The sequence below is a fragment of the Athene noctua genome, chromosome Z (assembly GCF_965140245.1).
Source record: "Athene noctua chromosome Z, bAthNoc1.hap1.1, whole genome shotgun sequence".
Lineage (NCBI taxonomy): Eukaryota > Metazoa > Chordata > Aves > Strigiformes > Strigidae > Athene > Athene noctua.
In genome coordinates, this window is record NC_134077.1 from 86,289,057 (window position 1) to 86,361,145 (window position 72,089).

General features: G+C 40.2%; 1 protein-coding gene and 2 non-coding genes across 4 annotated transcripts; all 3 read left to right on the forward strand.

Annotated features, from left to right (window-relative positions):
* The first annotated feature begins 41,265 nt into the window (after window positions 1-41,265).
* Window positions 41,266-44,943, forward strand: COX7C (cytochrome c oxidase subunit 7C). Of its 2 annotated transcripts, none has more exons than XM_074932547.1 (3): window positions 41,266-41,463; window positions 42,551-42,693; window positions 42,876-43,634. In XM_074932547.1, exons 1-2 carry the CDS (start codon window positions 41,389-41,391, stop codon window positions 42,665-42,667), a joined length of 192 nt encoding a protein of 63 aa, XP_074788648.1. In that variant the 5' UTR covers window positions 41,266-41,388; the 3' UTR covers window positions 42,668-42,693; window positions 42,876-43,634. The 2 variants fall into 2 exon arrangements, with proteins under 2 accessions (XP_074788648.1, XP_074788646.1); XM_074932545.1 differs by lacking the exon at window positions 42,876-43,634 and adding an exon at window positions 44,849-44,943 and having other exon boundaries at window positions 41,269-41,463.
* On the forward strand, window positions 42,080-42,142 carry LOC141974041 (small nucleolar RNA Z39). The gene has a single exon (XR_012635663.1). It is a non-coding gene; the product is annotated as a small nucleolar RNA Z39 (small nucleolar RNA).
* Window positions 44,060-44,121, forward strand: LOC141974040 (small nucleolar RNA Z39). Its single transcript, XR_012635662.1, has one exon. It is a non-coding gene; the product is annotated as a small nucleolar RNA Z39 (small nucleolar RNA).
* Window positions 44,944-72,089: the final 27,146 nt, after the last annotated feature.

Consider the following 72,089-nt stretch of genomic DNA (forward strand, 5'->3'; position numbering starts at 1 on the left):
ACACAACTACAAACCTTTCCCTGAAAACACATACAAATCCTTATATTTTCTCCTCGGACTTCTCAACTTTCTGAGCAAAAATTATCTTACAGAGGCTCAGAACAAGATTAAGCTGCTGAATGAGAACTGATGAACTCCATGAAGGCACAGGTTGATATTTGCTTCCTTAAGAAGTAGCAGAGATTAAAAAAAGGATATGATGGGTTACTACTTCAAGTCTCAACTAACACTTGCTTCTACACATCTCAAACTCATTGTAGAACTAGATGCACCAATCAGCCAGCTATGCATTCAATAAATACCCATTAGGAAGTTTTCCTGGACAGGTGAAAATGGCAGAAGCCCTCTTTTGAACGGATCTTGATCAAATTTCTTCTGTCAGAAGTTTAAATCAGAAGTTTAAGTTACTGGCTGTCCCTGAATAGATCAGCTGAGTTCCAGAGGTTATGAAATATTCAGTAGACAAATGTTTTGCCCCTGGAGTAGATTAGTAGCATATATTTCCTATTTGTTGTAGAAGTAGTTTGATATAATCCTCTCATTAATTTACTACACATGTAAATGTGGAGCTATGGAAATTGTGTGCAATGAAAAATCATGCTCTTGTACTTTGAGGGAAGGCTCTGCCCTCCGAAACATTGAGATGTTCTCAGAAGCACAGAACCTGATCTCCCAGTGCTTTCCATAAGCCTTAGCAACACTCAGCACCTTGCAAGAAGCAGCTGTAACTCCCTCCAAAATCTGCTACCAAGCTTCAGGTCTTTCAGACTTTTCCCACTTCAAAAGGGATCGTCCGCCTTACTGATAGACTTAGTTTCCTACGAATCAATGAAGTGTTCAACTCTAGGCCCACTTGCAAAGATACAGATCATTTTGGAGGCAAGTGACTTTGGTGAGTGTTTCCTAGTGAAGCCAACAGGTTATCAAAAAGCATTTCACAGATGATAGACAAAGGCCAAACAAAGTATAAAGAAAAGTTATTCTATGAGTTAGAGGCACTGTGAGCCATTTTGAAAGCAGGAGTCAGTCACCAAGAATAATATTGCTGGGAAAGTCTGTATAGAGGACGGTCAGAAAAACAAACCAAAAAACATTTTAAAAACCCTTTTCTGTGCTCATTCTTAGTGACTCTTATATGGATTTATCTTGGCAAAAATTCTCCAAACCGAAACACTGGAGGTGCTACAATTTAAGCTCAAGGATATATTTGTTAGTAAATACGCAAGGCTGGTAGTATCAAGAGTTGATCTGCCAGTATGATTTCTTCAGAAACTGAGTAAGTAATCTCCTCCTGTTCCAAACCTGGAGAAATCCAAACCCAAGTCAGCTCCCATGCAAGATCAGCTAAAGAGGTCAAAACTGAAGGAAGCAAAACTGAAGGAAGCACACCTTCTCTCTACTCGGCTCAGACCTTCTCAGGATCAAGCACAATAGCAATGCACTCACCAAGCACTTTAAGTGGGTTTTGTATCAATCCACAAAACATCACTGGATTAAATTTGGACTTCAGCATCTTAACGGCAGCTTAAACAGACCCAGTATGGTTCTAGCAAGGGAGAGGATGAACATAAGCCCTAAGAACACAATTACCCCTACAGAAGCTACAAAAATCTGAGCAAATATTTGACAGTCTCACAGCATAAGGAGAAGGTACAACAGAATAGTATGGACTCTGGAAGAAGACAACTAACAACCCCCCGTTGCAAAAATGATTACACAAACAAGAGGAGGGAGGCTGGAAACAACATCTAAAACATATCTGAAAAAAATAAAAAAAAAAAAAAGAAAGTTTGTTTGACGATGAAGACTGCTCTTTTTCCCCTAAGAATTTTGTGTTCCTTACTCAAGGAAAGGATTTTTTAATTTGAATAAAGAACTGAATATTTTCATTTTCTCAGTCCCAAGGTACTAGCTGCCACCATTGTGACGAAGTTCCTTTCAGTACTGTGGCCTCCCTTACTAAATAGTGAAGTGAAATCCTACTTCAGTAACATAACAACTCTCCTGAAAGGCATAGTGCTTAATCAGAGGTGTATTTATCAGAGCACAGACTCGATGTGCTCTTTGCTCCAAGCACTGAGTCATTCATTTTCACTTTTTCTTCAAAAAACAAAAGAACACAGTTCAGTGGAATACTCATCACAGATGATCTAAACGTGATGTTTCTAAATTACGTACACCCATTTTTCTTGCTGATCCTATTCTTTAATAACCATACGGTTATACATTGAACATATAAACTGTCCATCACATTAAAAAAAAAAACCTCCAACACACATATAGCAACGAAATTAAAGTTATTTTATGATAGATTAAGTGCTATACTTCTTATCATGTCTTGTTAAAGCATTAATCATCTGAATAGCTGATTCAAAGGAAATCAAATTAAAATTACCCCATGGCACTCAGATGATTTAACCTCAGGACTCTGGAACGGTATTTTACATTCCGGATTTTGTACACAACAAGACCCCAAATGCATATATTTTAACAGTCCCTTTCCAATTCCTTTTGTTGCATGGAAAGACATCTGTTCTGCCAAAAAAATGGGAATTTAACCATGCCCCTTCCAAGAAAACTGCAGAAAGGCTAGGAAATTACCTTTCACAAGCTTCAGAGCTTCAGATTAAAAACTACCATATGACAGCTACAGGAAACATCTCTGTTTTCACCTTCCATAAGAACAACCTAAATTTGATCTCTCCTGCCATCATCAGGCAAACCTACAATAGGAACAGCATGCAGTGCTACAAAGAAATGTGGTGCTTCACTCTCTCGGCTTAGGTTATTTCACTTACACCACGAAAAAAATAAAAGAATGCAAGTAAAATTAAAAGTCAAAGACCAGTAACTGCCAAAATCCATACACTTATCAACCTCAGTTCATTACGAGGTCAGCTAATTAGAAATGTTTCATGGAGACATCAGTAGTTTTTAGCCTGATCTCTTTGCAGGGTTTTTTTTGCCAATTTGGCTAGCGGTTTGAAAATATAATCAACTGGCTAAACAGGATTTCAGCTAAGATATATGCTTTAATTATAGGAACTTCAAACAAGTTGCCAACCTGGCTCATATGACAAAAATCCTTTCCAAATTGAATTAGAAGATTATGCCATCACCTCATTAGTACTACAGTTAAAATGCATCACTTGGGTCAAAAGAAGCGAATGTATTGAAAGACTTCCACAAAAACCCAAAGAAAAACATTTTCATTAATGTAATGAATATCTCAAGACTTCTAGCAAATTGTCTGATACACAAAGGTGGTAAATAGCAAAATGTTGGCAAGAGAATAATCCTAGGAGAAATTTTTTTCTTTGCTCTTACTGATTCATTCTTTTTATTTTTTTTCCCCTAACAATAGCTGAGATGCTTATTTTAAGTAGTCTTCCAGGAGAAAAAAAAAAACCAACCTCCTTCTTTATTTAATTCTTTCTCGTTAAGATTTTCAAAATTGCTTCATGATTCTGAATGCATACATTTTTTGTCTACTTTGAAAGACATTAAGGGAACAAGATAAGACAATTATGTTTGGGTATTCAAGAAACATAAAGGTATAAAATGATCAGTTTACATATTGTGAGCCTAAAATTACTTAAAATTGATTTCAACTCCCAAATGACTGATGGTCCACAGAAAGCAGTTTGAAATTTTGAGAACAGTTCTGAAGAAATAAAAGCAGAAGTCTAAAACTGATATAGAGAAAAAAAAAAAAAAAAGAAAAAATCAGCAAGGTTTTAAAAAGTTATTTCAGACTTTGCAGTCAATCTCAGGAACACTGATGCATCGGTGGTTCAAACTCTGATATTTCCTACAAGCTAATGTAAAGAAGTACCATTTTCTAAAGTGTAATTGCTTAAAGCATTTCTAAAAGAGTAATAGAAGATTTTCAGGTTATCTATCAAAGAAAATCTAGTGAGAAATAAAATGTACTTGGATGAAAATGAGGAGATTCTGTCACATTAGGCACCACTGCCCTCTTCAGTCAGGCAGACATCCATTTCCTATACTTTGTTTAGAGAACTTTGCCTGATGATTTCCCACAAAAATACTGACAAAGACGACCTTTATTTTTACTTTAGGCAACGTTTTTCTCATAATAGCAAGATGTGATGCAGCATTTCATTCATAAACCAAAAAATAAATATTTTGCTGTAATGTTTGATTTGACACACGGTTTAGAGGCATGTACACTATGAAGACAAGATAAATTTGTTTCATTCATATCTGGATTTGAGAAACATGCTTCTTTTTTGTGGAAGGACTGCATGGCAAAGAAAACAAGTCACTCGCGGTTTTCATCCACTTCATAGCTGATAGGGTTACTATAGAATCACATACCTTGAAAGCAAGACTTTAATAAACTTGTAACAACTGGTTAATGAAGATGAAATCTTACATAAATAAAATATTTTTTTTAGTCAGCACATCTTTCATGATGTTCCGTAACTAGTATGCAGTAATTCATGACTAACACTGGGACTTCAGGTGAAAATACATGCTTTGCAAGCAAAATCTCACACCTGAGATTTGAGAGTTTCCAGGTACACCAGGATAAATAGGCAGCACTGAAAATCCAAATAGTCCAAATAGAGTCTAGATGTCAGAAGACTCTTAATTCAGTCCTTCTTTTTCTCACATCACTTAAGAATCAAATCTTGATTTAAGATACAGTCAATTTTTCAATATAACGCAGCATGAGAGTAAACCTTCCTTTTTTTCCCAACAGAAAGAAAAGCCGTTTTACTTTTCTGAGCTTCAATTTCTTTTCAATAAAATGGGAATATGCTGTATTAATTATCATCATTTCATCACTCATTTTTCATCTCTTCACTTTCAGAGATGGAAAAAATTCAGCTATTATCTGGAAGCATGTCACACTATGAAGGAAATTCTACCTCAGATTCTGACCAACATTGAAACAAATCATTAGAGCAAAAATAAAATTACACAGCAGCTTATCTCCAAGAGCCAGCAGAACATGAAATCCAACAAAACACTCCTTCTCATGCAGATCTAATTCCCCAACTCTCCTTCTGCAGTAAGCTATCCAGATAGACACATCATTGTGCTTGGCACAAAAGTCAATAGACTCTAGTTATATCAGATTCTATTTCAGAGTGCAGGAATTACAGAAGCAGCACACTTAACTGCACCAGGCTTCAGAAAGCACAGTATTCATCCTTATATGCTTAAAGTTGCACATGGGAGAATAAAGGCTTCAAATCAGCTCATTACAGCCCATTATAGTAAGTTACAACCTCTGCAGGCAAACTGTGGAGAGTTCTTGCAGTTTCCTTCCAAAAATCGCAATCACATTTTCACTGGCGTCAGGTGGCTTCTCTGATTTGCAGACAAAGGTGCAGACATATTAAAGCTGTTCAGCTGCCCTCATTCTAAAGCACATTTTTCTTAATTCAACTACTTAACCTTAAAAAGTTGGCTTGGACCTAGAAGAAATACAGAGGTGTTTTCTGTTGTGCTAACTGCAAATGTTACTAACTCTCTCACAGCAGATTACAACCCAGGTGCCTCAGGAGGTCTGTACAATGATCATTCATTGAGACAAGCTCAAACAAGCCAGCTCAGATTCAGTAGCACAAACTCAGAAGCCCAGTCCTGCAGGATGCAACTACCCCAACGGGAAGCCCTTCAGGTACCTCCCAGCTCTGGTAAGGCTTTTAGCTTTTGAGCCACGCTGAGTGAACACAGCAAACCCAAGCGGACAGACCTTACCTATGCATGTGGCGTGATGCTCTCAAGCCCAAAAGTCATTCAGACCCTAGGGGAAACAATGCATAGATGTACTGGCTGCTTCCAGAATTGCAGATACGGTATTATTTGTAGTACCTGGGATCAAAAATGAACTGTGATGTAGCCTACTGAGGCAGCTGAAGTGTGAATGCCAGTGAAGGGAACTGGCGATCATTCCTCAACCTTTTCCACTTGCGGTCAGACGCACAAAAAGTTCAGTTACAGTCTGGTGCAAACAATGAAAAAACACAAGCAGACTATGAACCTTTAACCCTTTTGGTCCTGTGTGCCTCTCTTTTTTCACTATGGCATCTGTTTGGCAGCTTTCGTTTACATGCTTACTTCATTAAGATGCACTGCAGGCACATTTTTTCCATCTGTCAGGAATATTAGGCAACAAGCCAGCAGTTAATTAATGTTACGATAACTCCCATGTGAGACAAATACTTTTTCTTTTGGTTTCATCACAGCTGCATCTGTATTTAATAGATTTTAAAATTGCATCTCTAATTCATTTATCTCCCTTTCTCCCCTTCTTTCTGATGACTTATTCCACAGTTCTGACTACTCACTGAACACATTTCTCTATTCTTACTCTCACCATTTTTTATATGTAAAATATGGGTAGGACAAGGAAAAAGATCAATTAGGATATGATTCTAAGAGAGCCAACATAGCATTAACTCGAGATGGTAAAAATGTTATTCTTTCATGGTTAACTGAATATCCATTTGCGATTTCTGTGACCAGGAGAAAGGTAACAGCTTCGGAAAATAAAGCACATTTAACCTATGGATCTAGAGTTACCATTTTAAATTGTAAAAAGATGGTATGTACATTTGCACTCCTCTTGTACATACCTCTCTACACCCTAAACCAAGCCTTCCATCTATTTTGAGTACTTGTCAACAGTAAAGTTTGGATGGGCTTTTGCATATTACAGACAGCTTTCTAAATAAATTTAAAAAAAAAAAAAAAAGTCAAAAAAATTCTGAACTAATAATACCTGTATCCCTTTTTTCTTTGTGGTCCATCACACTATACCCACCAGTAAAAATACTCAATAAACACATTTCCAGAAAAAAATTTCCAAACAACTTTACAGCCCTGAAACCATACATAAGTCTGAAGCTTCAGAATTCTGTAATTCTCTTTTGAAAAAAGAGAACACAAGAAGGCCTTTTTTCCCCATTATTCTGTCTCTAATAACATTTTAGAAACCAGCAATAAAGTCAGAACTGCTTCAAGTCATTCACTGAGAATCTGAAAGAGGGCTAAGTGAATTGTGTTCTTAATGATCACGTTTTACCTAGATCAATAAAGTTGATCTAGTTTGAATTTCAAACAAGAGCTTCTCTGTAGTTCAGTTTCCTCTTTTTCACTGAAACTAAATGCACAGAAGATACTGCTCATATTTACTTGGCTGTGCACAGGGCTGTGTAAGACCTCAGGCAATGCCTGGTAGGATTAGACCAATAGATAATACAGAACCCATTTCTTCTGTCTTTAACAGCAGCAAAAGATGTCATTTAGGGAGCCAACACAAGCCTAGGCCACAATTTGTAGCTACTCCCCAGAAGAAACCCACTCCACTTCATGGAAATCCACTGCTCTTGTGCTAAAAAAATTATGTGCCCTCGTTCTTTAGGCTGCAAAGTTAATTTTACAGCAGTCTGGTTTTCTCACTGTGGCAAGTGAGGAAGCATCCCTCTCCATAGCATTACTGCCAGCGCATCTGACTGCATCCTGCACCTAACTCCGCATTTGCTTCTCTCTCACTCCCTCTGCATGAGCTGACAGATAATCTTCATCGTTACTTACCACCCCTCCAACTGCTGCGATCGCCTCAGAGCTGCAGAGATTTCTTCCTGAGCCACACAGGAGGAGCTTGGCAGAGAGCAGGAGGAACACAGGCACCAAGACCAGAGCTAGCCCGGAGGGTGCTGGGTCTCCATGCTCTGTGCATGGCACGTGGCGGCAGAAACTGCCCTGTGGACCAGAAAGAATCCACAGCTACTTCCCGCTCAGCTTCTTCTCACTCCCACCTGTTGTTAGGAGTTTGCCATCCCTCTCAGACTGGAACTTCACAAAGCTAGTCTTGCAAAAAATTAGCAGGAAAGGGAAGGCAAGAGCTATTAAAAGTTTTCACTATTTGCAAATTGCCTTAGTAGTAGACATTTCATCATTGCTAAGCAGAATTACAAAACTGGTGTTTTTAACAAACCTGTTTGATTTTAGCTTCAGATTTTCAAAGTGGTTGGGTGCATGAATGATTTAAACGCGTGCCTAAAAGGATTATCAGACATATCTATATAGTGTTTGAAATTATCAGGAAAGAAACTTTAGATGCTTTTTTGAAAGCCTATTCTCATCCTTTATCTCATAAATATCTTTTTGGTCAGTATTACAGATTTGTATTCTCATTTAAAGTCTCATTCACTCGGTGATCAGTAACTGTTTTTTCTCGCACTGAAATGAACAGCAAGTTTCTTCCTGTATTAAAAGCGCACACAAATAGGTGACACATTCCCATACCAACACAGCTACACACCTGTGACCAGGAATGCCAACAACTTTCCCTCATTAATTGGAGATGAGGGTATGTACACACACACTTCATGAAAAAAATCCTTTTTATTGAACCTTTCCTTGTATTTTCCCTTTGATTATATTTTCCTTTCAAAATCAGTATCACAACAAAGACCACAGTTCCTGTTTATATTATTCCTTGAGACTAGGGTGCGTGTATCAGGTGCCTGTGAGAATCCGTTTTTGAAAAACCAGAAGCAGTGTCAGAAATGCCACTTTTTTTAAGTAGCCACCAATTGACTGATGCTACTGGATTTTGAAAGCACTACACAGCGAACCACAGATATCTACAGCACTAACAACATGGGTGGAAGCACTTAGAAGATAAGAGGGAAGTACTTGTGATAGACTAGGGAGCATTAATGCTGTTTAAATGACATGACAATCCTGCAATACAACTTTTGACCCTGTATGCTTTCTGCAAACTGGACAGAAGCAGCACAGGTTAACATCAGCTCTTAAAAAATGCTGCCTGTAGAATTCTGACCGTATCACACACCTGAAGAAAAATCTTTAACAACAAATACCACTGGGCAATTTCAACTAGAAAATCAACTCATAGTGATGACTCAAACTCAACAGTTACTTTTCAGTTCACCTTCCTCTTTCCTGCTGGCAGCATCAGAACTAGCTTTGCTAGTATACAAAGAACTTCCTTTAAGAAGAAAAAAAAAAAATTAGAGACACACCTCTGTGTCCTCAGAACTAATAAATGTGAAGATGGGAAATATTACTGTGAAGAGCAAGACTTTTGTTCAGGAGGGAAACTATATGAAATGCGAAAACTTGGTAACAGTTGTGTCAGGAAATTCTTCCTGGCACACACGTAGAACAAAGGCAGCATTTTGTGACTGGATCAGCTAGTCCAGGATTGTCTGCAAGGAGAGACAAAGTCAGTGGTTGAAAATTTGGCTCCTCAGAGGGTTCATGCACTCTTTCATTGAGAAAAAAAAAATAATAAACTAAATGTGAAACTAAATGTTGGCAGGACTGGATTAAAAGAGAGGCTTATAGATGTCCGATACTGTCATCTGGCACTCCTCCCAACACAATATAAAGGTAAATATAAAACCACTTGGAGCCTGCATGAGTGCAAAATAGCGCAGTTCCATCTTGCACCTGTCCTGAAATGTTTCTGAGGCAGCAGTAGCAAAGCCCTGCACCTCTGCCAGAGGCTGTTACTGAAACAGATCTATTAGTACAACTATGTGTGCTGGGTCTGCGTCTGTCTGTGGTGGGGTTTTCGGTAGCAGGGGAGGGGGCTGCAACGGTGTCCCCTGGGAGAAGGTTCTCGAAGCTCCCCCGGCTCCGAGTCGGAGCCGCCTCTGGCCGAGGCCGAGCCCATTGGTGATGGCGGCTGCGCCGCTGTGATAACGTGTTTAAGAAGGGGGACCTGGGAGGAGTTGGAGCTGTGAGGAGGAGCTGCGAGGAGATCGTCTGTGCCAACACCGAGGCCAGTGGAAGGAGGAGGAAGGGGGGAGCTGTGCTGGAGCAGAGAGCCCCTGTACCCCGTGGTGAGAGGGCAGGGCCCCCCCTGCCCCCATGGGGGGCACCGGTGGGGCAGATGCCGCCCTGCAGCCCCTGGAGGAGCCCACAGCGGAGCAGGCGGCTGCGCCCGAAGGAGGCCGGGACTCTGAGGGGAGAAGCAGCCCCCGCTGTTGTAGTTCTGTGACGGAGAGCTGCAACATGGGGGGGGGACCCACGCCAGAGCAGCTCGGGGAGAGCTGCAGCCTGGGGGAAGGACTCCGCTCGGAGAAGGGTCATGGAGAACTGTCTGCTGAGAGAGGGGAACCACGCTGGAGCGGGGCAGAATGTGAGGAGTCCTCCCCCTCCCTGAGGAGGAAGAAGCAGCAGGACTGACCATAACCCCCATACCCTGCCCCTGCAGCACTGTGGGGAGGAGGAGGTAGAGAGATCAGGGCCAAGCTGAGCCTAGGAAGAAGGGAGGGGTGGGGGGAAGGTGTTTTTAAGATGTTGTAATGCTTCTCACTGCCCCACTCTGTCCATTAAGTGTTGTTGTTGTTGTTAGTGTTTGAATTAAACTGATGTTCTTTTTCTTTCCCTGGTGAGTCTGTCTTTTGCCCAAGACCATAATGGGTCAATCATCCCTCTCTGTCCTTATCTCAGTTCCCAAGTCTTTAGCTTTATTTTCTCCTTCCCATTCCTGTGGGAGAAGGAGTGAGTGGTGCTCAGTTGCTCTCTGGGCTCAAACCACAACACTATCTAAGTCTGAAAATGCAAGAAGACTTCAACCTCCTTCACCTTCACAGCCTACCTTACATCCAGTCATAATAATGGGTCTTAAAATCAGGAGATACTGCCACTAATGGGCAGGGATATTCCGTATTACGACATAGATCAGAACCATGCTCTTTTTGAAAGGGATGCACAAGGACACCAAAAGGGACACTTTTGACAGGGACAGTTTAAGTAATAGCCATGTCTGGTACAAATGTCAGGCATCACACAAATTAGTTAAAATTACTGTTAAATGTGAAAGTTTTACTTACTTTACAGGCAAATCTCTCAACACTGGAAGGTTTAAGAGCACAAGGCTTGCCTCAAATTATGAATATGATCCACTGTCTTCATAAAGTGGCTGCAAATAATTGATCATGTACAAGCAGACCACCTGTACATCACATAAAGAGCTGAGCTACTCAGAGCATGAGTCGGGGCCTTTTTCTGGGATTTCTGCACATCTGTCTTCTCAGAAACCCAAAAGCAGAAGGGATAGACAGCAATGTGCAAAGCAGCAGAATTACAGACTGCTGCTTTTTTATTCCACAGCAGAAATAGGTAGAACTATAAAGTCTATTTAGCATTTCTGGCATCATCAGTAAGAACAGCAAATGAATTAATGCTCCAAAAGAAGACTGCATGTAGCTGGGCCACAGCCACTGACTGCTGGTGTAGAAAGAATTGACCTCTAAATTTGTGAACATCTACAGCAGACCTTAAATTAACATAGCTAGCTTTTAAAGGAACTGGTTTATATTCATCAGTGTACACTTCCAACATGCTTACAAAAGACATTGTCCTTGTTCCCTAATGAAAGTACCGACAGTTTGACTCTCCATCATTTTACAGTCATAAACAGAAAACAACATTACATGCATGCCTACAGTTGGTACAGACATTTCCAAGGTATTTTTAAACTACCTAAATTTGGTACAGCTGGCAGAGAAGCGTTGACACAAGGAACAGCAGTTGAGCCCACTGCCCACTGCCCAAGTGTGTACAAATTCTTGGGTATGTTTTGTCTACCGTTGCAGGGAAAGGGTCAAGGCTGCTGCTGTTACCAGATTTATACTCAACTTAGCAAGCTGCAAAGATGTGAATAAAATTTGTGTAGACTGAAGTATAAACTTATCTTCACTGAACACTGGGTGCAAGGCAAGGACTGAATCCACTGCACATTAAAACATTAAAACTAGAGGTCTCGTATACAGAGTCTCACAAAGCTGGTTTTCATGCAACTCGCATGTCAGCAGATATTCGTTCTGGCAGAAAGATCATTGCAATGGTCTGCTGTTAACAGTCCATTACAAATCTCAAAAATCATCAAGACAGCCATCAATACAACCTGTAGAGACCCATTCTTTTTGCATGAGGACTGTTACAATTCTACTCCCGTAATGTAATCTTTCAGATGCAAATCTGTTTTTCCAGTGCTACAAGGTCATTTCCTCTGAAAATGGACTGATTGTGCTATATACAGAGTTTAGGAATCATAAACACTTATCAGGATTATGGAGATAGTATTTCCTAATCATTTGGGTGTAGTTTCCTTATAAAAAGAGTAATTGGCAATTATTCCAAACTGGTACTTTGGCTCTGTAGTGACTAATGATATTCTTTTTTTAAAAAATAATAGTCCAGTGTGTTGCAGGAGGTTTATTACAGAGAAAAACAAGACAAAAATTGCTCATTTTCAAATAAAATTCTCCCAGACTTTCATATGTTGATCTTTTTAAACCAGAAAAATATTTATCTGCTTTAAGTGTTAGCACACAAATAATTCTAGACCAATAGTTGTACTTCTCTCTGAAAAAGGAATTAAACGCCGAGTTGTGTTTTCCAAAAAATACACTGATTTTATTCCCAAAGCTAACTTGTGTCCTCATCAAAACAACTTTCATCACTGAAAACCATTTACATCATAGGGACAAATAGGAGCTCTTGGAAGCATGGACTTTTAAATATGAGTGTGTCTGAAGTTGTGTTCTTTTGAAACAGATCTGTTGCTGAAGCATAATGAATCATCATAGTCTTTGGGAGCCTCAAGACATCACAAGGTAACTGAAATAACTCACAGGGCAAATAAATAAATCTGGAAGTTTCCTTTTGCACTGTGGTAAAATGACACGTATTGTTATGTAGAATCAATAAGCGTAAAACCCCAAAATAAGAAGGCATCTTAAGATCCAGAACTGAACAGCTCAATCCTGCATAAATCTGACACCATGTGTCAGATATGTGGAAATAAAAAAGCTAACTCCAAATGAGAGGAAGGCTTACGACCTCAAACGCTACACCAGGCTAACACAAATTAGTATATTCATACAGCTCTGCTTGGTGCCATGTACACAGAGCAACTTGGCTGAGGCTCACTAAGAACAGCTGAAAACACTCCACTACAGAACTCAAACCCGATGAAAATTTGTCTTTACTAGTGAAGATCTCAATTAGCTAATGGGCATTTTCCAGTAAGCTAGTTGTGATTGTTTGTATTCTTCCATTTGCTCTTCTCTCAAATAAATACTGTGCTTGGCGAAAGCATACTGCTCCGTGGTCAGCTCTACCACTGCTCTTGAGGGAACACAGACCTGCAAGAGGTGAGGTAAGGTCGTATTTGCTCCAGTAATCACAGCAAACTGAAAAGGATCCAGAGCTTTATATCCCATCAGGAGGGACGAAAGAATGAGTCACTACTCCACAAATCACAGAATCATGGAAAGAGTTTTAGGTCACCTAAAGCATCTCCTTGCCCAAGAGCAGGGACAGTAACATGCATTCTCATACAAAACTTATTGAAACCCTTCTTAAAATCTTCTACACTTGCCATGACTGGAGGCCTGCAACTAGATGGCACCCTGGATGGTTTATCTTCAGAGATCTTAATTCCAAAAGAGTGACAAAACAAAAGATAATGAAAGAAAGCTTGCAGAAAAAAAAAAAAAAAAAATCACTGCAAAGGAATGAAGCCAGCACAATTTTAAGTTTCTTGGTTTTATTTTTTTAAATACTTCCTAGCTTTGATTTTTCTCTTATGTTTGTTCTTTGGAGGCCCTGAGCTGGGACAATACTAGTCAAACTACGGCAATCGTGCTGCAAAGAACTGAAAAGTATTCAGATGACCTATATTTAATGATTGATTGGGTGTTTTAGGAATCTTAAGTCTATAAAGTTAGCTCCTTGCTTAAATACTCCAAACCAAACTGTCTGTTTACACCAACTCTATGTGGAGCTCCACATTTTTTCAGTTGTTGTCTTACTTGTGGTGCAACATCTGTCTGCTTTTAATACTCAGACTCTCCATTTAAAACAGCGGCCATCCCTGAAAACCGAAATTTGTGTTCACCTTCCCTCATCCATTGCTGCCCCAAGATCATCCTCAATAGCGTGCCAGCATGGAATAGAATCAGTCTCTACTTTTAGTCCTATGTATGCCTGTCTTCAGCAGAACTGAAGGAGAAAGAAAACAAATGCCTACAGAGAAATGGATCGGTGTAGATGTAGGTGCTCTGTGCATATGAGTGTGAAGAATAAGGAAACTAGATTATTACATTTAGGACAAGGATGAGCTGTCCTTGTTTCAGGTGGACAAAGAACACTTATTTGAAAAGAAACTAAAGGGGATGGGGTGTGTGTGTCTGTCCGTGTGTGTAATCTCTCCACACAATTGCAATTGTCCTACTTGTGATATTCCCCCTCTCTGAGAATCACTGCCATAACAGTGACAAGTTTCTATGACTCAGTGCATGACTTACATTTATGCCCTCTCTGTAAAACAACATTCACTTATTTCCCAGCAAACACATTTAGGCTCCATAAAATGTGCATACATTTCTTCCTTTAGGGGGGAGAGATAAAATATCTAGACTGGTTTCTAAATCCATTGCTTTTTCTTCATCCCTCCTTTTCTCCCAGTGCAGGTAACAAAATAATCATTCTTTGCCGTGTCTCACCCAATAAAACGCTAAATAAAATCAAAAATCCAACCTGCTTATATCATGAAACAAAATATAATGCAGATCTAATGCACACAGCTAATCTTGCCTAAGTAATGTTGCTCAAGCGGATAACACCAGCCACACGAGAGAAACACATTTCCAAGATACTGCTGAAGCTATTTATCACTATCACTTCCTCAGGCATCTAGGTAAACAAGCACACATAGAACCACACCTTTAGAAGGATCAGAAATTAAACTGATGAAAAATCCTACTGACTCACTGGCTGCCTGTCCTACTGACAGTGAAACAAAGATTTCACGTCACAGCTTTACCCCCAGCAAAATATGAAATACGTTTATAAGGTTAGTTTGCTTTACTTAAATTTCTTTGGCAACTAGCAGTATGCCAGTACCATTATGCTCGCCCAGTGGAACCTACTAGTAGAAATAAAGACAAAAAAATCACCACCCAGACAGACTGCAATTAACATTGGAATTCCAGCATCTCTAGAACAAGGTCCTACACAATATATTTCTAGACCTTAAGTGGTGTAAATTCTAAACTTCAGCCTTTGAAAGAAAAAGAAGTGGATGTATGCCTATATTACGCATAAAATTACATCAAAATGTATCTCTTGAAAAGAAACGAACACTATTCTGAAAATACAAGTTTATCTAAGACATGTATGTTTATTTTATTAGCTGGAGGTCATCTCACAAATCAAATGTTTTGGGTAAGAGACCTTGCCAGTACTGGCAAAATTCTCATCAGTTCAAAAGGATCCAGGACTTGTATCTTTTTTTTCAGTCTGTTTTTCTCGTGCAATTGCTGCTAAATTTACTTTACAAGGCAGTCACTTGCAATCAACATTCACCCCCTAATCTGGAAAAATTCCCTTGGTCTTAGTAAATTCTTTTGGAGGTTCAGATTCCTGAACTAAGGAATCCCCAGAATTTCACCCAACATACCATGAATGAATTACCCAAATGCCGTTGAACCTTTTGCTGACTATTTGACAGGATTTCCTCACTTCAAAAAAAGAGGAAAAAAAAAAGCTTTAGTGCAGTTAAGGAGCAGACACCCTCCAAGAAGCTCATTCAGACAGAAGACATGGCAGACTACACCAGAGTATACCAGATCTCACTCCCAGCCCATGCACTCAGACTCTCTTCCTACAGAAACCAGGGTATGGAGGAAAGGGAGGAGAGATGCATACATGGAGCTCTTCTCCCAACATGCGAGCAGGTCAGCTTCTGTCATATGGGCAAGCAAAAAGCACTATTTGCTGTAGTATAAGAAGTCACAGTTTTCACTGGGACCAGAATTGCAAACTTCAGGTGCTCCCTTTGTTCCTGCCTGACACGTGTAATTTTCCCCCCGCCTTGTCCTAGAAGTGTGAACAATACAGACTCATTTATCAATCACATTAACCACTTAGTCGACTTCTCCTTTGTAGCCACTTCTTAAGAAAATGGCGACAGCTATATTAAGAAATATTGTACACAAGTTCAAAATACAGCATAAAGACTGTGAGCAAGAGTCTCAGCTGGCGTAACAGACTGCTCAACTGTCAGTGCACTGATCTACAGCATTTAAGACTCAAACCATAGCCACTGTCATCAAAATGGTAGTCATACTGCTTCCCAACATGCAAACCGACAATACAGCTGAGTCTTTACTTTTGTAAATAAACCAGTGAAATCCTTAGTACATCTTTCATTACTTCAGTCCATCTTATGCACATGCATAATTTTAAGGTGTTGATGACTATGAACAATTTCATACTTAATGCCACATGCAAGAATGTCAGCAGCACACACTCTTGAGAAAGAAAACATCCAAAAGGATATGATGAAACATGAGAATACTTCCTCATGCCAGTAATTTTTGTCGCATCTTTAAAAACAGGTTATTTGTGTGATGGAGCAATTACACTTACATAAAAATGGGTTTGATGTCTTCCCTTTAGCCCAAGGAACCAGTTTTTCTGTTATTTTATCTTTTTTCTGCATCTTGTCTTCTTCAAGAAAAGCTGACTCCTTTTTAATGCTGTGCCTGATCTCATTTTCTATTCCTCTGTTTATTTTTTAAGTCATTCGAACTTCATTTCCAGAAGCAAAAAGCCAGCTGAATGCTTATTACTGATGTTATGCTAAGACGCCAAAGCTAGTCTATAAAAACAAAGACTTAAACATAGCCCTGATGTTGAAAATATTTAAACCATAATAAGAGCTTTAAAAATGTGTAAAGCAAAAACGGAGCATCACACCGATAAATTAGCAAAAAGGACCCATTGAAGTTATAAAATTGCAAAACACAATTTGTTTAACACAAAATCAGTAAAACCAGCTGGAGATGTTATTTACAAGCTCCTTCGGTGTCCAACATCTTTCTTTCAAATCTAGTTTTGCTGAAACTAAACCTACATGAAAAAAAAAAAAAAAAAAGGTAAAACTAAGGGTAATAGTTATTTGTTATCTTTTTGTTCTGTCCTTGCCATTAATTGAATTTCCTCTGGGTAAGGAAAACAGGCTGGAAATATCAATTCAGTCACACTTAATTTTGTTGAGAACTGTGAAATGTAAATGCAAAACAAACATTAAAAAAAATGAAGCTACAAAGAAGGATTTGGGCATTTAAGGTCAGTTGGTGATAATATCCTCTCTCTTGCCTTTAACATTAATTTCCTCTCTGTTACAAGAATTTTATTTGTATTTGATCTTACTCTCTGACAGTTCTTTGCCTTCCCCTCCCTCCTTATATAAAATCTGAGATAATTAAAAGAGGTTAAAATGACAAAGAAATAATTTATTCAAAGTTTATTTTGTACCTGGTGGGACAACATTCAGAACCATGAATATTTTTCTCCCCTACATGTCTATTTCTGTACGTTGCTCACTCAGTCAATCTGATCCATCTCCTAGTCTTACAGAAACTCGTATCTGTTTTTAAACCTTGATTAACCCCCAAACAACTAACCCTGAAAGCACCTGTTAATTCAAGGTCAAAAATATTGGAACCATAAACCCATGGTATTCTGATCTCAAATGAAACTAGAAAAGGACAAGTGTGCAGATACATAACAACAAATCATTAGAGTCTCTTAAGTAATATATTTATAGTTTTATAGTAATGCTATGGAATATTTTACAATTAATTAAATTCACATAATTTACTGTGTCTTGTCACTGGGTACCACTGGAAAGAGCCTGGCTCTGTTCTCCTTGCACCCTTGCTTCAGGTATTCATGCATGTTCATGAGTCTCCCCCTGAGCCTTCTCATCTCCAGCCTAAGCAGTCCCAGCTTTCTCAGCCTTTCCTCACAGGAATGATGCTCCAGTCCCTTCATCATCATCATGGCCCTTTGTTGGACTCTGCAGCATGTCCACATCTCTCCTGTACTGAGGATATGTACACGCGCATCATTTTTAGCACCGGGGGAAGTCTCACATTATTTCAAGCTGACTTTAAGAACATAATTACCCCATCCCCTGTTATTTTGCACAAAGTGACTAATTTTTAAAACACCCATTTTTAGAAACACTTACAACGTATAAATGATTTATCAGATTTACTTCAGAACTCCTGAAAATAATTCAGTAGTCAAGGAAGAAAGGATTTGGATTAAATTATTCTTTATAACTCACACATAATATGAATAAATCTATAAAAAGTACAAAATTTAACAACTTTATTTACAGTGCTGCTTTCTCTGCATGTTCAGAGTGATTAAAGAAATTAACAACCGATGTCCATCCAGATGGTAAAATGCATCTCATGCTGACCGAGGTACATCTCGCTTTGTACGTAAAAGAGCATCCACACATGAGCTTCCTGGCACTGAGCTGTGAGAAAGAATCACCATCTACACCTAAACAGACTCTCAGGTTGGTCTTCCTTATTCTGACAGCCATGCTAAAGATGCAGACTTACTCAGATTTACAGATTTAAGCTGAATACAGCCTTAAATACTGCTGCTGATTGCATATTGCCTGAGCAAAACTCCATGACAGCATGGCAGTAAGCTACACTTAATGACTCTTTTCAGAAAGGTTTTGCAAATGAAGCTACTACACATCCCCTATTTCCTGTCTGCTGTACATCTGGGATTCTAGCTAAAAAGTCCAGTAAGCATCATATTCTTCTCATCACCCCAGAAGAGCAAGAACGTCGCTTCCTACCCTGAAGCTGTCTGCTCTTTCAGCATGCCATGGCAGAAACAATCTTCTGGTCTCAAGCCTACTCATGCCAGTTTCAGAAAGGAGGCTCCTGCCAATGGCTGAAGCAAGTGAATACCAGTGAACTGGTGTAACTGGACTAAGTTGTTGATATGACTAGGAAATCTGGCAGTTGTGTGGCTCAGTCAAGCATGCACTGAAGATACTCACATTTAGACCAGGAGTGTAATGAACATGGCTCAAAGCCAGCCTGCCATTCAGTTGTCTCTAACACAGGAAGATTCTCTCTTTTGTCCCGCAATGTAAATGTGTTTCTGGGATGCTTATTATCATTTGCAAACAACTGCAAGAAAAGTTGTAGACACAGCAGTGGTGTATAAATAGGTATCAAAATGAGAAGGAACTGTAAAGTCTAATTAAATTGTACAAAAGCCACTTCAAAATCCCAGTGTGGCACATGCAACATAAATTTAGAAGTTCCTTGTGATTATGGTGGCACATGCTCATGAGGCAACTTCCAAAACAGCTTACATGCCAGACTGTTTGCAAGAAGAGCAGCTGAAGAATTCAGGCTTCCATTCTTTCTTAGAAAAAGTAATGTCATTTTTCAAGTGAAATTGAGGAAGTGCCCATTTGCTACCATTTTATTATCAATTACGTTTCAGTGGACATGCAGTGGCACCCAGCTGTGAAAGCATATTTCTGAAGAGTATCATCAAGTTCAGAAGCTTTACTTGGGTCTACATTAAAGGAATTTGTACACATTTATCAGTATATTCATATTATAAAGACATTATTTGTAACAAAAACATCCACTTTATTTTCTAACATAGAAGCATGCTTTCTGAACACGTGAAGAAAAGAACAGCTGAAGTATACAACTACACTATTCCCATGGCTGCAGTCAGAGGCTTAGAGAAATTCTATCACTTTCATGCTTACACTGGCATGATTACAGATACATATTACATGTTTTATCATGTGTGTCTGGCTGGCTTAACCCACAGTGTCATCGTTCATTTTTTTCCTCCCATGGAATCAAGGTGAACTAGTTTACTACTTTTCATACTTTTGTCTAACTGAGAATAAAATGATCAAAGAACATTTTGGATGTGTGTGGGGAAACCACATGATGTACTACAGATGGTTGCTTTTTTGAACTGCCTAATTTCAGCAAAAAGATTATGACACTGGCAGACAATTTAACTCGTATAGATTTATACTGGAGATACACAGCTCTTCTGTATCTTCTAAAGGTACCAATTTATTTAATTATAAAGTGCCGGCTTATAAACCACAATCAAGAAGGTGTTTTCCGCACTGAACTTCAGTTTATATGTGGCATCCTGCCATTTATATATGGCAGTACGTAAAAGCACTTAATTTTGAGAGCATTTTTATTCTAGTACAGAATATTTATCAGAGACTTGATACAAAATTACAAAACATAAGACTTATAGTGCTTTACTTCCTGCTGATTATAAAAGATTATCATGTATTCAGGTCTTAGAGTAGTCAGGACAGGCTACCTAAATGAGAATGAAAACCAAAGTGATATTTGCCAAGTACCATATGACGTACATATATATATGTGTATATACATGAAAATTTAACAGAAAGATAAGTATCAGTGGGAAGGAAGAGCACAAACAAATTATTTAATTTAAACCCTTAAAGGGAACTTCTAGCTAACTGTCACTGATAAATCCTGCCCCACTAATCAGTAGATTTTTTTCTCACTGATTTCACTACAGTCAAGTTTTCACTTCTGAACTGAAATACTGTGAACTCCTTCTCATATTCTGTCTCTCTGACTTCCCCTCAAAAGAAAAAATCCCTACATATATGATACCTGCCAAAATGGCTGCAGATTAGATGTCCTGAGGAACACATGGAAATATCATTAAAAATTAAATCAGATTTAGGAATATGCTTTTTACAAAAAGTTCCAGTTACTTAAAAGACTAATCTTTCTATTTTACCATATATAAACTTATGAGACAGGCTTCTTTGGTTCCAAGGTTAATTGGATGTGCACAGAGGAACCTCCCAACACTCTCAGAAACAACAGAAAGAGAGTATCTTGCTTCTTTCAAACTGATCTGTATTCAGAAATAAAGAGGAGGAAACAATACACAGTAATTTATTTTTATGAATGTCAGAAATGACAGTGCACTTTAATTTTGTATCCAGCTCAAATTATATCTGAGCCAAATATTTCATTTTAACGGTCCTGTTAAATCTTTTCAAAGGCCTTGTTTTATGTGTTCATGAAATAACTCACTATTTTTTAGCTTTCAGGAATGGTAATTGCTGTAAATCTTGTAAATTAGCATGAGTAGTACCAGCAAGACACTCTGTTAAAATTCATCTACATTGTTGTTGGAATATTTATTAGGTACTAAAATATTTAAAGGAAACCTACAACTACTACAATTCAAATTACATTTCATCTAAGAAAGACTTTTCTATAGCACTTAGTATTATTGTTTTGTCACTGTATAAGAAAGCATCTAATCCAACTCCTAATCTTGAGCAGAAAAATTTCTTTTCATTAGATGGCTGAATGAAATCATTGTATTAACGGGATATTCCCTATTGTGTTTTATCAGTTTGCACAAGTAAATTGCACTGCTCATTGTAGTAATTGACATTTTCAACATTTGCACATACAATAGAAATGTTAGAACCATTTATAAACTAGTTAGCTCTTGATGGATTAGTGACCTTCAGAGGTCCTTTAGTATGGGTTTTTTTCTGGCTGTTGCTGTAGCAGCTGGAGAGATTACTTCCCCCATTTTCTCATTACAATCACCTACTTTCTAGTGTCCCTTTTGTGTCAGCATCTCTTAACTTGTTCCAGTTCAACTGAGTTAGCTGACACCTATTATTTAAATTTTTAACATTCACCTCACTCATTCCTCACCTCCCCCTTTGCCTCTCTTAAAACTCATTTGTATTCTCTGCTCTAGCAGATGGTCACAGGTGTCAAGGCTTTCTGCTTGTACTGCAGCATCAGCTCTGGCTCAGCACCATGGCAATGCAACAGCTTCTCAGGCTGAGTGAGCATCCGGAATACACAAAGCTCTATTTGCCATTCATTCGCACTTGGTATCTGTTATAAACTCCTCCTCTAAGTAATTCAGCCTAACACAAGGGATTCTGACAAGTTTCTTGTAGAAGAGACCATACACCAATTCCTTCCTATATTAGAAGACATTACTATATAAAGACCAACCTCACACTCTGGATTCTTCTTCCTCTTAAGACAAAGTGAGTTGAGAAAAGAGCTTCACATACAGAGCCCTCCTGTTTGTTTTTCAAACACATATATACCCTATGAAAGGGAAAAAACTAACAGAATTTGGCTAAATGCAAATAAAATCACTAACATAATACATATTAATCTGTGGGTTTTACCCTGTTCCTATTAGCAGCTGGTTTAGGCGCAAAACCCACAGATAACAGTGCTGACTAAAGATAACCCAAGTAACAACCATTAATTTTTAGTATGGGTAGCATTCCAAACTCATCTCCCCAGAGACAGATGAAATGAACTCCTCACATCTCTTCAGTGGTAAGATAAAAGCACTCTGCAGAGAGAAAACAATCACTGCATTGCCCATCTTATTGGGAGGAAGGAAAAAATACATACTTTTTTTTTAAAAGACAGCATATGCTCTCTATTTGTGGCTGATTATCCTAACTCCAAGTCAAATATTAAGATGAAAATGGGAATACTGGAAGGCTCTGAAAAATCCTTCTGAATTTCTCTTCCATTATTAAGTCATTGGTATGAGACCTTTCAAGTAAACATGCACTGCTTCTCACATTTATTAGTAATTTTTTTCTACCTACAGTGAGTGCAGGTCAGTTTTTTTGTATCTTCCTTTCTTGAATAAAACTGTCAAAGAAAAAAACAAGGCAAGAGACAAGCTTCCCATCTTACAAGATCTAGAACCTCTCTCTGAGTTTGCTATCAAGTATTCTGTGAATTTTCCCAATCAATGTACTGCACTGGTTTTCCTCCCATTTTGTATTGGGGTTCTATACTTCTATCTTTCTTCAAACAATTCTTTTATTGAATGGAGGTCTAGAGTAACTTTTTTTTTTTCCCCCTCAACTTTTAATGTACAATTCTAGATATTAGATTTCCTCCACTTTTATCTAACATCCACAGGAACAGGAGGAAGATTCACTGTCTTACTTTTAGGACTCTTCCTGCTACTAGGAAATCTCATTTCTCTGGAGAAGTAGACAATATTCTGTCCCTGTTTTTAAATGGAAAAAAATATGTATACAGTTTAGCCCCAAAACTGAAATTTTAGTTATTTATTTTTACCTTTCCAGGCTTACCTTCGAGTCTCTCACCTACTGTATAAAATGTTTCTCTTTAAACTATTGGCACCATTCTTAAAGTTTTGGTGTTTAAAATAAAATAAATAAAACAAACAAAAAACAAACAAACAAAAAAAACCCACAACCAAACAACCAACAAACAAACCCTAAGAGTCTTAATGTTGCAAGACAGGGAAGTACAGCTGTCAAAATATTCTGCCATAAGCTGCTACTCTCAGTGTACCTCTGAGGTTATAACCACAAGGATCTTTCTCCATGTATTTCTGTAAGCACTACTGATCCGGGTGGAAGGAAGTCTTTTATCTTCTGGCTGACATGGCTGTAAAGCACAGACATTTTTACAGACCTTAAAAATAAGTAATCTTGAATTAAAATGGAACTAAGCCAAACAAAATTGAGCTCCTGTCATGTAACATTCGTTCTTCGTTTCTTCCCTAGAAAGGTAAAGAGAGGGCACAAAGTCCTCATTTTGAAATTCTTTGCTATCTAGAATACTGATGCACAACTTCATTTCAAACCCCAAAAAAACCCACCTTACAAGTAGGAAAGTATTACTGAGATACTTCAAACATTTTCCCAGGAAATTTCTCTAGCTCCAGTTTCAGCAAAGGAACAGTCTCTAATAAAAAAGATTCTGGCAGGAAATATCCAAGTTGCTTTCCTGGCTGGTTATGTTTTTTATAGCCATAGCCAATCATATATTTATGTACACAGACACCATTTTACTTCATGTAATTTATAATTCATTCACACATACACATACTTCTTCTGTCTCCTCACACTGCCTGATCTACTTTTTGGATTTATCTGTAACATTCCGACATCCCTAACCATTCCAGACAGATGTGGACAACCACTCTACCAGCACAAAACTAAGGCTGAAGCCAAGTGAGATCAGCTCGACACCTGTAACAGGGAATCAGGAAACCAAACCATTTGTCTTGCTACAGCATAATAACGTACTCTGTGGAGGGGATGCAGATCACCAACCTATACAAAAATCCAAGAATTTGGAACAAACTCACAGAAAGAGCAGTAACAAAACTGCAATGACAGCCACACAGTCTACCAAGCAGTGACCACCTGGTAAAGCTTCCTCACATACTGTGAGTTTGGAAAAAAAGTTTACAGGTTACTCCTCGTATGGTCAGACTTACTCCAATACATTAGTCTGTGCAGTTCTGGGGCTAAAACAAAGTTGAATCTCAGAGATTGTCACCTAGCTACCAAGAAGAATCTATAGAGTCCTGGACTGACATATCAAGTTTCAGAACAATTCTGGTACTACTGAAATCAATGTAAAATTGTTATTTTGAAAGTTTGTGGTATTTTTAAATTTTAAGATTACTTCCATAATCTCTCTACTGCATTGCATAAAGACTCTACACTTCCCAGTGCAGAGTGTGATGTTCTTCATCACCTTTTACTGTAGCACAAAGTTCAGAAAAAAACCTCTAAAACCAAAATTGTGTTAAGAAAAAAAAAGCTATTTATTTGTTATGTATTGCTTCATCCATTTTGTGTGCCACTGTAGTGACAACCAAAGTCCTACACAGCAGAAATTGTAATAACTTGTTTTGCTGATTAGGGATACCAATTAAACTCAGACACCAGAGTGAAAAGAGTAGGAGTATTTTACTGGGGATAACTAAATAATATTACAGAATAATACAGAAAACATACAGTTAGAAAAGACAGAATAGTGCATTTAAACAAATAGGAAGATACAGGGTAATACATCAAATCGTTACTACCTGAGAGAGAGCGAACAGTGATTAAGAAAGATCCATCACCACTTGGGTATGTTACCACCACCCAGCCCCGCAGTGGCTGGGCAGCCCCGGTTACAGCGAGGGTTTGGAGAGCCTGTCCCGGCGAGTGGGAAATTCTACACGGTGTGTCCACCTCATAGGTGAGGCTGCCAAAGTTGCTGTGAGCGGGTCCAGCCTTATATCCCCAAAAATCATCAAGCCAGAAGAGCTGGCACCTTTGTCTTAAGCAGAAATACCTGGTTTCAATCTCACATTAGCTTCCCCCCCAGAGCCTGGCCAGGGCTCAAAGAAGAAGCCAAAGGAGTTTCTCTGCTTATCTGATGGGATTATGCACAAGGTCTCACATCAGGTCTTGGGGACAGACACCTGCCTGCCTCCAATGACTCTGTTGTTCTACACATACAAAGGAAGGGGAAGATACATTGCAGATAGCTACATCCTCCATGCATATTTCATTAAGGATTACATTCCGGTTTAACAGTTTCGGTTCAGGGCCTGTTGCTCAGGCTTCAACACTTCCACCTTTTACATCAGGATAGGTGGTTTATTAAAACTAAGTATAATACTTGTTAGCATAATGGTTATCAGTTATGAAATATACAGGATTCATCTATAGGTCAACTCTGGCTTGGGCCTGTTGTCCAAGCCTTAGCACTTCATAACTAGTCTCATGTCAACCACTGTCACACATGGCCTTCATCATAAAGCACCTGCACCTTTGGAAGTCCTGATGGTAAGGTGCATACATTACATAACCAGCACTGCTACCAGAGTACCATGATCATCAAAACCATGTTAAGAGCTCTTGCACCATACCAAACAGCATGTACAGGTTCTCTGTTTACAGGCACACACATAAAGGATTGACTTGTCCTGCTCCTCTAGAATGAGATCCAGTGACTATAAACAAGAACAATTCATTATCTTCTGATATACTATCATTTACGTCTCCTCAGTTAAATTAAGAAGGTTAAAAAATGTCTGTAGGCAAACAGAAACCTAGCCAGAAACCACAACATATTGCTTAGAAAAACTGTCATGGGATTTTTTTTTTTAATTTACAATTTATCTGAAAAAGAGAATCATTAGAATACGTTGCTGAGGGCAGTTTTTACTCAGGGGAAGGAATAATACATAGCAGAAATGACACAGAAAGGCACTAAACATCAGCAGAACACTATCTGTGCCTGTTTTCTGTAGCAGCCCTGTGGCCAAGCCCTGAATAATCTCTGCGCCACTCAGTCTGAGACTTACCAAGACTTACTCCAAAAATCATACAGCTACAGGCACAAGACTAAGAAAAACAATAGCTCATTTGTCTTGTTGATCAAAGAGTATAAATCTGTACAGACAGCAGCTGCTGCTGACCCCTTCAAATCTAAATTCCAGATTTAAATTCAGAACCAGACTTTGTCTTATGAACTCATCTTTCTTTGCTTGCCGTAAATTCAAGCATAAACTGAAAATTCCTCCATATTTGTGCTTTATGTGGAATGAAGATGTCCCATAAGGCTGAGGCTGCTATGGGACTCCTGAGCAAAGGTCTTAAAACTTCTTTTAAAGCACAGGGCTATGTAATCTTTGGTGATCAGCTGACTTGAACCCAGGCCTAGGCACAGTTGTATAATCTTGGCTCAAGCATCTGAAAAAAAATGCTAAAATGTCAGAAAATGCTATGAGAAAGTCCATAAACTAAAGCCATGAAAAATGAGGAAAGCAGAATTGCAGAGAACAGTAGCATTGTTAAGAACAGTTAGCAGACCAAGATTTCAAAAGAACAAAGACTTGCACAAAAATATTCTGTCAAAAAAAAACACCAAACCCTACAAACTATCATAAGTATACATTATCATTATCACATGTATCACCAACACAAGTATGCCTCCACACAACATCCAGGACATCAGCTTACTGTTTAAATGCTTTACTAAAAGGAGTGACAGATGTGAAAAAATATTTATGCTCTCAGTGAACATATTAGTCTCAGTAGGAAGCAAAAGCATAAACACCACATAAACCACAGTAAATAAAAACCGAAAGTGTTTATTATAGTCACTTCTAATTCCAGGAGATTTAATAGATATCTCCTTATAACACTGACATGCCCTTTAGAGACTGTGATGACAGAACGATTCGTTACTATCTTTCTTTTGTTTAGACACCAAATCAGATGCAGCAGGTGCAGACATGGGCTCACCTGTAAGGCCAACCCCAGTTTGGGAAGCACTCCAGCATTTATTTGAGTACCATGCAGTACCATGCATTTGTACACCAAAGAGCTTTGCTAGACCCAAACTTGAATGGTAGCACTGAATGCAGGCTGATGGTGATCATCTCATAGATACGCACCATCCAATCCCCTATAATTTCTTTCACAAGTCCCCTTCTCATCTATCTTATTCCAAATATCCTTCCTTGATATATTTGCCTCCAGCCCAAACCCACTGCTTCCTTCCTCCATTCTCCCCAAAACTCACTGTCCATAGATCAAGTACTCAAGAGAGGAAACCCAGTACTGCAGTTTTAGGCACCCCTGAAAAACACCAAAAGATGAAATGGCCCCTCTGCCAAAGAGGCTCTGGACTGGGGAAAAAGAATAAACACCAGAACATCTTTTCACTCTGCTCATATGACTTGCAAGTAGTTATCCCAGGAAAGAAACCCCAGAATCCCTAGCAAGAACTGGGATGAAATTGTGGCACACAGCCTCAGTTTCAAGAGACAAGAATTTCCCACATTCTTATTCTACCTGTGAAATTCTCACACTTTAGACATAATCTAGCAGAAAGTGGTATTGGTGATAAAAATGTTTTGTACGAGAAGCTGATGTATGACATTATGCACGTAAATAAAAAAAATAAGCTTCTAATAGAAACTTTGAATCTCTGCCCCATATTCCTATAAACTGACACATCTAGCCCTGAATTCTCACCCACAGAATTGCAGTTTCAAGCCCGTTTCTGCCCATGCATCATATTTATCTGAAAAGCTGAACTGCAGTATTCAAGCAAGACTCAGCAATAGCTACTCAGCCATGTGCTTGCCCTAGCAAAGCAAAAGTTAACAAAACATCCACTGCAAAAAATTCATGTCTTGGCTGCCTAGGCCCTGCTCCCCACTCTGAGGAACCTGAAGAGAACCTCTTTAGCTGGATTTAACTGTGCTATGTCCTACCAGCACATCAGGAAACATGTGAGTATAATGGACCATCAATCTGCTCAGCAATTTTAAGTAAGAATGAAACATTCAGAATCTTACATTCTGATCAAGACAGGCAATAAATAATCTTCGGTTCAACCTGCATACGTATAGGAAAATGAGGCTTTTCTGTTTCAGATTTCCAGTATTTCAGTCTGGTTATTTTCACAGAAAAAAACCACTTGCTCTACAGTAATGTGACACCCTTGAGCTGGATTAAATATGCTGTCTTCTTGCAAAGTTAGCCATTTTTACACTTCAATAGTCAAAGCAAAAATTGGCAGTATCATGCAACTCTAGTCAGGAGTCAAGTTTCCAACTGTGAAATGAAATTCCATGAAGCAATTGAGTATGTGCAGTAGAAAAAAAAAAAATCCACTGCTATCTCCATGTCTAGTTGGTAATGATTCCCTTATATAAAAGGTATTGAATTGCCATTTACAAAATGAACTATTTTAAAGGAGAGAGCTGGGCCCCAGTGACAAGCTGCTGAAGCTATCAAATTCTTCAGAGAAGCTTTATACACATCTTTTCAAAACACAGAATAAGACAAAGATGAGACATGGAAAAAAAAAAAAAAGATACCTTTTGAGCAATAGAAATTGTTCATGGTATTTGATAAATACATCAAGCATTTGATAAAGTTTGGAGCCACAGAGGATTAAAAATGACAGTAAAGTGCACTCAAGATGAGTTCCAGAGTGTATTTCTTCACACACTTAAGAGGATTTTTTTAATCTCAGGAACAAATATTAAGCTGATAAAAAAGATTTTAAAAAAATGTTTGAGTAAAGCTCTGAATAAGGATTTTGGAGTTTGAAGTTCTACACAGACTGGCACTGGATGCATCCTGAGTGCCATTAGTATTTCTACACAGTCATGAAAGCTCAGGTTTCAGTTTCTACTTGCACCCAAATTCATACTTTGCCTGTGTGCTGGTTCACAGACTTGACTGTGAGAACTAACTGGCTTCCAATTCAGGGAAGGTAAGGTGGAGAGAGACTTGCTGGCTAGAACCATTACCCTGCTCCTACCCTCAGCCAAGCCAGATTGATCAAAGGAAAGCAAAACACTTCATGTCCTCGTTGTCTTTTCCTGATGGACTTGCACCCTGTCTCATTGTGAAGCTGCTCCATCTTTCCCAGATTTAGCATTGTTACTTAAACCTACAGTCTCAGGTGTGCAGTAGTCTTTTCACTTCTGGGGAGCATTCCTGGACCCTCTGAAGATGACTTGAGAGGAGCCAAACAGAGTGCAGAGAGACAAATTCAAGTATTCCAAGGTAAAGAGGACAAATTTACATTTTCATAACACAAGGTAGCTATTTCAAGACTTTGTCCTGCAGCCCCCAACTACTGGAACCTTGCCATTTAAACCTAACACAGCATGCAGATCTCCTATTGTGCCTTAGAGTGAACAAAGCAAACAATATCTTCTAATAAAAAGACATCTTGTTTTAGGGGAAAGAGGAGAACATGTTCACATTTCAGAGCGGGAATCTGCAGTGTGACAAAATCTAGCTTACATTCCAGGAAAATGTTTGAATACATCACAGAAACAGATTCACTACCAAAACGTATGTCAAATGACTAGATTGAGAGTCCCACTAGGAAAAAAAATAATTTATTTAGCTCTTGGGCTGCATTTGCAGTTTGCAGCTTCACACAAACTCTGTTGTGGAGACTTAGGAACCTATGATAGACAATAGTTGGAAACATTTTGAAAACGCCATTCTAGTAGATAAATTGAGTGCAGTATCTTCTGCTGATCTCACTAAGTATATCACTGAAATAGTTCCTCCTACCCATCTTACTCATTTGACATCCAGACTTTCTAGCACAACCATCTTGTTAGTACTTGTAGTGAAGATGATGTCAACCATCATTGTCACTTCATTCTAAGTTCATATTTAATGTCAGTACTGCCTGAATTACATAGCAAATTCATAAGCAAGTCCAAGACTAAACTCATTGTCCCTCCAGCATGCATAGCCGCTGACCAAATACAGCCAGTTCTTAAAAAATAGTTGTGCTTTGGCAGATGTTACCTCTTTATTGACCTCATGAACAAAGGTGATAGTGTTGATGCACAATGAAAAAAAAAACTAGAGGCCACCATCATATTTCACATTCAACATTTTCAACAGTTAATTTCATGAAAATTATAATTGGTAGATGACACATTCAATTTAACCATCATATTTCAAAATCATTCTTGAAAAACTAAGTTTGAAGGAGAGACCAGTGAAGTGTCAGTGAAGGGACTGAAAGGCTCACTAGTAAATAAAATAGCTTGACTGAACTGGGATGTTATTAATGAATCAAAATATGATAAGAAATGTGCATAGTATTGTAAGGTGATATATTTACAGGAAGGAAAAATACTGCTCCTGGAAAAAAAAAAAAAAAAGATTAGATTCTTGGGACTTCCCTCATATTAAAGGCTGCAGTACAACTGCAAAGACTGCTTATTTTTAATCTACATATATATGTATAAAAATATGTATATTTTGCATATTGCTATATATGTAAGTATTTAAATATAAGGCCATTATCAAGTAACAGAGCCTTGTCCTCTTAAGGCCCCTCAGTACAGACGGTAACCATAAGCACGCAGCCCAACCAATATCAGTGACCACAGAATCAACGCATATTTCAGTAAGTTGTCAGAAGAGCTTCACTTGACCATAGGCAAAGCAGGCCAGTTCACTATTTCTCCTTGAGACTTCCAGTAGATTAACGAACCACCTTCCTCAAAGAAATGTTGCAGATCAAGAGAACATCTGTTAGTAGAAGTATGCTCTGATGGAAGCTCCAGCTCTGAGAACTAAGATATTAAATTATTTTTACATCCTCAGTGATGCCAAAAGTAAAATTACATCATTTCACCTCCTGTCAACACTGGCATGTCTGCTTAAGGTATCTCAGAATGGGTTTTAGAAATGCCAGCTACTGTTTTACCATCAAGGTAAGTCAGAAGTAATTCCACTGGCAGACATCCTTGTAAAAGATACAGTTAAAAACTGTTGTGCATGGACTGTCACAAGTGAATCTATAGTCTGACAACATATAAACAAGAAAAATGAGAGCATTACTTACTTAACAGCTGAACAACCTACTGCTATTAGAAAGTTAGCAATATTGCTATTGCTTATGACTAACTACAAGTTTCTGAAAATGTCAGTCCAGAAAGTGTACCGTGAAAGTACTTAAAACAATAGTAAATAGGGGTGTAATTGCATTGGTCCACTAAGTTACAGAGAAATATAATTTGACCTTTAATAGTTGGGGTTCTTTTAATAAAAAATACTAAAAAAAAAAAAAAAAAAAAAATCCTCCTTGTTCCACCTTGATCTCCCTTTGTTCTAACTGCTGTATTTCTTTAGAAATGCAGTCTTCTCACAGAAATATTGACTGATCAATAGCATGTGTCAATCCATCTGTGAACAACTGAGGTTTTCAGACTTCCCGTTCAAATTAATTGTGACTCTCTTTTCCCTTTTTCTCTGAAACATTAAGCAGTAATAGCCATCTAGATTTAGAGGTGAACTGAGGTTTAAGCAAATGGCACTTCAGTTGGCATGTCACTCCCCAGATATCACACCTCTCCGTTCCATCTACGGTGCAGGACCTGGATGACAACCAACAGCCTTAACACCTCCTCTCTATGCTATTATCTCATCTATACATTACAGCGCCACAGCTCTATCTGCCTCCCAGGACCCAGACATAGCATGGGCACTATTTCAAACACCACCGTCATGAAGATCCTGGTCAGTCAGACTCCTGCCTAGCAGCCTAAGTTTACTCTCCCAGGCGCTCATCTTCTTCCCTGTGTCATTTAGAACCAACATGGTGCACGACTGCCAAGTTCCTCCTCCATACCTAGCAACATAGACATCTCATTAAGTCTGTTACCTTTGTAGCAGCCAAGTTTTCAGGCAGTCCCAGTCCTCTCAGCTGCCTGCCTAACAGTTTCGAACCCTGACCACCTGCTTCCTCTACCCTTGAGCTGTCCTCATGCAGTACCACTCTCAGTGCATTGGCTGGAGGATGTGTAACATCGAAAGGATTATATCATCTCAGCAGGCCATGCTCTTTCCGTAAAGCTCACACTCTCCTCAGAGTGTAAGGGTTTACACAGTGGGGGTGGATACTACATCTTTTCCAAATTCACCCATGAGCTCCCCCATTTCTTCATGCTATTTTAAATACCATTACTTTCACATCATGTGAACATAAATATTCTGCTTTGGCAGGTGATTATTCACAGCACATACTGTGGAATAAACTCAGTGGCCAGCAAGGTTCTGGATAACAAGAAAACCACACACATTTTCAAGGCTTACAACAGTTTAGCTTCTCCTTTTTTGCTACTTTAACAGGCCAGCTAAAAACAGAAAAACAAAAAGCAAAGGAGCAGGGGGCGGGGGGGGGGGGGGGGGGGGGGGCGGCGACGACCAGGGGACTGGATGGGATATGACTCCCAAAACCGAACTAAAAAATCCAAATACCTTAGGACAAACAGTCGACACTAAGGTGATAGTCTTCCTATGTCTGTTGGCCCACACTCTCACTGCAAACAACTCCACCTACCTCAGCTTCTGCTTTTGTACTCCCTTGTGCCTCAGGCAAGATCCATCCCCCTTGTCAGGCTAATGTTCATTTGCCCAACTCCCCAGGTAATCACCTAGAGCACACGGCTACCGTGACTGAAAAAAACAACAACCACAACAAAAAACCCAAACAAAACCCAAACCACTTACCACACTAGACAGATGCTCCTGAATCTTTCTTTCCTATTCACGGTCACCTTTTTTCATGGAAATTATAGAAACTTAGTCCTTTGTAAATGTATTTGAAAGGGGCCAGAGGGTTCATTCATATCTTCTCATGTCTTTGCAAACACCCATAGAGAGCACAGCAACACTGGCCTCACTTAGGTTGCAAGCCAAGACAAAAAAAAACCCCTGTGTAATGTGAAAAACCCAAGAAGCTGAGTAAAGTCTTGCAGGTTAGCCTTAAGACCAGCTCCGTCCTGGTACTTCACCACCAAGTACTAAAGTAGCTACTTTTAAGTTAGGATCTCCAAATTTCTGGAGTTTAAACTATTTTTCTTTCTTACGTTTTACTCGGATTTGCCAATGGTTATCTTAGTCATAGCATCTAAACATGTATCACTATTTCGCTTAAAAGCCTGGAGTTTTTAAGTTAAAATACACATACTGGAGAAGCTGTAACCTGCACACAAGTATACAAGCAAGGAAGTGAAACACTGTTGACAAATTCAGTATGCTCTACAGGAATGCCTGCACTGATTTAAGGCACCTCCTTCTGTCAGTAATAGCTGGATTCATGCTGTGTATGTGATACCACTTCACCACAGATAAAGTAGGACAGCTTGTGTAATGCAAACAAGCCCTTTTCAAATCATTGTACAGCAACTGCTTGATTTGGTACTTTGAGTGTCATTTAGTCTTTTAGCTACCCATAGGAAAAAAAAAAAAAAAAAGATCCTAGATAGGTTAAATACCTCCTTCAAAACTCAATAGCATTTATGGGCTCTAACAGGATCTTCAGTTAGCCCAATATATCACAAATTATAGCCTACTGTAAAGAATAAATTTCTCTAGGAAATGTTCACAGTATCTATCATGGCTTTGGAAGCAACTAATTCCCTGTTGATAACACTGATACTAAAATGAGTTCTACCCCTCAGCATTTCTTTCTGAGATAAAGGGACAAACAAAAACTTGCACAATTTTTTGTTTTAACAAAGACACATGTGAGTCTTTTATTCAGTAGTTTCCTCAGTCAGGGTGACAGTTCAATGTGTATCGCTCTGAACTTACACAGCTAGAAACCATGTATCAACAGAAAATTTTACAAATATGAAAAAAAATTAAACAGTAAGAGTACTAACCTCCCATTTGCACAATACCTTTAAAGGAGTTCCTTCTACAACAGGAAAGCTGATCATAATGGCCCAATTTATCTAGACTAATTTAAAAATAACTATTTCAGAAATACAAATATATTAAAATGTGCATAACTAAATAATTGTAAAGAAGAAAACTGGCAGAAAATGATCTGACAAGTATGCAAATTGTATATCTCATAGGTATATTGGAACAAATGTATTTTAAGGAGTCTTTTTTGTCCTTTTGCATATTTTCAACCACATACTGTCCTGATGCTGGAGAAACTAAAAAGAAGGCTTCAAACCCCTCTGATAAAATAAACAAATAAATTTTTAAAAAGAAAAATCCTTTCATAAACTATATAAAAAATAAGCACAAATAGGGCAGAAAAAACAAGGACATTTTTGACTTTTACTACCTATGCAAATTGAGTATTGCACCTGCAAGTAAGTTTAAGGTAAATATGGTGATTTCAGGCCTCCTATGTACTCCTATACACAAAAAAGCTCCTTCAAACACAAGTTTTAGCAACCAAGCAATAACTCTTACAATGAGATAGTTCAAAATACAAGTAATTATACAGCTGCTCACTGTAATTATAAACTAAATGTGTCTTGGTGTGTATGATAATAAAGAGCTTTACATACTCCATTTTGGAGAAAGACATCAAGACAAAATAAATAATGCAAAGTAGCTCTTACTCTCTATGCAAGTGCTGTATTCTCATGAAACCTCTAAAACAGATTCCATATAATAAAACCTTCCACTACCTATTTTATATAGACTTTTGTGAGATTTAATTAATGTTGCAAAGTGATTTGAGATTAATGAAAAAAATTCTGTCAGGGTAAAATATTATTGTCAGACATTTGTTTCAGCTTGTGAAACATGCTTTTGTACATACAAATGAGACTTCACATCCTTAAGGAATCATTTATATGAAGGAGCAATTTTTGAAATATTCCACATAAGGTGAAAATAAAGTTATCTAGGTACATATCCAAAACTGTAATTTTGTCACTGCACATCCAGCTACAGCTATGCTCAACCTGCTTTCACAAGTAACATTCAACCTATAAATACATTCCCAACTTTTCATAAAACCTGTGTTTTTCACAGCAAATTGACCCTAAAGTACCTACAAGTGACTACTCTGTCTAACATGCAGGAAGTTCCTACAGCACTTTTATAATCATGATGATTTAAAAGTATGAATTAGGTACTGTGTTACTTCCCCCTACAATCCTAATCGTAAACTAAATGATACAACCGGAGATAACAGGCCAGATTTGGATGCACAGGCCCTCTTTCAGGTTTCAAACAGACACAGAAATCACAGTATTTCAATTCAGGTTGAGAATAGCAAGTCTATCTACATATGTTAACTATTAACATGTTAATATGTTAACATGTTAACTGTAAAATGTTAATAATGTTAACTACATAGTTTTAAAGAAAAGGCAAGTTGCATTTGTGGAGCAGTGTTTGACGCAAAGACAAAAAAGAAAGCTCTCAGTGGAGTCTCAGGAAGAACTTTAGACATAAAGATATTACAGTAAAAAAAGAATCCAACAATTTTATCCTCTAGTTTATAACGTATCATGATAAATTGAAATCTGCTTATAAAATTGCAGTACATTGTAACACCTAAACCAGGAACATCTTATCTTGAATACCATCAAGGATAATCCTGAGAACTAAAATTCATAAATGCACTAGACATTAGAAGTGATCTGGGCAAGAATTTGGTTTGTCTCACCTAGTAATTTTCTCAAGCCCTAATTCCAAATAACATATATGTGTTCAGAACTAAAGCTGCAATTGGACAAGCTCTTATTGCCAACATAAACTGATGTTGCTGCCAAGAAAAGCACTCATTCTATGCCTCCATTTCCACATTTACTTACAACTCCTCCACACCTTTCTGTGGGTCAGCAAAAGATTTTGTGCAAATACATAGTGAACTGGATCCGTGAACTGATCCTCTAAAAAAAACACCCAGAAGGAAAACAAAACAAAACAAAACAAAAGTGTCCTTGAAACTATGCCTTATAAAAATTATTTTCAGTCTGTATTTACCTTTGAAAGTAACTCCATCAATTTCACACCTTAAGGAAGGCTTGCACATTTGGAAGCGTGGCTGGTTTTAGCAACTACATTCATAATAGAACAATAAAAGATACTACTCCTCCTAATAACAATCTCCCAGAAGCATCCTTTTATTAATCCACGTCCACAACAGTGGTGTAACTAGTTCCACAAGACAATTCCTCTTATGATTGTTTTACTTCCCAGTGACTTTTGTGCACTCTTTGGAAGCAAAGAAAGTATCCTCAAAAAATTCTTTTACACTAATATTCTCTGTATTCTTTCATTTCAATGTTTCCAGCCTTTCATTGTGTTCAATACAGATGCTTCACATACTAGCACTTCTTTTTTTGGTTGACAATCCCCGTGTTATTTTTAATTCTGTTCGCTATTTTATATTTGTAACATATTTTTACATTTCAGAATACTCAGCTGAAAAAAACCAGACCTGTCATATATAACGTAAACTAAATTACTGTTATGATAGACATACTTCTACAACTGTGAAGTGAGAATAAGACATGGACAAATTATTATTAGAGATTCTTCTGTTAACACATAGTTTTGCTAAAAATACGTAACTAATATCCATTATATACTGCCTCTTACAACTTCTATTCAGTCTTCCCCCATCATTTACTTACATTAAACAACTACTTAATCTTGTGGTTAACACCTGACCTTACGACCGGAAGGAGGTTAACTCCAGATTTTAACTGCTCCACAAAATAATTTATTTTGCCAACAAATATATGGGATAATTTCTGCAGAAAAACAGTATTTTCATGTCATACATGACAGTTGTTTTGTCTCCCAAGACCTCCGTCTGTGACACTACTCAAAAATTGAGGGAATTTGTGATATTAAAATGTTTTCATGCAGTACATACATCTGAACTTAACCTCATCCAATTTCATTATTTAAAAACAGCTGTTTCCTTCAGTCATGAAACAGGATTGAAAAAGTCAGCATGACTTGTATCTTGGTTCTATCATATCTCAGTGATTTGCACCATCAGCTTGGAAACACACAGCCCTGTGCTGCCTTGTGTATTTTGCTAAAATGTCCACCAAGTTTTCTACATTTCTTTCTTTCATCAAGATGACAAAAGATTGATATTAAGCTTTACTTTCTTTAGTTACCTGGGGTTTTTCTTATTTATATTTTTGCCTTACAGTTCAAGAAGAGGAATGTTGTTTGTGGGGAGAAGTGAGTAGCAGTAAGAACGCAGCACCTGAAAGAATTAATCACCAAGTCATATCCACAAGCAGCAAAATGTAATACATTATTGAAGATAAAGAAAGTAACTTGGCAAATCTAAGCAATTATAGTAACAGATTTTTAAAGGAAGAAAGAACTGCAGATATGAAAAGCTGTATGTGAATTAAAAGCCTAGATTCAAAGATTCATAGATTTAAATGCAAAAAGGTACCATTCCAATCATCTGTTCTGACCCTCCACATAACACAGCCCCAAACTTCGTGTGTCAGTTAGACAATCTTTTTACAAAGGCACCCAGTGGAGCACTGACCACCTCCTATAATAATCTGCCCTGCTACCTGATTATCCTCATTATAATTACTGTACATCATATATTTAATAATTTCAAAGATACTTTCTTTCATTTTTTTGCTAAAATTCCAACCGATGGCATCTGAGCCTGCTTCTCTAAAGTCTTCCTGCATGTTTTTTCATTTCCTAGTTTATACTTTGAAGAATAGATATGAGTGTTCATACAAATTTCTTCACCAGCTGTAAAACAGGTAACTCCTCCTCCTGAAGATATACTACTCTCTACCATCATCTCTATATCTACCTACAGATCTCTGTCTACCTATCAAACATCTGCAGACCATCAGTTCAAGAAGTAAACTACTATTGTTAATGAAAGCCTGTAACTATATCGCTCTAGGATTATACGTAGGAAGATTTCTGGATTATCTGGAAGTCAAGATACCGTTATCTACTGCTTTTGTCCCTTTGAATATTAATCTCTGTGGAAATATGCAAGATAGCCCTAAAAGGAAACAATGACATAACAGCCTATCAGAAATTTACCAGAATTAAGTAAATCAGCAACACACTGTATTACCAGGATTCAGTATACATAGAAAAGACAGTGAGTAAATTCTGACACTGGTGGAGCAATATTCTCCACTACATGCTGCTTCCTATAACAGCCTTATGTAACACAAAATCTGTATGGGTGACAGGTCCAAGCCCAGGAGCAGCAATCTAGTACTGTGACACCACTCTCCCCACCTGGAGTGCGACACCAGCTGTGGTATGCTGAGAAAATTTACAATAGCATTAGGACAAGAACTGCAATTCCACTGAGTGACTAAAACTACCCCTGACAGTAAAAGTCACCATGTGATGTTAAGCAGAGAAGAAATTTTTAAACCATATCACCAATTGCTTTGTGAATCAGCTGGCTAGGACACCATAAGAAGAAAATGAACAGTTTACTTGGTCCTGAATAACATGAAAGATCTTAATCTCCTACAGAATTTCATCATTGAAGTGCCACTGTATAACATGAATCTTTATACCTATATTCAGCATCTCTTCAGCAGCACAAACATAATGAAAGCCACTACAGGAAGAGAAGAGCTACATCAAAGTGAGAACATTTGTTTAAAAGATTATAAAGCAGACAACCAGGAAGCAGAGCACTGTTGGGATTCAAAAGAACTTTCTGTGAGAGAATGGCCATGTGAGCAATCCTACGTGAGAACAAGACTAATAAGAGACTCAGCCGAGCAAGAATGCGATAAGGATGTGACCCTGAATGAGGGGGGAGAAACTCGACGAGGCAAACAACCCCCGGAAGGGGTTGGGATGGAAGAGGAAGTTCCACAAGGCAGGAAGCCTGGCAAGGCTGATGTGGCACTTTTTATCCAATCATAAGAAGGTTTAAAGCACGGGCCAAGTTAACTGTCCAGTCTTGAGGACTTGTACTGCATGTTACTCACGTGTGCGGGAGAACGTTATAAGAGGGCTTTCTTAGTTGTAATAAATGGGCATTGCTTGATCACATTGGTCGTGTGCGTGCTCAGCTCTCCCGCAGAGCACCACCGGACTATTAATTCCAATTAGGAAAGGCTTGAGAAAGGGGGAAAAAATAGAGGCCTGGCTACCTTTACAGCAAGGGTAGTTAACAGAAAGAGGAAAGTGTCCTCCATCTGAATTAAGAATTAGCAAATGAAGAAAGAATCGTAAACTCTGACACAAGAAATTAAAAATATAACTATAGACAGAGGAAAAAAAAATCTAAAGAACTAGCTAAAGGAATTGCAACTAAATCTACAAATGGGCAAACGGTATCCTAGAGTTCCATCTATCACCTATCAGGGAATAAAGAAGCACTCAGAAATGTCAGGACCATTTGCAGACATGCTTAAACAGATTCTCTGCACTGATATTCACTATGGAAGAAGCCTAGTTAGGTTGCATGTCAGTCTTTTTTTGTGAGGGGGACGGAACAGGACCTGTATGAACAGGCTATGGTGTATCTATGGACAAAATAAGCACTAAGAAATAACCAGAACCAAATGATGGTAAGATAAAACCTCTAAGAGAATTACTAATGATGAGGCTTATACTCCCACTTAAAATTTCCTTGCATGAGTTTCCAAAGAGAACTACAGGTCTCTGAAACTGTAACCTGTACAGGACATTTTAGCAGATTATAACAATGCTAGAACAAGCAGATATATGAATAAATATAACCCTGGGGTAGGGGGTGTTGATTTTGCTTCCATAATGAGAAGGGCAGCATTACAAACCTCTTGAAGTTCTGAAGAAGACATCAGTATACATGTGGATGATTATCTGACTCAAAATACCAATGGGCTTGAGCCTGTATCATCAACAAAACAGTACAGAAAAAGCATTTGGGTCAAAAAAAGTTGCTGAGAATTCCTGTTTTTATAAGGCATTCAACTAGAAATGGAGCTAAATTATACTCTGGATCTAGAACAAGAGTTAAATTATTCCATAAACTCAGAGAAATGTCCCAGAAATACGCATCCGAACTGATTCACATTGCCCTCCAAAGTATAAAAAGTTATTGCTGCATTTTCCTGGCAGTTTAATTTACTCACATTAAAACCCAGGTGCAGGAAAGCACTCCACCCAAATCTACTGGTTAGCCCCATAAATGGTTAAGTCTTTGTAAGTGCACCTAGTGCAAATTAATTTCTATTATATATATTGTCATTTATAAAACCAATTTTTCATGGAAATTAAATGAGTCTTTAACTTAATTCCATTTCACGTGAATACTTTCGTATGATACACCTTTAATATTAAAAAAGTTGTTTCATGTTGCAGTTGTCATCTACTGGCAGAGATTTTCTCTCTCAAAATCTGTAATAACAATTCCTTACTGTTTCTAATTACTCTGTTTGCCAAGAGATTTCTAAATAAAAACATAATTATATCTCACTGCTTAAATTCAGCCTGCCTTGATTAATGTAATGTTGGTGAGCATTAAAAAAAAAAAAAAAAATCCTCCCTTAGATACTATGTAAATATTAAGAAAGTCTACTTCAAAATTATTGCCCTACAACACAAGATGGCCACATCAGGCTCATCTTTTACTGAAGTACAGACCTTTTATAGAAAATACTGTAAGAAAACAGAAATACCATAATTGTGTGGTGTGGCTTTTTTCTCCATATTGTTTCTTTGAAGCATAACTTTGTAAGAAAACTATGCCAGAATATACTCATCAAACTTGGCAGTACCACTTAAGTTTTCACCATTTGTTTTAGCCATATTCACTAGACTTATAAAACTACGGCCATAAACTAAATCGACACCTATTAGCCCCTATTTATACAGCACTGTAGAGATTAAGCACGCATTTTGGCTCTCGCCTCCACCGCCTTGGCACCCTACAAAGCAGCGAGGGCCCCAGACCCCTGCAAGACGGCCAGGCCTATTCACAAGACTAGCCTGAGGTAGCACGGGGACGGTTATTTGCTTTTCGCTCCGACTGCCGCAATTGCTTTCGCTTCCTTCTCTGACACCTGAACTTTGCTACCGCCTCACACCGCCACTCCCCCTCCCACACCGCGGAGAAGCTCTCCGCCCCATCCCCGCCGCCCCGGGACGCCGACCCGCACACAAAATGGCGGACGGGGGCGGAGACGGGCGGGACTCTCCAGCCTCCGAGCGCGCCCAATCGCAGACCGCGGTGGGGGCCACGTGACCGCCCGGCGCAGCGCGGCACTAGGCCTCCCATCGTGCCCCGGGGCAGCCGCCGCTCCCCGTCCCGCCAGGCTCCCGCGGTGTGGGGGAAGGTCGTGCCGGGCGTCCCGTCTTTGCGCTGGGTGGCCGCGACCATGCTGGCTGTCGGTGTCCGCAGGTTTGCCACCTCCGCCCTGCGCAGGAGCCACTATGAGGAGGGCCCTGGGAAGGTAACGTGGGGAGGAGGCCCCGGCCCGCTGCGGCGCGGGCTGAAGGTCGCAGGAAGGGGACTGCGGCCGCGCTCGGGGCGGAGGTGGCGGTGGGAGCCCGCCTCGGAGTGGGGGGGAGAGAGGGTAACGGCGCTCTGGGGGAGAGCGAGAGGGGGAGAAGTGTGTCCTTAAAGGACGCTGCGCTGCCGGCGCTCGCCCGGGCCACGGGCAGCCTGCGGCGGGCCTAGCTCGGGGGCGGCCCCCCCCGCGGCTCCTGGATGAGGGGCCGGGGTCAAAGTGGGAGACTTCTGGAGAGAAGCCATGAGGTTGCCGGTGAAGGTACCCTGCGGGCCTGCCCCTGGCTCGCCGTAGGAGCCGGCGTTAGACGCAGGCCCGTCCTTCCTCGGGCGTGCTCAAGGTGAGCTCCGCACTCCGTGAGCATTCTAATGTGCAAGGGTTTTGCGCGTTACCGGACTCTGCCGCTGTGAGGAGCGGAGTAGTGACTGCCCTGTTTGTTGCTAAGTCCTCCAGCAGATGTTGGGTGGGCTGTAGGGTCCCGTGGTGCCGCTGCTAACGGCCGCAGCGAAGCGAATTGTGCGAACGATTTCCGCGTCTCTTCCTGTAACCTGCTTCAGTGGTACAGATGATGAGCATTTCAGTATGACGAGCAGAAATGATACTGTAAACGCTTTCTGATGTGCCTTGTGCTTAACATGTTCTTCTTAACTTCTGCATCTAAAAACTAATTTCACATAACCTAATGAACATGAGGAGAATCTTCACAGTGAAGGTAATTAAATACCAGAACAGGTTACCTAGAGAAGCTGTGGGGACTGTATCATCCACTAATACTTGAGTGGATGAGGCCTTCAGCAAACCGGACCTGCTTTGAATTGGGGGGGACAGGGGAGTCGTGGATAGAATTACCTCCAGAGGCCACATGTAAGCTATTAGTCTAATTACTGCGTTCCTTTCTTTGAGAGGAAGGGAAATTTTCAAGACTTAAATCTCTGTTAGTTTGACTCCACCTGTTAATTGCTCTGAGCTTCTCACAATTTGAGTTGATGAAGAAGTAATTGTTGATTGCAAAACAAATTTTCTTTTCCAGAACCTTCCATTTTCTGTGGAGAATAAATGGCGATTACTCGTCTTAATGTGTGGATTCTTTGGAAGTGGATTTGCGGCCCCTTTCCTGATAGTCAGACACCAGCTTCTTAAGAAATGAAGAGAGACTGCAATTGCTCTAACTGGGTAACTTTATTTTGTTAAGATTTCATAGCATAGTGAAATCTGTGGTCAAAACTGAGCTTTAAAGAGCTTATCCTCATGTAAAACTTACTACAATTTTCAGCCTTTCCCAGTCTAGGTGCTTAGAGTTGTGGTCTGTAATTTCTTGTAAACTCAAATTATAAATAGGTTTGTTTGCTTCACAGGGCTGCAGCATTCTCATTTGACTTATGTACTTCAACTCCCCGAAGGCCACACCTCTGCAGCTTTTGGATAGGCTACAGCTGGGCTAACTGACAGAAGAGTGCTACTGATTTGAATAATAACTATAACCAAAACCATGTCTGCTGCCTCCTTTGAGGAAAGATAAAGCTACGCTTGATGGAATCTGTAGGAATATGTCGTGGTTTGAGCACCACACAGCTGCTCACTCACCCCTTTTCCGACAGGAATGGGAAGGAGAAAATAAAAGGCTCAGGAATTGATACAAGGATGGAGAGGGATGACTGACTAATTATGGTCATGGGTAAAAGATAGAGTCACCAGGGGAAGAAAATGAATGTCAGTTTAATTCAAACACTAACAACAACAATGGCATTTAGCATATACAGAGTGGGACAGCAAGAAGCATTACCACATCTTAAAAATACCTGCCCCCATTCCTCTTTTTCAGTGGCTTAATTTTGTTCTGATCTTTCTACCTTCTCCTGCTGCAGGGGCAGGGTATGGGGGTTATGGTCAGTCCTGCTGCTTCTTCCTCTTCGAGGAGGGGGAGGACTCCTCACATTCTGCCCCGCTCCAGCGTGGTTCCCCTCTCCCAGCAGACAGTTCTCCATGACCCTTCTCCGAGCTGAGTCCTTCCCCCAGGCTGCAGCTCTCCCCGAGCTGCTCTGGCATGGGTCCCCCCCCCATGTTGCAGCTCTCCGTCACAGAACTACAACAGCGGGGGCTGCTTCTCCCCTCAGAGTCCCGGCCTCCTTCGGGCGCAGCCGCCTGCTCCGCTGTGGGCTCCTCCAGGGGCTGCAGGGCGGCATCTGCCCCACCGGTGCCCTCCATGGGGGCAGGGGGGGCCCTGCCCTCTCACCACGGGGTACAGGGGCTCTCTGCTCCAGCACAGCTTCCCCCTTCCTCCTCCTTCCACTGGCCTCGGTGTTGGCACAGACGATCTCCTCGCAGCTCCTCCTCACAGCTCCAACTCCTCCCAGGTCCCCCTTCTTAAACACGTTATCACAGCGGCGCAGCCGCCATCACCAATGGGCTCGGCCTTGGCCAGAGGCGGCTCCGACTCGGAGCCGGGGGAGCTTCGAGAACCTTCTCCCAGGGGACACCGCTGCAGCCCACTGCCCTCCTACCAAAAACCCCACTACACAAATCCAGTACAGAATAACTGGCATGTGTGATGTGAACAAAACAGTATGAGAAACTGTGATACTGTAAACGCTTTCTGATGTGCCAGTTAAAACTCTGGAAAACAAGATTTCTTCAGTTCAGCTATGTCAAAACAAGCACACCATCTGCATACAATGTTCCTAAGGATTTATAGAATAAAGTCCACTTAAAATAAGGTCATTAACACAAGAAACAATTTTAACTGATGCTTGCTGATTCAAACAGACAAGCAAGCCTCAGACATAGTTCAGACTGTGCAAACATGTACCTACCTGTCTTAGCCATTTTCACTAGACTTACAAAACTACAGCCTTCAGCTAAATTGACAGCCAGTCTACAGCAAGAAATGGCAAGCATGCCATTTCCATTCCACTTCAGTTTATCTTAGTCTGATTCCTCTTTGGAAATACCTGGTATTATAGATTCTGTAGTCTGAGAAAGAATAAGTCTTATTTAGGAGCTGGAGTGCCCCAGGTAGTTCCAGAAAGGAAAAAACACTACACACTGGAATCTCGTATTTGGAACAAATTGAAGTCACCTATGTAATTCCTTTACTAGTCTGCTGGTTTTGGCTCTAGACTGGGGGGTGGGGGTGGGGAGGGAAATCAGACTTTTATTGAATTTGAGTACTTAGAACTGTATGATTTCATGTAAGTTAAGGCCTCTTACAAAAGCACATGGTGGATAAAGCAAAGCCTATCAAATTTCTAGTTAAGCATACATTTACAGCTTTTCTAGATTCAGAGGTAACACAGAGTTCTTAGATGTATTATTTTTTATTTTCTTGCAGAATTGAAGGCTTCTGCACAGCATCTTCCAGTGGAAAAATGATAGCTGCAACTGTGTGCCATGCTGGATGCATCTAAATAAAATCTTAAGTCTGAAGGTCTTGGGCTGTCTATTTTGTGAAACTCCTGAAGTGCTTTTGACAACTGTTGTATACTGAGAACCCTTTTAAATTACGGTGTGTTGACATTAAATGAAACACTAATTGTCTATATAAAAATTAGAGGGTTGGAAAACTTGCATTTCAAAACTGAAGTTTCCCAACTTAACATTTTTAGCTGGGAAAATGTTTAAATAGCTTTACTGAGCTATGTGGTCTCAAACACTCTTCAGACTGCTCACAGAGTAATGACCTCGGACAGATTATAACCAGTGAGCATATGCTGTCACCATAATCCACGCTGCAGAATTTTATCTTTCATACTTTGGGTTGATCAGTTGAGAACATCTTACTTGGGTTTTCTTCCACACTTGGCTGTTCTAAAGATCTGCCATTGGGAGGTCTGCGTGGTGTGCTGCATTGCTGTTGCTCTGAGCAGGAACATACATATCACCCTGCAGATATCGGTTAGGCTTCAGGCTGAGATAGTGAGGTAGCCTGAAAAATGAGTACAGCAACAATAACTGCAACTTTGACCAGAAAAAGTATTGGTAGTAATCTACAGCTTATCATAACTCCAATGTTGCTGTAGATTTGTGGCTGTTTGGAAAGATAGCTTTCAGTTTGTAGCTGTAGTTTTAGCACAGGGGCCTAACACTGAGGCCTGTGTAATTAAAGGTAATCTAGGAGCTGTGATGGATGCTGTCAGGATGCTTCTACCAACTTGAATATGACATGTTTAGTTCAGTGCCCTGTTGACATCATGAGTAGAAAGTTATTTTCACATCCACTTCTACTGCAACCATCTTGTTGGCTAAAAACGATATGAAAAGCCCTGGCGTAACCCTCTAATGCTTACTTATCACTTGCAAATAATGCTGTTCAGTGGCAAGTATTGAGTTGCTTCCCTTCGGTGAGGTTTTCTGGTTTACTTTTTTCCCCTAAAACACCCTCCTGGGTAGCATGGTGCATTTAATGGGGCTTGCAACATCCCAATCCATGAACCGAATGGTTTCACAGAAGTTGAGGTTCTGTTAGTATAGTTCAAATCTAATTAAATAGTTTGTCCTCAGACACCACCAGCAGAAGTGGATACAAGAGCAACAAAATACTGCTTCTAACAATAGCTTTTGGGTAACATATTTCTGGTTTTTAGGGGCAGCTTTAAAATGCTGACTAGTGTTTGAAGACCCTGAGCTGGGAGCAAGACAGAGTAATACTGTCTGTTGCTGCAGCTTCTTCAGTAGACTTGAAAGGAAGCTTGAAGCATGGTGATTTTGATCAAAGGATCAGCAAAGGCTGCAGAAAAGTGATAATGAAGAAAGCAAGGTTGAGAGGAAAGACCCCAAATTGTAATGGATACAAGTAGTAAGGATGCTTTATGGCTGTGACTCAGGTATAATTATACATTATAGTTTGTTTCTTAATGTACATTCTGTCTGCAGAGTAATGTCTCAACAGAGATTTAGCGTTTCTCGTAGAATAGTGTGTGTGCGCTGTAGAGGATACAGGAACAACGTGCTGGGACAACTAGGGCATCCAGAAGAGGCAACAATTCCTTGGTCTAGGCATTGGGATTTCCTGGAAGAACTTGGGTACTATAAAAAAAATCCATCTTTTTCATGCAGATAGCAAAATGTGAGCTCTTAGGTGACAAAATCTCATTTGCCTCCTGTTGCAGATGAGCAATCAAATGTCTGTTGCATGAGGCAAATCAGGAAGCTTGTTACAGAACCACATTTCTCTTAGGGATCACAGTTGTAACTTCCACTGTATATTTATTTGTAGCTCGCTGTTTGCTCTTAAGTTAAATAACTTGGTTTGTTTGGTTGGTTTTTCCCTTACTCCCAAGTCCTTGATGTGTTTAAAAAGAGTAAGCATAATCTCTGAAGGTTTATCTTATGGGCTAGGCAAACCATTTCCTTTAGTCTGCTATAAATAAGGTCTCCTGAATATTGCCCCTTCTCTGTGCTTTTTCTATTTAAATATATTTTCGAGCATGGGTGGTTAAACTTAAAACAGTTATTTTTAAATTAAATGTTAGAGACTTTCTCCTCTCATGATGTATTCTAAAACTGTAATCATTGTTTTTCAGAATGTCATTACATTGATGGATCATAGTCATTTAGAAGCAGAGAGGTCCTGGGGGCTACTACTTATAAGAAGTTTTCAAACTGACCCCATTTCCAGCCCTGCCACCAAGTTATAAAAATTACTGATGTGAATCACAATACCCATAACCTTTCATCTCCTGCTGTTTTACTTATTTTGTATTACTGCAACTGTAAGGCCTACTCTGAGGGATGATCTGAACCTCCACTGTGCTGATGGTTGTCTTCTAGCTTTTACCTACTGTATGTTCCCACTCTTTGTGTGCTGGTAAGAGCCTTAGAAAAACTAAACCACATCAGCCCTGCTTTGAGTAAGTTCGCTGACTAAGCGTATCATGTTAGTCATAAACTCTCATTTGATAAACCCATGTTCATGGTGTCCCATTAGTAATCTTTCCTTTAAAAAGGAAGTTAAGTACAAATTTGTAGCCTTTTAACTCTAATCTGCTTAGTTAATTATTTCAGTATTTCATGGGTATAGGTTAAATACATTTGCTGGTTTTGATCGGTGCAGCTCTCCCATTTGTTAGCTTGTATTTTTAATACAACACCTGCACACATATGAGTAGCCATATTCTCCATTCATTGCAAATTCTGTGTTATTCTTACGTGCTGGCAAAGCTGTAATTAGTCCCTCTAGAGTTGGACTATTTCTCTACATGACTTGCTTGGGCAGTTTTCAGTAATTTTCAAGCCCCATCAATTATCAAGTCCATAAGTTCTCTGTCTGACTTAAGTAATTGGTTCCCTTAGGTTTTTAGAACTTTCACTTCTATAATAAAAACACATTAACAGATCTGGTTTGATCTATCTTTCTATTAACGCAAACTGGGACAGTGCATTCTACTCAAAGGCATTTTTTACTACTAGATTATCTTTAATCTCTTCACTGTTCAATAAAGAAAAGTCTAAAATACTTCATTTGGTTGCTTGGGTGGAAAATACTCGTTGTCATTGAGAGATACATGGCTCCTATCATTAATACCAGATGTTTGACAGTGTTTAATTTCACAGAGGCACAACTCCAGATTGTATTTGTTTCTCTGTTGTTATGAGAAGATCACTGCTTACAGCCAAGCTTGATTTTAGGACCACATGTCAGAGCCTGGAGCACCTTCCCTCTTCAACCTTATTTATTTATCTATTTATTTATTTTACTGTTACTCCCAAATTTATGATGGTCTTAATCTCCTGTTTTACCCATTGTATGGTTTCTTATTTAAGTCCTCCTACTTTTTTGTTTATTGACTGCTAAATAGGTAAACCAGAAAATCTTGGGTAGTTATTTGAAATACAAATATCACTGTTTCTGGTCTCTCTCACCTCTAACCTTCCGTGCCTAGCTCCAAAAGGTGAAAAAGTGTTCATAGCAGCAAAATGCTAGGGCAGACCAAATTACCTCTTATGGGAAACCCTATGCTGTTCTCAGGGAGCAATGGTGTGAATAAAGTAACTTCCAAAAAAATGTCCAAGTTAAAATATTCATGCATGACTTCAAGAGGTGTTGAGCCACTGCGTCTTCTATTTACTTCACATAAATGGGACTAGCCCAGCTCTACAGCCTGACAAGCCCTACTCTGTCATCCCACAGCACAATAACTAACCTGATGGGGATAGGTTAGCCGATTTTGTACCATATTAAATATCAAGTGTTTGTTGACCTCAGAAGAATCAGAATCTCATCCAGGGATGACTTCTCTAAACACAATCCCATCACAGATATCAACATGGAAATAACCCAGCTGTGAGTGATTCCAGAGATGGAGGTTTCACTGTACATATGTAAGAACAAACTGACATTTAATGGTAATAAGTGGGATCAGATCAGATTCACTAAAAACCAGGAGTTGTAGAATTAAGTTGTTCAAAACATAAGGAGTATGTTCCCTCACACTCAGCTATATAAAAGTCTGAGTACCCAATGAAATATTTATTTTTAAAATAGCCTTTTGGGTTTCCTATAGGGCACCTTGACTTGGTAGAAGATAAATCAATTTAAAAAACAAGAAGTAGAAAAATAAAACACTTACAGGCTTGATGTTATAGGCAAAAAGCAGTATGTAAGTGCTGCTTCTCTATCATTAAAATTCTATGAAGGAAACAAGACAGTGGTTAAAGGACATCTGGGAAATAACACGTCTGTGTGAATGATAGTAATTTTTGCTTGCTAGATGCCAACTTTAAGGAAAGTCTTTTTTGGTCCCTGACTTTTTTTCCAGTTTTCTTGTTATAATTTTCTCCTTCACAAATTCTGTTGGCTTAAAATCAAAATAGTTTGAATTTGTTTCCAGAGAGGTTCACGCTTCAGCATTTTAGTTGTTAGGTATCAGCAGTCTTTAAGCAGTTTCTCAATTAAATCTAAGCAGACGTGATTTAGATGTCCTTATAATATTTGGACTGTTTCCAGTTTGGGGATCTTTCTTTGTTACTCTGAAACATTCCTTTGTCTCATTTCATAAACACAGCTGAACATTCACAAAATCTTTACAAAGTGCTCTGAAGCTATCAGATGAAGTCTTTCAATGGAGAGGGGAAGAGGGAGCGTATCAGAGGTTAGAATTTTTTAGAAATAACAAATGGTGCATGTTTGACACAAATAGGATGGCAAAGCAACGCTTCATGTGTTTACATGTTTATATTATATATCTCAGAGATGCACAGAGGCAGCTAATTCTTAATCAACCTGATCAATAAAGCTCAGTGTTGACAACTGCAAGGTGATAGTGGAGCAATTTAAATTCTCGTGGAGGTGGTGTATCCTGAATGAACTGTGATCACTCAGGCAGAAGATGCCATTGCAGACTGCTGAAGGAAAAACATCTGCTCAGCGTACAGAGGCAATCAGAAAAGGAAGGCAGATGTTAACTTCTACAGAAAGGGATGGAAAGAGTAATTGCAGATATCACAGGGCTGTCAGGGTAGAGACGGACTCGACAACTTTTTTGTAGCAGAATGACCATCTTTACTGTTCCTCCATCTCTTATATACTTCATTCTTTTATCCATACATCATTCTTCTTGGTTACATGGCTGGTTGTCTACTACTTTATTGGCTACTTTTCTTAAAATCCCCCACTGTTTGGGTGTCTGACAAATACAGTATTTTTCTTCTTTCTTCTTATCTCCAGTTCCTTTCTCAGGCTGACACAGCACTCCTCCAGGACTTTTCAAGCTGCTCAGGGGTACACAACAAGCTGGTCAAGGTCAAACTGTTTTCTCTCTGTCAGGCATTCGGCAGGCCCGCTGCCTCCCCCCAAAATTCCCCCTTTTTATATTTGTGCTAAGAATATTGCATTGGCAGTCTTCTGCAGGGCCCTTTGCAGGAGACTGATGAGACATGGCAACATTAAAAGCACAGTTATTATGATCAGGAAAACTACCCCTACAGTTTCGACCAGAGATAGCAACCATCCAGATAGCCCCCAACCTTTAAACATCCTTGCCAGCCAATCTAAGCCATCATCTTCTGTTAAACGCTCAACACCATCTTTTAACTGTTGTATGCTCTTATGGATCAATTCAGAATGATCTGCAGTTGCTGGGGAACCCTGGTTGCAGTGAGGATTTAGAGTACCTTTCCTTATAAGCTGGAAATCCTACGTGATGCGTCCATCCATAGGTGAGGCGTCCAACGTCACTGCAAGCAGGTCCAGCCTCTAAATCAACAGGCCAAAATAACTGGCAGTTTTCTTTGCGCAGAAACATCTGATTTCATCCTCCTGTTGGGTTCCACCCTGAGCCTGGCCAGCACTCCAGGGGGAAAACCAAAGGAGTTTCTAATAAGGTTAAACACTTGAGTTCTTAATTCTTGATATCGCTAAACAAAGAAAGTTGAATGCACACATTCTTATAGCATTTCATCCTTATTAATAACTACCATTAAGGAGCTGCAATTACTGTTAGCATTTTCTCGTAAATGAGTTGGCAACCATAGTGTGATTAAGAACAGAGATAGTCTATTTTGTCCTATTGCAGTAGCAAGCGTTACCCATACATTCTGTTTAAATAATCAGTTAAAAAGACCGCAAACTGTCAGCACAGGGGCATCCGCAGCACCCACAGCCAGCTCCTGAGACTCCAACAAAAGCTGCCTCTTATGCCTCAGGTGTGGTCACACACACCCTGCCGGTAACCACTGGGGCCGTGACCTGTGGAGACACAAGCATAACCTCTTCCCCAGGTTAATAACTCACACGGTCCACTCCACTGGCCAGTAACTAAATCTTTAACATGTACTTTGATGCCCTTTTGCAAATTCTTTTTTGAAAAAAGAGAAGAAAAGTGTTGAAAAAGAGGTGGCAAAGAAGAATTATCCCCATAATGGAGAAAGTTAAGAACATAAACTGCTTTGTCTAAACATGTCAGTGGTGGTTCCCCAACCATTCCCCCTTTTTGTTTTTGAAGCTGCTGCTTCAACATACCACGTGCACGCTCAACAATCGCTAGTCCTGTTGGGGAATGAGGAATACCTGTAACATGAGTAATACCCCACAGATTAAAAAAATGTTTGAACTTTCTTTGAAACATATGCTGGGCCGTCGTCCGTTTTAATTTGGTGTGGTACCCCAAGCATAGGAAAAGCCTTCTGCAAATGTCAAATCACATCTTTTCTTGCTTTTCCATTATGTGCTGTTGTTACCAAAGCATGAGAATAAGTATCAATAGAAACATGAACATATTTCTGACAACCGAACTTATTCATATGAGTAACATCATCTTACCAAATCCATAAAGCCTGCATACCTCTGGGATTAGTACTAAAATACACTGGTGTGAGTTCCTTGATAATTAGGGCAAGCAGCTGCAATAGAGTGAGTTTCAGTATGGGACAAGCTAAACTGATGTCGTAAAGCTTGGAAACTTTGATGAAAAAATCGATGTGATAATACAGCTTGTTGCTTCATGTTAGGAACAGTACTCAGGGCCATAGCAAAAACAAGAGCATCTGCTCTGGCATTACCCTCTGCATAAAACCCTGGTAAGGTAGTATGACTACGAATGTGCGTGATAAAATAAGGTTCTGTTCGTAGCTGAATACTCTTCTAGAGTTCTAAAAACACATTGATTGTCTGACATAATTTGAAGTACTTTAGTCAAGCAACTAAGTTAGCTACAATATGCTGAGTCAGTTACAATATTTACAGGAGTAGAAAAAGTGGAAAAAACAACAGCCATTGCACGCAGCTCTACTACTTGTGGAGAACTTCCTTGATATACTACTTTGTTGTCCCAGTTGTTGTTTTCATACCATACTACTGCTGCTGTACCTGTTTTTCCTGTGTCTGTGGGGCCTGTCACAGGTTCTGGCTGGCTTAAATTTTTCCGACCAAATGATATTTCTTGAGCAAATTTCAGTAGCGGGTCCGATGGTAGATGATACGATATCTGTCCTGCAAAACCCGCCATGGCCGCTTGTAGCTCAAAATTATTTGCCAGACACCAGTCAAAATACCAGTTTTGAACAGGTAAAACAGTCGTAGCTGGATCACGCCCTGTTAGTTCTAAACATCGTTTTCTGGCTTTTATGATCACATCAGCAATAAGTTCAAACAACCCAGGAGCAGTTTTTCGTGGCTGGAATAATAAACTCTTCCGTTCTAAAATATGTAATGGGTCATCCCACTCAGGATTCCACTGCACCAAAGCACCATATGGCACAGTTTTGTCAATTAGTACAAAGAATTGTACTAACTGAGACAGATCTATTTGAGAAACAAACCATCAGTTTCTGTACATCATTGAGTGTTTTAACCTCAAGGTTGAGTTTCACAGGTTGGGGCACAACCTGCTTGCTTGTAACTGTCATTCCCAAATATTTCCAGGATTCTACCTTTTGTACCTTTTCAGGGGCAGTAACCAATCCGTATTGTTGTAATGAATCTCTGGCCAAATTCTCTATGTCGTTCAACTGCTCCTTGCTGCTTGATGTTAACAGAATGTCATCCATGTAATGGTAAAAATGACTAGTATGAATTTTTTCCCTTACAGGTGACAAAGCTTGTGCTACAAACCATTGACAAATTGTTGGCGAATTTTTCATGCCTTGTAGTAAAACCTTCCATTGATATGTGTTTGAAGGTTCCACATGATTTAAAGCAGACACAGAAAATGCAAAAAAAAAAAAAAAAAAAATTTTTTTTTTTATTACAAACACCGAGGTATTCCATGGGCTATGAGAAGGTTCAATATGTCCAGCAGCCAGCTGTTCTACCACCAATTCCTGCAGAGCCTTTAATTTTTCAGTTGGCAGGGGCCACTGATCCACCCACACAGGGTTATTTGTTAACTAGGTTAATGCAAGTGTGGGTTGTTTAACACCCTGCAACACAGTGACCCCGGTCAAAAAATCTATAGTAATTTTCACTCCTCACTGTAACAAGCAGTCCCTTTCCCACAGATTCGGGGGGGGGGGGCTGTTGTCATATGGGGTTTGACAGTCGCCTGTTGACCCTCAGGGTTAGTGATCAGAATTGGCGCAGCTGCTACTCCTGCTTGCGTCGACCCTCACAGTCCTACTAGTCCCATTCCCATATTTTCTGTTGGCCAGGTGGATGGCCAGGAATAATGAGCTATAATAGTTACATCAGCTCCCGTGTCCAGAACTCCAGTGAGTGTTACTATCGCTGGCGATTGTCCTCTCTTGGATAGTGTACAGGTCATCTGTGGTCTTGATGATGAAACAGTCTGTGACCAGAACACTTGAGAAGGTCCTGTGGAGCCGAATCCTCCATCACGTCGCAACTGTTGTTCTGCCTTAGGAACACAACTCAAAAAAGGTACAAGTTGAGCAATGCAAGCGTCTTTTGGAATGGTTACTGGTGGGTAAGGAGTAGAAATCATAGCACAAATTTTTCCAGTAAAATCAGCATCAGTAATCCTCACATGCACAATTAATCCATTCAAAGTGATGCTAGATCTCCTGATTAGCAGCGTGCTCAATCCTTGTCCTATAGGTCCTTTCGCATCAAGTGGGACCTTAACAATGTCTTTTTATTTATGCTTGTGCTCGGACGTCCCCTTATCTTCTTCCAGTGCTCTAAAATACAGCCTAGGCGACTCTTTTTGACTATTCTCCCACTCTGGCTGCTTCCTGTTTCATCTACTTTACCTTAAAATGCTACCCAAGTAAGCTGACAATGTCCCCCTCGGGTAGATGGTACAAAGGTGCACTCTCCCCACAGAGTACACACCTAAATTCAAGACAACAATTAATACAGAATTGCTGCCTCCTGCTAGAAGAGATATTTCACCTGTGCTACTTAAAACACTGAGCATGAATAAACAGGCAGAACTCGCGACCCAGCGGGCAGGCACTAGGGCTCTGCACTAAGGAATGTTCACTCGTCCTGCGCTAGCCCCGCACTGGTACAGAGTCTGCCCTGCGCTTCGTTCCTCCCTGGCCGCTTCCCTGGCGGGAGAAGGGAACCGCGGGTCAGAGAACTCCGCACTGCGCAGCTGCAGCTGGGCTGCGCCTGAGACATGCAAAACAATCACACAACCACACGCAGAGGCCTCTTACACTTGTTACTCACACAACATAAAATGACAAATGCTACAAACAGCGAAACACCGTTACGAATATATAAGGCCATTGCTTGTTGATGATGTGGTGTTGACAGACAAGGGATGGTGCATCCCAGTGTCACACCTGCTGTAAAAAACTTCTGCTCTTGGTGCTTGGTGGGTGGGCGGGTGTGGGCCAAGAGTGCGGGGCCAGAGGCCGCAGGTGGTTGCCCCACAGCGGGGGGGGCTCGGGGAGGCCCCGGGGCTGCCACCGCCGCGGAATCCGCGCTTGCAGGTGGGGGGCACGAATGCTGAGTACAGCCGTGAGTGATCGCCCCCAGTATAGCTGTGGTAAATTAGTTTTTTTAAGTCCATCCTCATTAATGCTTTTCTGTAGTTCTTTAATAACAGGAAAATGCCATCCTTATCAGCAGGTAGTGGATGTGTGGAAGGGGCTGGCGGCTTTTCTGTTGGTTTTTCAGCTACAACTGTAGGATCCATCCGAGAATCGGACCAGCTAGGTGAGCTGGCATCGGCTGCAGCTGCCTCAGCAGTCCCATCACTTTTTAACTGTTTCAGGGGTTCACGTAGCAGTTGCCATGCAGTTGAAGATGACACAGCAATGTCATTCTTCCTTACAGCCGCCTCGAATAAGGCGCTCCCTGCCTCTTTCCATGTTTTGAGATCAAAAGCAGACAGTGCATCGCAGAGACCCCATTCCTTTTGCACCAGATAAACAAAGTGCACAGGGCTTTTTCCTCATCGGAGGGAGCTGGCCGAACAGAGGGCTCCACGATGGGAGGTGGAGGGGGCACTGCCTGAGGGGCTTTCTGCTCATTCGGTCTTTGTGGAGGAAACAACTCATCTTGTGCTTCCTCATCAGAGTCCTCATACAATCCCCTTGCCCTCAACTGTGGTCTACGTTTAGGACGGGCTCCCCCCTCTCTTTTTGATGTGGGTTTATCAGAGAGGTGCAAAGTTTGCATAGCGGCACTTAATTCTCCTTCTTCATCACTCTCATTATCACACTCTCCTGCTCTGCACTGCCCTCCTCGGTCAGTTCTTCCCCCTCCTTGGGCAGTGCCAAAGGGGTCACCCGTTCTACTGCTTCACCCCCTGATGCCATATGCCAATCGCCACCCTGTAAATCTTTTGGAGGAGGAGGAGGAGGCTCAGGTGAGATCAGGGCCGCAATCTTATTTTTCCCATAAGGGGTTTTCTTCCTGCAACAGCCAACATTCTAGTGTTAGCACTGCTTATTCCTTCCCCGTTGTCTTTTACGTTTGCTATTTCTATTGTCTTTTTTCTCACACTCCACCTTCCATCCCTTTTGAGTCTCACTTAACAGTTGCCAAGTAGTAACCAGTTCTGCTGCTTCTTTTGACCCTTTAGAAATTGCAACCCACAGTTTATGTCCTAATACTTGCCAGGCAGTCACACTGAATGCAGTGGCTTCAAACCCTTGCATTTTGCTCCATATCAAAATCCTTTTTAACCTCTGTTCAGTGGTTTTAACACCTTTTTTCTTTAGCAGGGCTTTCTTTGTGGTCAATATCTTTTCTTCTTCTTTAGTTATTTGCTGCCCCATAATTACAGTCCCATTCGTGGTGGCTCACCTTATCAGGTGTCAAAATTCAGGTCCGGACCAGGCAGAATCCTCTGCTTTCAGCTACACCGGGCTCCGTCCCCGCTGCACCTCGACCTGCAGCTCCACAAAAGTTCTCTGATCCAGTCTTTGTTGCGATCACGTCGGCTCAATCGCGTCGGCTTGATCATGTTGGGGTCACCAGTTGTCGCGGTAGAGATGAACTTGACAACTTTTTTTCAGCAGAATGACCATCTTTACTGTTCCTCCATCTCTTATATACTTTATTCTTTTATCCATACATCATTCTTCTTGGTTACATGGCTGGTTGTCTACTACTTTATTGGCTACTTTTCTTAAAATCCCCCACTGTTTGGGTATCTGACAAACACAGTATTTTTCTTCTTTCTTCTGATCTCCAGTTCCTTTCTCAGGCTGACACAGCACTCCTCCAGGACTTTTCAAGCTGCTCAGGGGTACACAACAAGCTGGTCAAGGTCAAACCGTTTTCTCTCTGTCGGGCATTCGGCAGGCCCGCTGCCTCCCCCAACACAGTGCCATTGTATACGTACAAGTGGCATGCCATTTCTTGAACACCATGTGGAATTCTTATTCTACCCAGATGACTGAAGGACATGAAAAAAAAATGTAGTAGTTTCAGATATGGAGAGGTTTCAGCATGAAGAGGGACTAAACAGAAGTCTAGTTTTGAAACGAATGAGAAGAAAAAGCTATCTTAAAATCATTCACATACGAAAAATATTACTAGACCTAATGACAGGAATTCACTGTTCACGCCTCCAACCTGGGACTTCTGCAGCTGGTTAGGTGGCTGAAGAGGGTCGGTTTGTTTGCTTGTTTTTAAAGGGGGGAAAATCGAGCATCAACTTTGAATTGCTCCTTCACTAAGCAATATAGTACCCCATGGGAATGGAATCTGGTGTTGAATGGGAATGGGGAATGAAAGACTTGTGTTCAGTTACATTAAATGGCATAAATATTTTGATTTGATGAAAAATACATATTGATTTTCAAATCATATGTTTCTGGAATTTCTGTTCAGCAGTTTTACAATCTATCCTTTTCAGATCTAGTTTTGAGAGGGCAATAGATTTTTTTTCCTGAAGAGCAGAAATTCCAGATTTGTTCAGTTGTACCTTGAAGCATCTGGTATTAACCCATGTTGGAGATAGAATACTGGATTTGATGAACCACACTTCTGAACCATTGTGGGCAACCCTCACATAATAGATCTTAGTACAAGAGAAACCTGGACTAAGTTTTTTCTTGCTTTAAATTAAGTTACTGATGACCATTGGAAGTGATATGTTTCCCCCTATACAATAATTAGAGTATGATTTACTTATTAAAATTACATACAAATCTGTTTACTTGTAATTAAATAGTAGAGTAAAAATTCAAAATACTTTCTAATATAAGTTGTCTTCTACTCTTTTCCTTTTTGTGTTTTTGCTGCCCTGAGATTTTTTTTTTTGTTTGAGGTTAACATAGGAACATGAAACAATTTAGAGGTTTATAAACAAATTGGTCTTGAGGAAGAAAATATGAAAGTAGAGATGTGATTGTCAGGACAACGAAATTAGCAGCCATTCTTGTTGAACATGAGCAATGGATGGCAGCTTGGACAGTATTGCACAGGCTAAAACATTAACATTTTTGTTCTTTTAAGAAAAAGGTCATGTGTACATTGCATTTCACTACCTTGGCTGATTTCCAGAATCTCAGTGTAACAATATTGGTGTGTATTATTAAAAAAAATTAAATAGAGTTGTTAAGGGAAAAAAAACGAAGAGAGAAAGAGAGCGAGAAAGAGAGAGAGAAAGAAAGAGAGAGAGAGAAAGAGAGAAAGAGAAAGAAAGAAAGAAAGAAAGAAAGAAAGAAAGAAAGAAAGAAAGAAAGAAAGAAAGAAAGAAAGAAAGAAGGAAAGAAAACTATTTTTGCTGCCTCCATGTAAAAGAAATTGATTGTTCTGAATTTCATGAATAAGAAAATAAAGTTACAGAAACATCAAATGGTACACCCACTAAGTCAGAGAAGAGCTGGGGTACAATCCGGCTACCCAGTGCTATAAAACTATTCCTGCCTGTTCTCACCTCTAGTGGGGTACATCAAAAAGCCCTAAGAAGTATGTGTAGTCATTATTTTCATGTGTGAAAATGTGCAGAGCATGGCAAAATAGATTAGGTTTCTGGATTGTTTAACAGGAAGTTGGAAATACTGGAAACTCAGACTTTGGAATAGCATTGACTGGTTTATGACAGCTGCAGATGAAAAGACAGTGACTGTAAAACGGGAATGCATGCAATTAATCATTGTTCCAGTTAAATAAAACATAAAGGTAGAATTGCCCCTCTTCTGCCGTATCTGTAGGTTTTATCAGAGACAGCTATGCTAATGGCCTGGCCCTGAAAACTCTGAACACCAACCTCTGGCCAACTCCCTCACCAGCTTTTGTTTGCTCTGATTATAGCAAGAAGATAAATGTTAGTTGCTGTCTAGGATGATATGCTCAATAAGTTTGACTTGCATTTAAATGAGTTTAAAATAATGGTATTTGCTGGAATTAATGTGATCCACTGTTCCATTTTCTCTTTCACTATTCCATGAATAATATTAAGTTCTTTTCTGTGGTTGTGCCACCTTTTCCATTAGCTATGTAGAGCATGCAGCTCTTTGAAAAATGTCAGTGTATAAATAGTGTTGCTGAGAACCTAAGTAAGCCAGAGCCAGCAACAAAATGTGAAAGTGTACCTTGCTGGTGGAAAAGCAGTGCTGTAAAAATGCTGGAGAGAGATGAGGGGAAAGCGTGTGGCCTCAGGTTTTGTTTCTTTTTTCTAAAATTTTGATTGCACTATTCGAATTGCTTGGGGGTACTTTAGACTAAGTGTAGCAGAAAAAAAAAAAAAAAAGTGCTCCATAATTCCGGACTAAATGTAGTTTTGTAAGGAAGAAAGATCTCATCCTTGAGGAAGAGAAAACCTGGTAGCCACTAGTGTGCTGCATCAGTCAGCACGGATATTTGACTAAATGTGGCTTTGCAGTTAACCAAAACTACTACCTGTTGCCTGAAACTGTGGTAGGGTGGTCTGTTGGGTTAAAAAAAAAAAAAAAAAAAAAAAAAGTAAACATGTATACACGGGTGATTAATATGAATAAGCAATTCCTTTTGCATGCATTCATGAGCCATTCAAATAATTGAAAGTGAAAGCTGAGGAAGACTTGATTCTCTAAAGATCCGTCTCTTTAAGACCTTGTCTTACAGACTTTTTCTTCTGGCAGCCTGAAGTACTGCCAATTCAGATTTAGGGACAGCTAATTGGAAATTTTTCTGAAAACGTGCACGTCACTTTGCTCCAAAACCATGCAGGCTGTGCATCAGCTCCCCCCACCCTCACCCTAGCCCTGTCACTTTTTTTTCCTGTTTGTTTTTCCAGATGTGCTGCTGTCCTCTGAATCCCATATTGCGGAAAATTGTTTTCATCCAATCAACAGCAGTTAAGCTGTTAACTCATGTCCTGGTTCAGCTAGGATAGGGTTAAGTTTCCCCAGCAGAGAGGGGGAAGGGATCTCCAGCCGGGTTATTCATACCAAGCTGAGTCAGGTCCGGGCACGGGAACGTTTTCCTTTGTGGCTTTTGTTGCGGGGAGCACGGGGCTGTCTGTAACCATTGCAGTATTTCTCTGTATATATTTTGTCTTGTTCACTGTTATGGCTGTTTATTGTTGTTATCATTGCTACTGTTGTTGTTCAGATTGTTTATTACACTGTGGTATTAAACTTCTTATTTTAACCCGGGGTTTGTGCCCTACTTGTGTCTGAGGGTGGGGGAGGGACTACAGCAACATGGTCTCTGGTCCTGGCAGGGCTTAAAACTACCACAACTCACTACTATCTCAACCCACTGTTGGGGCCTATAAATGTCTCTTTATAGCCTAGTTGGGAGTATTTTAGTGCCAGCTTTGTGAAGCTGGGGGGGTGGGGGGTTGGCATTTTTTTGAAATGGGCAGGGGGAAGGCTGCCAACCCCTAAATCAGGTCTTCCTTTGAATCCTCTGAAGTTGCAGCACAAAGAGGGGAGGTATACTGCAAAAGGATTTAGACACCTCATCACAGAATCGTCTAGGTTGGAAAGGACCTTGAAGATCATCCAGTCCAACCATTAACCCAACACTGACAGTTCCCAACTCCACCAGATCCCTCAGTGCTGTGTCGACCTGACCCTTAAACCCCTCCAGGGGTGGGGACTCCACCACCTCCCTGGGCAGCCCATTCCAACGCCCAACAACCCCTTCTGCAAAGAAACGCTTCCTGATATCCAGTCTAAACCTTCCCTGGTGCAATTTGAGGCCATTCCCTCTTGTCCTATCACTTGTTACTTGGTTAAAGTGACTCATCCCCCCTCTCTGCACCCTCCTGTCAGGGAGCTGTAGAGGGCGATGAGGTCTCCCCTCAGCCTCCTCTTCTCCAGACTGAACCCCCCCAGTTCCCCCAGCTGCTCTCCATCAGACCTGTGCTCCAGACCCTGCACCAGCTCCGTTGCCCTTCTCTGGACACGCTCGAGTCATTCAATGGCCTTTTTGGGGTGAGGGGCCCAAAACTGAACCCAGGAATCGAGGTGTGGCCTCCCCAGTGCCGAGTACAGGGCTCAGATCCCTTCCCTGTCCCTGCTGGCCACGCCAGTGCTGACACAAGCCAGGATGCCATTGGCCTTCTTGGCCCCCTGGGCACACTGCTGGCTCCTGTCCAGCCGGCTGTCAATCACCCCCCAGGTCCCTCTCTGACTGGCAGCTCTCCAGCCACTCCTCCCCAGGCCTGTAGTGCTGCTGGGGGTTGTTGTGGCCCAAGGGCAGCCCCCGGCATTTGCCCTCAGTGAAACTCCCCCAGCTGGGCTCAGCCCATGGCTCCAGCCTGTCCAGGTCTCTCTGCAGAGCCTCCCTGCCCTCGAGCAGATCAACACTCCCACCCAGCTGGGTGTCATCTGCAAACTGACCGAGGGTGCACTCGATCCCCTCGTCTGGATCATCAATAAAGATGTTAAACAGGAGTGGCCCCAACACCCAGCCCTGGGGGACACCACTCGTGACCGGCCGCCAGCGGGATTTAACTCCCTTCACCACAACTCTCTGGGCCCGGACATCCAGACAGTTTTTACCCAGCGAGGCGTGTGCCCATCCAAGCCTCGAGCAGCCAGTTTCGCCAGGAGAGTGCTGTGGGAAACGGTGTCAAAGGCCTTACTGAAGTCAAGGTAAACAACATCCACAGCCTTTCCCTCATCCAAACAGCAGGTCACGCTGTGGTAGAAGGAGATCAGGTTTGTCAGGCAGGACCTGCCTTTCATAACCCCACGCTGACTGGGCCTGAGCATCTGGTTGTCCCTCATGTGTTGTGTGATGGTGTTTAGGATGAGCTGCTCCATCAGCTTCCCCGGGCACCGAAGTCAAGCTAATTTTATGTGACAGAAGACTTGACTTTCAGCATTTGCTCCAGTGAGTATTTAAAAACAGTGATATGCAATAAATATCTTATTTATTAGAACACAAACTTAGGTCTCTTCTCTCCTAGTAAAATGCCCCAGTCATCCTTCCTATGCAACAGATACTTAAATAATCCTTGAAAAGTAGAATAGCTCCATCAGGTCATACTGAGGGCACACCCTCATTAGTGTACCTGAAACTGGGTGGATTAAAGCACACTCTCGGGAGGCCATCAGAAATCACTTGAAACTGAACCTGGGTCTCTCATGCTTTGCATAAAAGCTCCCCTGGGTGGGAAGTGACCGCATGCTGCTTCTTTCTCCAGCTAAATTTAGATACCCCTCCAGCAGCCATGCGAACACCCACTAAATCAGGTCATGCAGGAGAGAAAATAACTGCAGGTTCTCATTTTGAAAACAGCATTACAGTCAGATACATACTCTAAACAGCTTTTGTGAAATTATGGGAGAGGAAAAGTAAATCATCAGGGACTGAAAACATTCATTTCTTAAGCCCCCCTAGCAATTTTCAGGTAAGATTACTAAATGAAACCTTTGGTCTCCCTTAGAAATCAATGAACTTTGAAAAATTAGTGTCCAAAGAGAAATAGAAGAGAATTCAAGGTAAGTCTATTGGCAAAAGGAAAAAAAAATCCTAGAGTTCAAACCATCTCACTAAAGATGAAATAGTGGAGGGCACTGCTGGATGAGAGATACTAAGTCAAGGTTAAAATGCCTCACACCTGCAACAAATCACATTTAAGAAGAACTGCCCACTGAAGGGTGCTTGTCCATCTTGCCAGGTGAAAAAAAAAAAAAAAAAAAAAGAGAAAAATTGGGACCTAAATTTTCCCAGGTATTTCTCCTCAGTACTTCAGTCTTCATGTGAATAACCGTCAGTGAGTTTGTACTGGTACAAGCAGCAGGTCCATGGGCAGTGTGGATGGATCTGGTTTTGGGGGGTGGTGGGAGTACCAAGTGGGACAGTGCAGGTGCAAACTACTACATCCTGTGACTGTCTCAGGGACAGAGAGCAGGCTCATGGCTTTAGCACCGAAACATGCATGAATGGGCTAATGGGTTTTGGTAGCTGCGTCCCAAAGAACAGAATATTTTTTATTTTCCTAAAGAAACAGAAATCAGGATTCCTATACAGTTTAACTAAGTCCTGATTTCAGCTGGGATAGGCTCGTTTTTCTTCCTAGTAGCTGGTACAGTGCTGTATTTTGGATTTACTGTGATAATAATGTTGATACACGCTGATGTTTTAGTGTGGCTAAATAGTACTTATCCTAAGCTAAGGATTTTTCAGTTTCCTATACTCCACCAGCGAGGAGGTGCAGAAGAAGCTGGGAGGGAGCATGGCCAGGACAGATGACCCAAACTAGGCAAAGGGATATTCCATACCATAGGATGCATCATGCCCAGTATAGAAACTGGGGGGAGTTGGTTGGGGGCAGATCGCTGCTCAGCAATTGATCATTGGTTGGTGAACAATTGCATTGTGTGTCACTTCTCTTGGGTTTTACTTCTCTTTCTTTTTGTTATATTCCTTTTCATTGCAATTGTTACTATTATTATTATTTATTTATTGTTATTACTATATAAAACGTTCTTATCTCAACCCACGAATTTTACTTTTTTCCCCAATTCTCTTCCCCATCCCACTGGGAGGGAGGAGGAATGAGCAGGCAGCTGCATGGTGCTTAGTTGCTGACTGGGGTTAAACCACCACAAACTGCTACATTAACTGTTACTGAATTAAGCCATCTGTAATTACAAGAGGACTTTAAAAATAAAACGGCAGTAATGGATCTCCTTATTCTGGTTCACATTTTTTACATTTGTGATCAATGTTACGCAGTTCTGAACACCCAATCTCAAGCAATTCAGGAAAAGCCAGTCAACTCACTTCATGCACACCAGATAAACACAGAGTTTGGGAATTCATACACCCCAAAATTAGAAGTCATTAAACTCAAACTAATTTAGAAAAATTTCAGCCTGTGTATTTAAAAAGCTATGTTGTTGCTTACCCTTAATCCCAAACATTTTCCTTCTCAAAAATTTGTGTCATCTCACTAGCCATTCTCGAAAACTACAGTTTCTCCATTTCTAGCAATAAGTATTCTATGAAGCTTCAACACACTTATCCCATTTCCTGCTGATGACTGGCTACCTATTTGACAATCCCATTCAACTGTTGATACTTTAAATTTCTCCACTCTTCTTGTAAAATGCAAAAATACTTTAGGAAGCAACAGATAATCTGACCTCACAATGTCTCTTGTTGCTCTTGCAGGATATCAAAATTTCACTGCTCCCTCCCTCTCCATCATAATCTTCTGCAGATCCTTCCATCACATTTAGCTTCTTTTTATCTTAAAAAAGGTAGTAAATTTAGAAAGCATTCAAAACGCTAAAAAGAGCCAAACATCTATGGTACTGTCATGCTGTAATACAAATGTGGTTTTAAGCCAGCAAGGATGACACTGCTAATATCACATAAAGCAGACATTTAAAACAAAAGTAGTTAAGTGACTTTGGGAAGTTCAGATTTTCCTTATGGAGTGTTTTCAGACCTTGGAGAAGACATTTCCATTTCTTGAAATACAGGTGTATTTAAAAAAAATAGAGAAGTCCTAGCAAAAAGTGCTGTAGGTTTTGTTTTGCCAAGGAAGCTATTAAATAGCAATTGGATATATTCAAAGTCTAGTTAATTAAGAAATTCCTTTGATTTTAAAATGGACTGTAAAACTTTTGTAGAGATGGTAAAAAACTAAAAATATGTGAAAAATCATGTCAACTTTTTATGCCACCATTTTATTTAGCTGTATTTGATGCATCTTTCCCTAGTCACTGATTTTCTTCCTTTTTTTATGTATGTCTATGGAATGGTGACGTAAAGGTAACAAGAATTTACAGATGTAACTGCATGCTTAGAGTTGCTGTCTGTTACACTGAAAAATACTATTTGTTAGTTGGGAATGAATATGCACAGAATTAAAAAATTAAAACCATTCATAAAACTTTCCTATTACATTTCCCCTACTTCTGTAGTGTTTAGCCATAGAAACTAACTTTCCTAAAACTTCATTCTTTGCACAGAATGATTACTAACATAGAATTGCAATATCCGAATAAATATTGTCTAATTCTTACTTCTTCTATTTCCTTGCTCATTTGAAGTGGTCTTATATAAAAGTCCGAATCATTCCGAATGCAATCATTCCCATGCCTTATTTTCTCAACATGCAGTGTTTTTACAGTGTTGTGTTGCTATAATAAATAAGTGGAAGAAAATTGAAATACATGCTCAAATGTTTTCTGAAAAATTAGATGTTCTGGACTACTGCCAAGGAAAAGGGAAAGAATTCCCAGTAAACCATCCAGCAGATACTACTCATCCATTCAAAGAGCATCCAAAAGAGCAGAATACTCCTTCATTTGGCGAGGCTCATAAAATTCAAGAGTACCTAAATTAGATGCATTTTCATGTAGGTTTGTGCTAATGCTTGATTTCTCTGTAGTGTCTGGAAATAATTTGTTAAATGTCTCAGGTTTCCCTGAGATACTGCTAGTGTTTAAAACATCATCTGTCAGAAAGAAATGACCTTTCCATGAAGAAAACGATTGTTGCTTATGTCTTTTTAAATGCTGATAAACTTAACGTGGGACCAAAAACAACAGCAGGATTTATTGTACAAAAGCCCCGAGTATATATGCACCATCAGGTAACTTCACATTCTCTGATGAATAAACAATTGAAGTCATAATTGTTTGTGCATTCCTGTAAATGTCAACAAAATCAAACATCTGTCATGCCAGATAAGGAGATGTGACTCATTTAATATACTTAGCACTCTACTCAGCCTTGAAAAGGTCACTCAAATTTTAACAAGCAGTGCGTAGTTTACTGGCTTCTAGGAAATGACCATGTAGTGACAATAAAGCTATGACCGTATTTGGTTACCCTTCAAACGGCATATTTGATTAAGATAACACATCATATTTAGCACAATCTGTTTAATGTTGCTGTTGGATATGTTCTAACCCTTTCAATTACAACTGACTTTAACATAAAATCGTTTTTGCCAAAGTAATGCTCATAACCCTTAGTCCCATCCCACCAAAATAAGCAGAACAAGCCAGAAATACCGCCTTGAAAGCCAGCAATTTAAGATAACATACAACATACAAAGGCAGCATTTACTCTTCTACCATCTTTAGTGGCAGTAAACAAAATCCATACACAGTTCAATTGTAGATTGAAGCCATCAAAGACATGCAGGTATTGCTCGTCTGCCAAGAGTACAAGGTCTAAATACCCTTTTGATTATATTTTGGCTTCCTGCATCAGGCATCTTGATCCAGTCCTGAATCCTGTCAGAAATGATTCATGGCAAGTGCTGCTTGTTATCCCCACTGACCTACACCAAAAGGCTGTTAGGACAGCCCGGGAATGTCTCATTTTGCAGAGCTATTTAGCTGAAAAACTGATCTTTTGAAACTGTTCTCAATATCCTTCATTATTCTCCTGTTGGCCTGTACCCAAAATAATTGCTAATTTCAATGAGAGAGAGACATTTAGGGGTGAATACAGACACAGTATGGAAGAGAGGTCATGCCTGCTTCACCAGATGGTGCTAACGCATGGGTACAACCCCTTGGTCATTCAGTCAGTTTTTCGCTTGATGGCTATTGTAACCTAACACAATAATGTAGTGCATTGGGTTTTATCTGGCCTGACAAAGTATTAATATTCTTGGTACTGATGAGTTGGTTCTGTTCCTCCTTAAAACAAGAAAACTAATCCTGAAAGATACTATTATATGGGACATCAAAATAATCAACATATTCCACAGTCTGGTTGGCAGGTTAGAGTTAGCACAGATGCACGAATGGGTTGATCACATCTCCTGACAGCTGGTGGAAGCTGGCCCAACTCTCTTTCCTTTGTTCTTCTCCCAAGTATTTGAGTCCTGAGCCAATTCTGTGAGCTGGCTCCAGAAATTAATTTATAATCTATAGGGGTGATTTGGGATGAGAAATCAATATTCTGAGAATCTGTGTGCTTTGTGTAAAGGTGAATTTGAGGTGCTTTAGAGGTCTGAATTATGGAAGACCTTTTACAAAGGAGGAGAAAGGATATGGGATGTTCTTCCTTTCCATTCATTTCTGGCACGAGAGAGCCACAAGGCCCTGTGAGGATTATACTACTTACAGAATTCTTTTTTCATCCCAAAAGGATTACAGAACACTTCATGAAGTGTCAGTTTGTTTCATACCTGCCAGTAAACGGGAAGTATGGATTACAGCCCTCTGTGCCAAGACTGATCACTGTTCCCCTGACAGAGAGCAAGAGGGTCTGTGTATCTAGTTCATTCCTGAAGGACTGCCTCGGGGAAAAGAGGTTGAATTGCATCGGATGCTCAGCTAATCAAACAGCCAGACTTTGCACTGGATTGTAACTAGGCTTTCTCATTGCCTATTCTACCTGTTTTAGAGTTTGAATTGGCTTGACCTTTTCTACTGCAAATACATGGTAGCTACGGACATGCAAGCAGAAGTCACTTCCAAGGCAGAACGTGGCATCACTGTGAGGTGGTGGCCCACAGTGCCTAGGCTCACCCGTTCACATGACTAGCTCATATACGTGCATTTGCTGTGTTTAATATCCTTCATACGAACCCATCCTACAGTATTTTGCACAACACAATTGCAGAGACAGATGGCAGCACAAGGGATCAAGGTATTCAATTACAGATCAGGAAAAAGTGATGTGTGCATATTACACCACTCTTTCCTGAAATCTGAATAATTGGCCAAATGGAATCTGAAATATTTTCAGTAGGAAATATAAAGAAAAATACCTTCAGAGTAAGGTCAGATTTAATCTGCACTCTTTCTTCAAAATCCATATAACTGCAATACAATTATGTTTGCATGGACCGTGGATGATTGTCCCCATGCATGGGGAAAAAATGTAGTTGATGGGGAAGGTTGAGAGCAAGTTGAGGTAGAACTGATGGCTTGAGTCAAGGCTAGTGGTTAAAGTACAGACAAGAAGTAGAAGAAAATGTGGAACTCAGTCAGTGTGAGATTCCAGTTGTCAGCAAGGCAAATAGGTTCTACAAGAAAAATAGAAAACTGGAAAAGCTATAAATGTCAGTTATAGGTCACACATGAGAGGAATGTAGGCAACAACTCTCATGGTAAGTATAGTCACTGAGGGGGAAGAAGTATTATTTGAAGGTGTGCTCATGGTCTTTTTGGTTCCCAGTTATGGTTTGGATGTCACAGTGCTGTAGGCCAGCAAGCTGTCCAGTGTTTATATGGTATGGCCTTCTGTCCCTCTCCAATGTTTGGATAACTTGGAAGTCTAAATCTGAATTCAATATCTAAGTGAAACACTCAGTTGCAGTACTGCCAGCAGCTGCCTGTTGAGCAGGAAGTAAATAACATTTCTTATTCCTCTAATGGTTTAAAAGTACCCTAAACAAACAAAAGGAAATAATTTTTTGCAAATTGCATAATTCCATTGTAGAACACACTGCTCCAAAGGAATAAATCGTGTTAGAGAAATTCAAAGAGGACAGGAATGGAATAAACTTGATGGCCCAAATACAATCTGAACTCCTGACCGTAAAACAGAAAGCTGTGGGGAGGTATTGTGGGAAAAAAATCTGTATGTAATTCTATATTTAGTACTTCTGTATAGTTCTATAATTTCCCATTTCTTACGTTCTTGTATGTCTGCTGCTGGCTGACCTCAGAGGACACTGCTTTAAGAGAAAGGACATTCCTATGCAAACAGGTTGGAAGAGTCTTCGACAACCAGTCCTTTAAGATGTACCTTTAAAAATTTAGTAGCCTTTTGGATCTGGCAAGTGCATGATTAATCTTGATCATGAAGATATATTTCTCTTTGGTTTATATTTTTAATCATAATTAAGGGTCTTTTTCTACTCTGGTCCATATTGCTTTTTCATTTACTTAAGCTGTGATGATTAAATCTAACTCAGTACTCTGTGAAATCTTAATCCTACTGAAGACTAATGGGTATAGTACACAGTTCAGTTAAGAAACAGATTCACCACATAACCTCCATTAAGTAATTCCATTTATTTCAATAAAACTAGCTGGCACGTGAAAGAAAGAACCTGTAGTGGTCTTTAGTCTCCAGAAAATCATAGAATTTTTAATACAAGCACTGAAGAGGTGTTTTGACCTCTTCCTAAACATATGATTTATCACAGCAAGGAGTCATGAAAAAAATTTCAAAACAAATCCAGCTCATAAAATCTGTACTCTAAAAAAAGCCACCTACATTTTGTGCTTGATCTTATTTCACAAGTGCAGTATTATCTTTTTCAAATATATAAAATGTCAGCTTGAGAATACATGGAAAAGGGCTTCCTTATCCACAGTGAACATGATTTCTCTAAAAAACAATGAAAGAAAAGCCTATTACTAATAAAATATTCTCACTTTAATCACGTTTCCTTCATTACTCCCATATTTTAGGTGATATAAAAGGAGGAACAATTATTGCCTTGTTCACTTTGATTTATTTGGCTCAGTACCTCCTTACCTAGGTAATGTAAAATAAACTGTGCTACATGGGTCATTTATGATGTGATTTAATAAGATACTTTTTATTTCTAGCCTGCAGGGAAACATATTAGTTTGCAAGCACCTGGCAAAAAAACATTCCTTTCGTTGATTTTCTCTTTTCATTCAGTAGACTTCAGCCTACAAGGTAATTTAAAGCTACGATGCGCAGGTTGTCATAGTGGCAATGTACTAAAACAGGGCTTCAAAACCCACATAAGGAAATGGTACCTCGTCATCAAAATAAGGAAGGTCATAACTACAGGCTTGACCAGTTCCTAATTTCCTACGGGTATTTCTGTGTAAATTAAGACTTGTTCCTTTTCATTGTCTGAAATAGGTTAATGTTTTTGCTTAAGAGCACGTGCTGCCTACAAACAAAATTATATATATGTAACAGGCACCTGGGACATACCTGGAGGTATGCTAGGAAATTGGTTTTCTACAGACACTCTGAATAACATGGGCAAGTTTGCCATTCTCAAACTTACAAAAACTTACAGGAATTTGTGTCCATTTCTATGACTTTTAGCTCTTTTGAGGATTCACTTGTACTCATTCCGTGGGAGTAATAATTAGCTCAAGTCCATGGATGGTAAAAAGTTAAAGGAGCTGGTATTTCAAAATCCTATGCAGGGGTATTCCATGTATCATCAGTGGAAGAGATGATGCTGACCACAAAGCACCACAGCTAAAATCTCACACCTGTTTCCATTACAATTCCCTGGTTTTTGTCACTCAAGGTTTTCAGACATTCTTATCTGAAACAACACTGTCCACATTTAGGCTTAGCTGGAAAGAGTTTTGTGAGTGAGAAGAGCAAAAAAACCACATTGCACATATTTTTTTCTGTTTCAAAAAAAAATAAGTAGGAGTTTACTGGACATCTCCACAGACAAAGAAATCTTCAGTTGTTTCCATTTTTTTTTGTCTGCTTCTTTGTCTCATCTGCCAATGTCTGAGACTGAATTGTTCATTAGGTTTATGCCCCCATGCATGCATATCTTATTTGCTAGTCTACAGTCTCCTTCACAGTTAAAAACACAAATATGAAATCTTTCACTGTGGCTTGAAAATATCCCAGCCAACAAAACAAAAAGCCCCACCAAGTGCCTCCCTCAAAATAAAGTCCTAAAATCAAGCCTATATAGTCAACTGAGTTTTAGAAATGTGGTAGCTCAACCATATGAAGGGGATGGGGAGCCTGAAGATGTGGTGAATGGGTTCTTGCGAGGCTTTTGGGAGGAATTTAAATAATGATGCAAACCTGTGAGAAGAGCACTGTTGCTTACTTGTCAGTCCCTCCATATAATTTAGATGACAAAGGCAGGAGTATGCATCATTTTAGCTGTAGTTTATGAGATGTCCTAATGTATAATGAAAAGAAGAGGTACAAAGTTAGAAACTACTGATGGCCTAAAATCCTCTCTACTCTCCCTGTAGGTGAGAATCTCTATAGCTATGTCTGTACAGCTGCACAGGCAGCAGAGATTTGGGATGTCATGATTTGTAAGGGCATGATAAATACAAGTGCCATCAATACTTCTTTAACATACAGGCTCCACTGTTGGTACATTGGTACAGCTGATGGAGCTACCATGCCTGGTACCACACCAATACACAGCCCCATCTCTCACACAACAAGCTGTGCTGCTCTGTCCCCTCACAGTCCTGATGAGGCACATTCCTCTCTCATTTCACACTGCCTCTTCTGACAATATGACAACAGAATTCCAAACCTGTCATCAAAAGCTTGGAGACCAAGAGCCGTCTCCTCCAGATTTATCACACTTTACCCACTGTTTTGCCAATTATTAGGCCTAGCATAAAGGACACAGCCAGCATGAAGATGAACCAATAACCAAATTGTATTTGACACAAAAGGGTCAGTCCATGGGTGAGCACTGGGGGCACAAACAAGTCAGTCAGATTAACGGAGTTAAATCCAGTTGGCAGCCGGTCACGAGTGGTGTCCCCCAGGGCTGGGTGTTGGGGCCACTCCTGTTTAACATCTTTATTGATGATCCAGACGAGGGGATCGAGTGCACCCTCGGTCAGTTTGCAGATGACACCCAGCTGGGTGGGAGTGTTGATCTGCTCGAGGGCAGGGAGGCTCTGCAGAGAGACCTGGACAGGCTGGAGCCATGGGCTGAGCCCAACTGGGGGAGTTTCACTGAGGGCAAATGCCAGGGGCTGCCCTTGGGCCACAACAACCCCCAGCAGGGCTACAGGCCTGGGGAGGAGTGGCTGGAGAGCTGCCAGTCAGGGAGGAACCTGGGGGTGTTGATTGACAGCCGGCTGGACAGGAGCCAGCAGTGTGCCCAGGGGGCCAAGAAGGCCAATGGCATCCTGGCTTGTGTCAGCACTAGTGTGGCCAGCAGGGACAGGGAAGGGATCTGACCCCTGTACTCGGCACTGGTGGGGCCACACCTCGATGACTGGGTTCAGTTTTGGGCCCCTCACTCCAAAAAGGCCATTGAATGACTCGAGCGTGTCCAGAGAAGGGCAACGGAGCTGGGGCAGGGTCTGGAGCACAGGTCTGATGGGGAGCGGCTGAGGGAACTGGGGGGTTTAGTCTGGAGAAGAGGAGGCTGAGGGGAGACCTCATCGCCCTCTACAGCTCCCTGAAAGGAGGGTGCAGAGAGGGGGGATGAGTCTCTTTAACCAAGTAACAAGCGATAGGACAAGAGGGAATGGCCTCAAGTTGCACCAGGGAAAGTTCAGACTAGATATTAGGAAGCATTTCTTTGCAGAAGGGGTTGTTGGGCGTTGGAATGGGCTGCCCAGGGAGGTGGTGGAGTCCCCATCCCTGAAGGTGTTCAAGAGTAGGGTCGATTTAG

Bases quoted from the DNA above. Each gene is read 5' to 3' on its own strand.
- COX7C (XM_074932547.1), top strand. From the start codon at position 41,389: ATGCTGGCTGTCGGTGTCCGCAGGTTTGCCACCTCCGCCCTGCGCAGG. The intron at 41,464-42,550 runs GTAACGTGGGGA...TTTCTTTTCCAG, and splicing joins ATGAGGAGGGCCCTGGGAAG to AACCTTCCATTTTCTGTGGA.